At 31.2% G+C, this 71620-nt stretch overlaps 2 protein-coding genes across 2 annotated transcripts; both read left to right on the top strand.

Moving 5' to 3' along the window:
- The first annotated feature begins 15336 nt into the window (after positions 1-15336).
- On the top strand, positions 15337-18322 carry LOC145307287 (uncharacterized). Its single transcript, XM_080149649.1, has 6 exons — positions 15337-15407; positions 15652-15713; positions 15997-16058; positions 16281-16337; positions 16631-16709; positions 17408-18322. The coding sequence occupies exons 1-5, from the start codon at positions 15343-15345 to the stop codon at positions 16691-16693; spliced, it is 309 nt and encodes a 102-aa protein (XP_080005775.1). The 5' UTR covers positions 15337-15342; the 3' UTR covers positions 16694-16709; positions 17408-18322.
- A 16244-nt stretch (positions 18323-34566) lies between these two features.
- Positions 34567-39683, top strand: LOC145307588 (uncharacterized). Its single transcript, XM_080150041.1, has 5 exons — positions 34567-34648; positions 35190-35249; positions 35677-36776; positions 39117-39157; positions 39550-39683. Exons 3-5 carry the CDS (start codon positions 35704-35706, stop codon positions 39681-39683), a joined length of 1248 nt encoding a protein of 415 aa, XP_080006167.1. The 5' UTR covers positions 34567-34648; positions 35190-35249; positions 35677-35703.
- Positions 39684-71620: the final 31937 nt, after the last annotated feature.

Genomic DNA, 71620 nt, shown 5'->3' with positions numbered 1-71620 from the left:
TGCTAAACGGATATGGTTCTCCTTTACAGGGAATCTTTGTATGAGTCCTGGGATGGTTTTAGGATAATTTATTCTGATATAAAAAAACCATATAACTTCAAATGTATAGCCCCTAGATGCTGGGGGCGTAGCAGCTAGTAAATATTATAGAGAAGGAATTTTCCATTATAGTGTAATAAAACTAAAATTATGATGAGACAGATAAACTGGTCCTTTCTCTTAAACTTCCCAATTTTTATATGCAGGGAGGTTTCAGCCTTTACTTAGCAAATCCTGAAAATCCTAATTGATAAATGTTTTTTTTTTGTGGATTATTTGAGAATTCCCCAGACCACTTATTTATTTTTCTATGTCTAGATGTAATCAGTTAATTCATTTTAGGAATATGTCTTCTTCTGATGGTGAGAAGCAAGAGAATACTTCTACAGAAAAGTAAGTTTGAATATCAATAAGATATTAAATGTTAAGGCCTCTAGGGGCACTTAGAAACAATATATATTACTTATATAACTTATATTCAATTTAAGTTTTTAAAGAAAAGTAAAGGGAGTTATTTTTTTCTCTTGGAGGGTGGTAATACTTTTCATAATAGTCAAAAACCTTCCAAGGACCTATTTTGAAACTACATTGTAAAGGAGAACCATATTGGTTAACAAGATTCTTTGGTACAGGCAGACACACAGATCAAATTACTTCTGAAAGTAATAAGGTTTTTTGTCTATATCTTATGATTTACAAAACCACTACACTGATTGAGTCCTCCATTTTAAGGTAGCTTTTATAACTGAGAGTTAACTGGCGGGCACAGGATACAAGCAAACCTAACAGGGTCATTCAGGAAAAGAGCAAAAATATTTTATTGACTTAAACAAAGCATTTTATCTTACCAAAATACTAAAATGTCCTCTAGTAGTACATCCTAATATGAAATACAGGTGTTCAAGTCAATTTCTGGTTCCAGGTATGATTTTGCAGGTCCTGATCCTCCAGGTCTCCAGAAATCTTTAAAAGGCTCCTGTGGCCGCAATTTTTTACTTAATCTTGTCTTACATGTCTACACGTCGTATTAAAATTTTATAAAGAAGGAAGAGAAAATAGTCTTTTACTTACTCAAGGTCGGAAATTCATAATCAAACAGGGGCTGAGATAATTAAGGTGCAGCAAGGGGCCCAACTGTTAAAGGTTAAGTACCTAGTATGTATAGAAATATATTTGTAATATGAAGTCTAAAACATCATAGTATATTACAGTACCACTAGTATATCTAGTATATATAGAAATATATTTATAATATGAAGTCTAGAACATCACAGTATATTACAGTACCACTAGTATATCTAGTATATATAGAAATATATTTCTAATATGAAGTCTAGAACATCACAGTATATTACAGTACCACTAGTATATATAGAAATATATTTATAATATGAAGTCTAGAACATCACAGTATATTACACTACCACTAGTATACCTAGTATATATAGAAATATATTATATTATGAGGTCTAGAACATCATAGTATATTACAGTACCACTAGTATTCCTAGTATATATAGAAATATATTTATATTATGAAGTCTAGAACATCATAGTATATAACAGTACCACTAGTATACCTAGTATATATAGAAATATATTTATATTATTAAGCCTTAACTTCACAGTATATTACAGTACCACTAGTATATCTAGTATATATAGAAATATATTTATATTATAAAGTCTAGAACATCACAGTATATTACAGTACCACTAGTATACCTAGTATATATAGAAATATATTTATATTATTAAGCCCTAACTTCACAGTATATTACAGTACCACTAGTATATCTAGTATATATATAAATATATTTATATTATGAAGTCTAGAACATCACAGTATATTACAGTACCACTAGTATATCTAGTATATATATAAATATATTTATATTATGAAGTCTAGAACATGCAGTATATAACAGTATCACTAGTATACTAATAATTTTTACTATAATTTTTTTTACAGGAATATGTATTCTGAAGAAGATGTGTGGAAGTTTCACAGTAACTGCAGAGAAGGCAATCTGGATGAAGTGAATAATACCCTCTCTAAATACCCAGCTATTATAAATGAAAAAGACGAGTGGGGTAAGTCAATTTAGCTGCTTTGATCCATTAAAATATTCATTTAATAATGCTTGAGATTTGGTTGATATTAGGAATATCCGGGAAAGCTTAGAAACTAAATAACAATAATAATATTTCCATACCAATAATAAAAATGATAATAAGATTTTTCATATATTGAGGGGAGGGGGTGGGGTGAGTTGACCTTCTCACATTCAAAGTTAAAAGAAGTTTTTTTGGGTGGGTAATTTTTTTTTTGGGCTGATTTCTCATTGGAGGGTGGTGGTACCCTCTCTCTCTCAAAATAGTTGTAAACTAATCAAGGACCTATTAAAAGTTAAACAGTAAAGGAGAACCATATCAGTTCAGTAGTTAGCAAAATCCTTTGGTACACACACAGACAGACATACACAGATCCTGTTTAAAAAAGGATATATATCTAACTATCCATCTGTTAATCTTTCTACAAGGTGTTTCAAGTAAACATTATTTTCTGTTTTTTTTACACAACCAGAAGGAATACAGAAAAAAATATGTCCTTGTTCTCTGTAAAAAGTGGCTGCAATGATAAGTATATAGTATCCAAAAATGCTCTCTGTGAAAAAATTAGTAAGAGAAAAATTATGATAAATCTTTTATTTTGTATGAAAAAAATAATAAAGTAGAAAAAGGTCTAATAAAAGTACTTTTATGAATTTTAAAGATGAACTGCTTTTCTGCTCCACATAAATTTATTTTAGAAATTTTTTTATAAAATTTTTCATATTTCTTAACATGAATAACAAGGATGACAACATCCATAAGTAGCAAAGCTCAAAAATTATGGATAAGCATCTGGAAAAAAATATCTATAGGGTATGTTATAAAAAACTGAAATAAAATAAATCACTAAACCTTTTAGGAATGTCTTTTAAAGCAATAAGCTAATAAGAAAAATGTGTAAATCTAGGATTCAATCTAGCAATCAAACTAATAGTAAGTCTTCACAAAACTTGGTAAAAATATGTAAAATGTTGACTTAATCAATCCTTAAAAATTCCAGCAGTGTATCAAGAATAGGAGTCAAGAAAATCACAAAAACCTGAAAAAACTTGGAATCGATCTAGCATCCCAACCAATAAGCTTATCTTAATAAAACTTGATGGAAATATGTAGAGTGTAAAGTTATTTAATCCCTGAAAATTTCAGCTGTCTATCTTAAAAAAGATTCTAAAAAATCATGAAAACTTAAAAATCTAGGAATCAATCTAGCACCCAAAATAATGTACAGATATAAATGTAATTTAGTGAAATATGAAGAATGTGAATTTATATAACCCCTGATAATCTTAGACAAATGTCTTAAAAACAACTTGAGAAAAATACGAAAACAGTAAAATCTAAAAATCAATTTAACACCCCAATTAGCAGACAGATGGACAAAACAATGTATTCTATTTCAATATGAGCAGAGAAAATCATGTTTCTCCCACTTTGTCTCTGACAGACGGACAGACTTTTCAAATTATAGAAAGGCTTCGCTACTTCACTAAAAATCTCAGCTGTCTATGTTCAATAGGAGTCAAGAAAATCATGTTTCCTCCCACTTTGTCTCCGAGAAAATATGATAATAATACAAAAAGAAAAATTTAATATTTGTTTTCAAAAAAAGCAATTTGAGATTGAATTTTTAATGTAATTGGTAGACTATTTCATTGTTTGTCTTAAAATGTTGTTTTCAAGTAAAAGAAAGGTTTAAATTTTTCCCCAAAGCAAAAAATTCTACCAGAATAAAGCATAAAACGTACCCTTTAAAATCTTCATGCACTAAAAATGTGCCATTGTTTCAAGAGATATTATAAAACACCTTTTCTAAGTTTAATTTATGCTTGTACAGTGAACAAGGACCTATAATTATGTCTCTTTATTTCATCTGATTGTATCAGAAATCGGAAAACATAGTTTTAATTAAAACACCCTGTATATACCCATAGATATATCTTTCAGAATGATAAGTGGTAGATTTGTTTTATATATTTATCTATCTTTCTATGTCTATCTATCTATCTATCTATCTATCTATCTATCTATCTATCTATCTATCTATCTATCTATCTATCTATCTATCTATCTATCTATCTATCTATCTATATATCTATCTATCTATCTATCTATCTATCTATCTATCTATCTATCTATCTATCTATCTATCTATCTATCTATCTATCTATCTATCTATCTATCTATCTATCTATCTATCTATCTATCTATCTATCTATCTATCTATCTATCTATCTATCTATCTATCTATCTATCTATCTATCTATCTATCTATCTATCTATCTATCTATCTATCTATCTATCTATCTATCTATCTATCTATCTATCTATCTATCTATCTTTCTATCTATCTACCCATCTTTCTACTTTTCTATCTAAAGATCCATGTATTATTTTTTATGTCTATCTATTAAATATGAAAAAAGTTAAAACTATAAACTAAATATATAAAAATATTAAGGAGAGACAAGTCTTCACAGGGCAAGTGAAGGAGGTCACGTGGATGTGGTCAACATACTACTAGAGAGAGGAGCCAATATAGATCAGAAGGATAATAATGGTAAGTTTATTTTATATATTTAAATAAATATCTATCTATAATATATATCTATAATTATCCACCAATCTAGATATCTTTTTATCTTTCTATCTATCTATTTTTCCATCTTTCTATCTATCTTTAATGTATTTAAAGATCCATATTTATATTTTTGTTTCTATGTCTATACATCTATATATTAAATATGTAAAAAGTTAAACAATAAGCTAAATATTTAAAATATTTAGGATGGACAAGTCTTTACAAGGCAAGTAGAGAAGGTAACGTGGATGTTGTCAAGATATTACTAGAGAGAGGAGCTGATATACATCAGAAGGATGATGGTGGTAAGTTTATTTTATATATTAATCTATCTTTCTATCTATTTACCTATCCATATTTCTTTCTATTTATCTTTATTTCTATCTATGTATCCACCTGTCTATCTATATATACATCTATCTATCTATATATCTATATATCTACCTATCTATCTATCTATCTATTTATATATCAATATATCTATCTATCTATATATTTATCTATCTATCTAATTACCCATCTATCTTTTTACTTTTCTATCTAAAGATCTATATATCTTCTATCATTTCTATTTATTAAATATGTAAAAAGTTAAACAATAAACTAAATATATAAAAATATTTAGGAAGGACCAGTCTTCACAGGGCAAGTGAAGGAAACCACGTGGATGTGGTCAACATACTACTAGAAAGAGGAGCCAGTATAGATCAGAAGGATAATAGAGGTAAGTTTATTTTATATATTTAACTAACTATTTATATATCTATCAATTTAGATATCTTTTAATCTTTCCATGTATCTATCTATCTACCTATCTATCTATCTATCTATATATCAATATATCTATCTATCTATATATTTATCTATCTATCTAATTACCCATCTATCTTTTTACTTTTCTATCTAAAGATCCATATATCTTCTATTATTTCTATTTATTAAATATGTAAAAAGTTAAACAATAATCTAAATATATAAAAATATTTAGGAGAGACAAGTCTTCACAAGGCAAGTTTTGGAGGTCATGAGAGTGTGTTCAAGATACTGGTAGAGAGAGGAGCTGATATACATCAGACGAATAGATATGGTAAGTTTATTTTATATATTTATCAAAAAATCTATCTATATATTGATATAGCAATTTAGATATCTTTTCATCTTTCTATATATCTGTCTTTCTATTTATCTATCAATGTTGATATCTTTTTTTATCTTTCTATTTATAATTCTATTTTCTTTCTTAAAGGGACTGTAAACGAGAAAATTTCTCATCAGATTATCAAACCTTAACATCATCTCATTCATATAATCTCAAAGATAGGTCAAAAACGGCTTTTTCCGCCGATTTTTACTATGTTCAAGATTAGGGAAAAAATTTTCGGACTATATAAATGTGCAGTTAATTGTCTTTTTCCCCTTCTATAGCTAAAACTAAACTTTTTGACATAGTTCTCTATTTTTCCTAACGGTTAAGCTGACTTTTAACATAATCCTTGCTTTAAACCAATTTATAGTTACTTAGAAATTGATAAATTAAGCAAAATTTTTCATTGAAAATCAAATACAATAACAAAGCTAGAAACTGTTTTTTTTTATTAGTATCCAAGTAACTTTAGATGGCCCATCTCTCGCCCACCTTTAATTACAAAGTTGTAAATAATAAAGGTGCAATATTTCAAACACATTAAAAAGGATATTATTATTAATAACCGCTGAGATTCAACCCTTTGTAGAGAGTGAGGTATTTTTTTGTCAATAATACGAATTTAAAATAGAACTTTATTACCTAATTACTACGTTATTAAAAAACTTATTGGCAATTTTATATCATAGTATAAATCCTTAACAGTAAGTAAATTGTTTCAACTATATATGACAAGTTAAATATCCCTACAAACATTATAAGAAACAAAAACGTTCAGATTTTCCCTGTTTTTACCTTTTTCCCTCCCAAATTACCATAAAATCAAGGCATTATTCCTGCATATTTTTGTTAATAGGAAGTTTTTGGTTGATCAGTGTAGTGAAATGTGCTTAGAAAATGTTAAGATTTGATAATAAGATGAGAAATTTTTACGTTTACACTCCCTTCAAGGTTCATATATATAGTTTTACATCTATGTATTAAATATCCAAAAAGTTAAACAATAAGGTAAATATATAAAAATATTTAGGAGAGACAAGTCTTCACTGGGCAAGTAGAGAAGGTAACGTGGATGTGGTCAACATACTACTAAAGAGAGGAGCTGATTTACATCAGAAGGATAATGATGGTAATTTTAATTTATATAATTATCATCAATTAGGATTTCCAGCCAATCAGAAGTCTGAGTCCCCGCTAAGTCCGCTGAAAAACAAATCACAGCTGAGCATCTGTATTACTTACATTAGTTTATTTTTTTCCAGCTTTGATTTTATGCTTTCAAACGCAATTTAAACCTAATTTTTTAAAGACATTTTAACTTAAAAAGGGGTGTTTTTATTGTAAAAATGTTATCAGTTAATGGCAGTCTAAGTTTCTGACAAAGATAAGCTTTTAATTTTGCTTCCAGACGACGTAAATTAATATTGAAATTTCCATCATGAGCAATCAAAATCTTTCAAAATTTTCATTGTACTAAAATATTCATTTTGAAATGTCTGTATCTTTTTTGTTTTTGAAGCTGGAGGCTTCAAATTTCGAGTATTGTATACTTGTGGCAGGCTTTCTGCAGTTAAAGCGGGGTATTTATTGCAGGGTTCCTTTACTCATTAACACTAATTTTTTTTGTTTACCTTAATTGTTTGGAGGGAGGGGGGGGGGGGGCTTGTAAGAGTTCACAAAGTTTTTCCAGTTAAAGCAATCACAATAACTATTTAATTATAGTATACAAAATTCTAGGTAAATCCGCACATGATGTAGCAAGTCAAGATGTCAAAATTCTGTTAGGTATTGTTATATATCATTTTTAATTTAGAATTACAAATATAAGTTTTGTGAACATCAACTTTAATTATTTGTACAAAAATGAAAATAAGGTTAGCAGGAGTGTCACTTAAAAGGATGTAAAGACTTGACTAAGATATGTGTTTAAATTTTTTTTATCCCTTGTAATAATTTTCACTTCCATTGTCTATGAAAATTGAAAAAAATGACCCTAATGTAAATAATGCACAATACAATTTTTTAAAAGATTTAATAAAAAATTTGTGCTTATGAAAAAAATTCTATAATTCAAAAATACTTTTACAAATCTCTTTAATAAATAATTAAATGTGATTCATCCTAACATGTTAAAAGCAACTATCTATTTATTTAGATACTCAAGTGCTTGAAGCAGTAAGGAGGGGAGATCTCAAGAAAGTGGAATACCTAGTCAGCAAGAAATTTGACATTAATGGAAGAGATAAAGAAGGTAACGTAGTATTATTATACATGTATTAGGAAAATTTATAATTTTCAATAAATTAAACAGCAAAAGCATTTTGTATTCTCTAGCTTTTTGTGAGAAGTTTATAAACAAAAGTTAAACCATTTTATTTATCTGATAATTCTTACTGCAAAACTTATTTTAAGAAAAATGTTTAACCTAGCCAAAATAAAAATAATTGTTATTATTATTTACTTCTTTATTTGTCTTAATCTTTTACATAAAAACTTATTATGAAATATCTGTATTACCAATTTATTTTTGATAAATATTCTACTTATTTTAACAAAATTTAAATATATAATATCATATAGAATAAGCTCAATTTTGTTTAAAATTTTGTATTAGTGACAATTTATAGTATTTTGGAGACCTGAAAATCTAAGCCTCAAAGTTTAATTGCCTTTTTTGGCTGCCAGGATATGAAATTTAGAAAAATCTGTGAATATGGATAATTTTTTTCCAATAAGATGATTTTTGCAGCTTTTGAAATTAAATGACAGCTGCTTTTGATATAAAATTGAAATGTTATGAGTAAAAATTATAATAAAATTATTATAATATTATAATAAAATGATTATTAACTTTTAAGTTTATAAGAAAAAAATGAATCTATATTTTTTAAAATATTTTTTTCTTTGAATGTCAGTTAGAAAAAAATTATAATCCATCTATTCTAAAGTTGATATAAATTTAGGCAGAACAGCTGTAGATGTTGCTATAATTACTGGACAAATGGAAATTCTGACATGGTTCATAGAAAATTTCAACTTTTCTGATGACAAATGTAAGATTTTATCTAGTACAGTATACTTAATAAAAAATGAGCAGTCTCTAAAAAGTTACTGGTCCTCCCCCCCCCCCCCTATAAAGAAGTAATAATTCTATTTTTTTGTTTGTGCTCTTTATATACAAGGTGTCCAAAATACACTGTATTTTCCAGTTTTGTGAATCAACCAGAAGGAGCATAAGAAAAATGATTATAGGTTCATATTCTCTGTAAAAAAGTACATAACTATTACTAAAAGTGTTTTTTAATATTTCTAAAAATGCAGCTGTACTGATAATTACATATAGGGTAAAAATGCCTGATGCTAAAACTGTGATAAAAATTAGAATCAAATAACTCTAAATAAATTTTACATCATAAATCAATACAATAATAATCATTCATTAGACTAAAATATTTATTTAGATCATAAACTATTTCATCTGAGTGCTGAACATATCAAATACAAAGCAATGGAGTATCTTCATGAGAAAATTGAAGATACTGGGAAAACCTGGGGTGAGTTAATTTTTCTTCAAAATTGTACTCAATAGAAGCTTGGGATAATATTATAAAGATAGATTTCATTGTGTTAGTATCATTGGTCAATTGTTCTGACTTCCAACTTAATTCTTTATTTTGTAAACAGATTTTTCAAAATTGAATAAAACCATTTCTAAGTAGATAATGCCGAAATTGTATCAAAATGTTGATAACTGGGTAAAAAATATCCTAACATTAAAAATCTTTGCAAAAAATATTATTAACCTCTTCTATTTCAATAGTATTTTATTCTTTTTCATCTGAAAATAATTTGTTCATTTTACATAGATTAATAATTCAAAGGAAATATAGTCTAAAATAAAAAAAAACTCATAATTTCAAGTTTCATATTACATTTAATAATATTGGGTAGAGAATTTTTAAATATCTGGACACCTGGCAAAAGGTTTACCTTTCAAGTGACTTAATTTTGTAATTTTTTTCATAAGTACATTTATTTCATTGGATTAAAAAATATTTGTGGTAAATCATTTTATAAACTTCTTCCAAAATAGTTTTAGATGCTTAACCCATTAGTGCTGAACTTCCCCCCTGTCGTCAGAATCGCTTGAAATTTTAAACACAGCTTCCTTAAGGGATTGTAAGACATTTGTATTTTTAGATTTTTTGATTTGTGGCATACCAAAGAAGTTTTTTTTTTGCGTCGTTTCCGACGCATTCGGACTAATCATTTTTCCCATGTGTCTATTATGTACCATATCGGACTAATCATCTTAAGCTTTTACTGTATAATCTATTAGTTGCTTCGCCCCTAACCTCTAGGGTGGGTGGGGAATGTCAGAAAAATAGCATAAAACCATCCGAAGATATTTATAAAGCTTTCCTGATAAGTAAAACCAATTCAGACCCGAAATTTCTATAATCTTTAGCTTCAGACAAAAACCTTACTACTTTATAGTATAGAACACTATACTAGCAGCGGCTACGCCCCTAGAGGCATTAAGGGACCCTTGGGTTGGGGGGGAGTCAAACCCTTTCTTTTAATTACAGTTTTTAGAGAAAAATTGAAAAAAAATTGAGGGGGGGGTTTATTATTTTCTAGGGGTGATTTCTCCTAGGGCGGTTGTGGTACTCTCCCCCAAAATAGTTATAAACCTTACCAGGTCCTATGAGAAGCTACCATGTAAAGGAGAACCATATCGGTTCAGTGGTTTTTGAGATCCCTTAGTACACAGAGACACATATATATAGAATGTATATCCTGTTACTTTATTATAAGGATGTACCTAACACAGATACTTTACAATCAGTGTCTGTCTGTACGTCCATTCGTCTGTATAAAACAATTCAGAATATAATTATTTGGTACTAGTGGCTACGCCCCTAAAGGCCTTTAGGGGCACTTGAGATGGGGTGAGGTCATTGAATTCAACAACAATGTTTTTATTTTAGATTTAAAAAGAATTAATTTAATTAAGTTAATTCTATTTTTTCTTTGGTTGGCGATTTCTCTTTGGGGGGTCTTTTTTAAGGGGCGATTTCTCTTTGGAGGGTGGTGGTACTCTCCCCCAAAATAATTATAAACCTTACCAGGTTCTATGAGAAGCTACCATGTAAAGGAGAACCATATCAGTTCAGTGGTTAGTGAGATCCCTTGGAACACACAGACACGTAGAATGTATATCCTGTTACTTTATTATAAGGATACATAACACAGATACTCTACAATCAGTGTCTGTCTGTATGTCCATTCGTCTGTATAAAACAATTCAGAATATAATTATTTGGTTACGCCTCTAGAGGCCTTTAGGGGCACTTGAGATGGGGAGAGGTCATTGAATTCAACATCAATGTTTTTTTTTATTTTTGATTTAAAAAGAATTAATTTCATTTAGTTTATTCTATTTTTTCTTGTGTTGGGGGGTCTTTTTTAAGGGGCGATTTCTCTTTGGAGGGTGAAGGTAACCTCCCCAAAAATAGTTATAAACCTTCCCAGGACCTATGAGAAGCTACAAAGTAAAAAAAGAAGCGTATCAGTTAAGCAGATACACAGAGAGATATCCTTTCACTCTATTACAATGCTTTAGCTAAGAAATATTTAATTTGTCGACAATTATATTTAACAACCCAATACATGACAAACCCTCGCCCCCCCTCCCAGCCCCTGTTAGTCCCCAAAGTTTTATAATAACTTTTTCTTATTTGTTGTCTTGCCAACTTTGGGGAATTGTATTTGTATTTTGATTGGTTGGTTTATTAAGTTAAGTGTCCAAATGTTTCAACCACTAAATGTAATCTACAGAAAGATTTTATGGTATAATATCCCTGAGTAAGTACATCAATTTATCGGCCATTGACTTATTACTTTAGATCCCTAACAAACACATTTCTTAGTTGTAGAGTAGTTGTTAATTATTTGGATGCAATTGTATATATACAGACGGACGTATATACAGACAGACCATAATTGTATAGTATCTGCGCTATATTTATGAATCCAGCTAGGCTGCAATAAAAATTACGGAAGTATAAACATATTTACAGTCTTTAATTGGCTGTAATTTTGATATATAGACAGACATACATACATTCCCTAGTTGTAAGGTAGCTATTATTTATTTGGATACAATTATAGACAGGTGGACGTACAGACAGACCCTAGTTGTAGATTATCTGCGCTACTATTTTTATATCCTTAAAATAAAGTAACAGGTTATTGTATGTCTTTGTGTGTGTACCAAAGGACCTTGCTAACCACTGAACCTAAGGGCCCCTAGATGCCTCTAGGGGCGTAGCCGCTGCTTGTATTGTATTCCATACTAAATGTAGTAAGGTTTTTTGTCTCAAGCCAAAGATTACAGAAATTGCGGGTGTGAATTGGTTTTACTTATAAGGGAAGCTTTATAAACACCTTGGGATGGTTTTGTGCTATTTTCCTGACATCCCCCACCCACCCTAGAGGTTAGGGGCGAAGCAACTAGCAGATTATAGGAGATTATACAGTAAAATTCTAAAATGATTAGTCCTATAAGGTCAAAAAGGACGCAATGGCTAAAATGATTAGTCCAAATGCGTCGAATACGACGCACAACAAATTATCAAAAAAAAGTATGTAAACTAACTAAAATTATAGAAAACTTAGCAGAAACTAAAAATATATAATAAATGCTATAATTAATTATAAATAAGTATGTTTTAATTCATTGATAGAAAAAAGTTAGACCTGGTGTGGAAATTTTTTCCTATTTTTTCCACCTCTGCCATGAAAATATGATTTCATCTGGTCATCTAATTAAGTGAGAGCCCAAGCAATGTAGAGGACAAAACTTGAAGCTATATTCAGTTATTTACAAACATTTAAAAAGGACATCATAAAAAAATAGAGTGATAGTATAGGTTTGAATTTGTGCGTCGTTTAAGACCCTATTGTCATTAAGGGGTTAAGTAGATACTAGAACAGTTGAATCTTAAAATTGTTTATCTGAAAGTTTTGTATTTGTGTCAAAATTTTTGAAATAACACCTTTCAAGCTACTAATCTAGTATAATTTGAAATATTCCTAAAAGGATGTTGTTCCTTTATTTTCTTACAATTTTGAATTATTTATAAGCTAATTTTATTTATGTATTTTACAACCAATAACATAACTACTAAATTGATTGTTTGATTTTGTGTTTAGAGGAAGCATACTTGAAGAAAGTTAAATCTGTTGGATTGGTTCAGATTATTGAAAAGAAATCAAACATTCCTGACGTTGAAGAAATTCTTGGATATTTGTTGCTCTTTTCAAGCAAGCATAAGGAAGAATATATTGTGACAGAAATATGTAATTTGATTTCAAATCATGATGTAGGAGCTTTTTCAAGATGGAGAGAGAAAAATGGAATAAATCAAGATAAGGAAGATCACAAGAAAATGGTACAGAAAATAATTCACTTCACTGATAAAAATGGTCATTCAGTTATGTACTACATTAACATGACTAACAATCTGAAGAATGGATTAGAACTATTATACACTGAGAAGTATGCACATGGTAATAGGCAAGCTGCCTTAAGGTGCATCAGAGGCAATGCTGGAAATTTTATGTTGGATGCCTGGCTGATTGATACGTACAAATTAGTGGATCCTTCAGAAGGAATGGGAAGGAAAATAAGTGCAATGATGGCTGTTTCTGTACAAATATTCTTATCCATAATATTCCTTGGATTTGATTATATTTCTGACATCTTATTGTGTAGAGAATATTGGATCTGGGCATTTGATACACAAAATGCCATTACCAATTCAACGTGTACTGCTGAGATTGATTATCAAACCTGTCTGGCAAATGAGATTCGGTTGAGCAACATGACTGATGATGATTTTATTCCACAAGTAGTTCAACTAGTTGAAAATGTTACCTGTTCTAGGACAAAAAAATGGACATCTTGCATTGAATTTGATGTTGAAACAACTCAGGAGAAATACATTCCAGCTTTCTATATCATGCTTATGACAATCATTGTTTCTACATCAAGTTATGTATGGATTACATATAAAACAAAAGTAGATGTGAAAGGTTCATATTGGATGAAGATATTACTGAAGCCCTTTTGGCCAATTTTGTACATCCTAGATGAATATAAGTTGAGAAGTGGAACAGACAAGGAACTTAGCTCTAGCCTCAAAGAAAAAGAATCTTCCTGGAAAGCTTTGAAATCAGTTGAAAATGGAATTGAGAACTACATTCAATTCTTTATACAACTGTTTCTCTTGGCTCCTTATATCAGCTTCCTGCAAACCTTATCTTCTGTAGAACTGTTTGAATTGGGACTTTCTAATGTTATTGGCATGTTCAATCTTTCTACGACTTGTAATGAGAATGGAGGATATTCTGCGCTTGGTAAGCTATTCCTGTCGATACTGTCTTTGAGCTATGGTATTGCATCAAGAAATACTTCAAGAAGAGGCCAGACCTTGAGTCAAACTATCAAAAACCTTGTTGTCTGGTTAAGTTATGTCCTTCTTTGCTTTGTTAGAGTTATGGCAATATTTTCACTTCTTGCACTAGAAAATCCTGTTGTTCCTGTCTTACTCTTTGCTTCTCTTCATTTTGCTCTGGTGTTTATGGTACTGATGATAACAAAGGAATTTACTTTTGAGAAAAATGTGAAAAGCATCTGGAGAGATGAAAAAGGGAAAATAGGAAATGAAGGAAGGCAAACAGTTGTCTGGAGAAATTTCTGTGCAAATATTTTAACAGAAACATTTCCTTACATTTTAAGTGGCATGGGGTCCCACACAATCATCATTAGTTTTCATGATGTCAAACAAGGTCCAACATTCTTCAAACAGTTTTTGTTTCAATTCTTGGTTGCTGTAGAAAATCTAATTCTGTTATCACTTCCTATACTATGGACCAATATCTACCCTACAACAGACTGCTTCAGAACAACTTCCTCACAACTTATCTTGGCTGGAACTCTTTGGTTTGCTGGAATTTGTTTACTGGTAAGGTTTTACTCTTGTCATTATAATACATTATTTTCTTTAAACTGTAAGTTGTTTTCATGATAAATCAAAATAGCATAAAATCTCTGAAGATTGTGAGTATTTCTTTGTTTTATTTATTACTTTTGGTGAGATTATTTTGGGGTAGTGGGTAGCAATGTAAGGTTAGAATAATGTAGGCATAGGCCTTGCAAGGTTAGAGAATCCTGCAGGGGATGTCCCCTAAGAATGAGTAAGAGAATTTCAATCAACTTTAATTGAATAAAATTTAGGAGTGTCAAAGTGTAATAGCTTTCAGAACTTTTTTTTGCTGTTACCACTTTTTATTTTCTTTCAGCCCTTTTTATATCTTTTGGCTAAATATACAGAAGTCAATTAATTTACAATTACAAAATATATTTTTATAGGTGGTGTATTACAAGCTAATACATCCTATGAGTGATGTCAATGGTTCAGAACTATTCAAACATGTTTCTCAGTTGATAACTTTTAAAAAAGGGTATGTTTATTACTATTACTAGAAGTATCTAAATTTCTAAAAGTTCATAAGAAAAGTGTTAACATCACCAATATATCTAAAACCTTGCAAATGTAAACTATTCAAAGTTATTTTTTAGAAATTCTTCCTAACTTTATGTTAAATTTTCAATAAATTAGTTAATAATGATTTTATGCATTAAATAAACCTAAAATAATGTGCTTTTAAAAATTTTTTTTTATATTATTTCTTTATTTAAATTTAGCTTTCTGTGCAAAAAGAGAGGAGAAACAGTGGCTGACAAAACAAAAGAAGGATCAAAACAAGGTAAGATTATTTTGTTAAAAAGAATTAGTGTCATATCATAGATTAGATCATATAGGTTTTTAGTATTTGTAACATATTAAAACATTTCAGGAATAGTCCCTTTTGTGGCAACGTACTTTTAAAATGGCTTTTTATATTTATTTTATGTTAGGTTAGGTTATATTGGGCTAGATGATTGCCTCACAGGGTTAGGCAATTGGCCCCACAGGGTTAGAGCCCCACGCAGGGGCTAGAAATAGGAGAAAATTTGTCTGATTTATTTTTAGACAAACTAATATTTAAGATATTGAAGCTGTTGAGAAAGGCAACATTGGAGAGTCTGAAAGTTTGCTGAATGTCATTGAGGTAAATTTTTCTTTATTCTCAAAATCCTTTCTAAATATTCGTATGTTGGAAATTAAAGAAAAAACTGTTATACATTATCTTAAATGATAATCTAAAGAAATAATTGTGTATATTTAAAAGTTTGTTCAGAATAATAAAATTACCAATTACTTGAAGAAAAAAATGTGTTATAAATTTAGATTTTTTTAGAATAACTAAACAATGCAATATTTAAAATTACAGGATGATTGCAGCTCTAGGTCTAATGTGGAATATCAAATGACTACTTTTGAGACTAGGGTAAGTGTTTATTTACTGAATAAATTCTCCTTTATAGGAAAGATTTACCTAAGTCAAGAAATGTGTTAATTTATTTAGATTTAATGCTATGGATGGTTTTAGGCTATTTCTATTTTTGATTTTTTTATATCAATACAGAGATACTTATATTATAACATTTTTCTAGGATTAAGAATAATTCATAACTTAAGCATATAATATATGCAATTATTTCCTATAAATTAATTTAAATGAATAAAGGTTAAAAAATCCACATGTTGCAAATTGCTGAATTATATTAATGTTTACTATAGGCTGATGTTCAGCATGCAGATGTTCCTAAGTGTGAATTGTCTAGTCAAGACTCAAGAGAATAAGAAATTCTCATACTAGGTATTTTAACTAACTTTTGCCTTATATTTGGGGTGACAGGATAGATTATTAATAATAGAGTTTAGCTTTGAGATGCATTGCACCCAATTTTATAATTTTTTGGATAAACCTCTTGCTTCAAATCTTAAAAGTCTCCCATGGAAGACAATTAAGGCAGTTTTGTCTTGGTTTGACACATTTTTCAATCTTTTTTTCTGAAATATGATGAAGTAAGATTTTCAAATTCAAAACCCAACAAATAAATATTTATGTAATTTTTTGGATCTACTGCAGTTCACGGTAAAATATTGCTGGTAACGAATATTGCCAAAAAATTATGAATTTTAAAGGCTGCTAGCTGCCAAACGGCTGAACGTACATATCAAGCCCGCACACTGTTTTAAGCGGCATAAAAAGGCCTACAAATAATCTGGAATAGCCATAAATCAATAATGCATAATTATCTCGCCGTGCAGAGAAATACGCGAAAAAGACCTATTTTACGCGTTTTTTCTTCAGTGAAGCTTTCCCTGTGCATCATTGGATCTTGTCTATTCCAGATTATTTGTAGGCCTTCTTATAACGCTTAAAATGGCCTGCGGGTATGATCTGTACGTTCAGCCGTTTGGCAGCTAGCAGCCTTTAAAATTCATAAATTTTTGGCAATATTCGTTACCAGCAATATTTTACCGTGAACTGCAGTAGATCCAATTTTTTAGGGACAATATCACCATGGAGCTTCCTAGTCAAAGTTTCTGAGTCACAAGTCAAACTATTTACAAGAAACAAATAACAAAGGTATTTAAGAATTGCAATATAAAGATTAAATGTGGCAATTATAAATCATTAAACCAAATCCTACTAAAGCTACTAGACTAGTCTCGGAGTAAAGGATTTCTTACCAATATAGATAAAGCATAGCAAAACCGAAAATTCTAAGCAATATTTTTTTATTTTTAAAGACTAAATATTGAAATGTTTAAGCACACTTTTAAGTAAAGATTTAAATTTGTTTAAGTTTATTTGTTCATTTGTTTCTTTCTAGAAAAAGCTTGGAAATATGTTTTTTTCTAAAGCTTTATAATTAAGTATCTTCATTTGTATTTTGTTGCAAGAGTTCAACAAAGCTGTAAAATTTTGTACTTTTAATTATATTTTTAGATTTGCTTCTTTTTTTCTATTTTTACTTTTAATTTTGATTTTTTACAGTAACATACAATCTAATAATCTAAAATTTAAAACAGTTTTTTAACCCAAGTCACATGTTTTAAAATTTTGTTACATTATTTGATTTCAGAGATTAATTTCATCTATACCCTCTTTTTATCAAGATTCATTTTAGTTATATAAGCAGCTTATAGTAATATCATTTTAAACTTATCTCTAAGTTTAGTTTAAATATTAACAGTTAGAAAACTTGATGATATGACAATTATTTGTAAAATGAATTATGATTTGGGCCCAAAGTTTTTATGATGGTGCCATTAAACATTGTTGTCAAACCTAAAATTAACTAGTTTTAGTAACGAACCTACTCTATAATTTACTTTGTCAGTTCATAACGATATGGGGAAATGAGATTTTCCAATGGCCTTCTTTTTCTTTTGGGTACCTTTTTTGTCTGCTAGCAACTTGCTTTCCGCTCTTTTGTAGTGACTTGATTGTATTAATATTATATTTCCAGTGCTATTGGTTGATTTTCATAGACTCAATTGAAAGTTGGCACAGGATATTTGTGGTGGGACATATGTTTATTTTTTGGTGCTACTTATGTATGTTGTCATCCTTGTTTTTTTTAGTAATTTATTATAATTTTTTAATACAGGGAGAGCTTAAGGGAAGATAAATGTATATCCAGATATTGTGATGATAAACAGAGTTATTTAAGTTATTTTTGAAAGAATTTATCTTCCTGTAACCCATCCCTATGTTCTGTAACTAAATTGAATTTATTATTGTTATTCAATAAGAAACATTTTTTCCAGTTTTGCTCTAAATTAGATTAATTTCTTCTGGATGAAAACCGGTTCCTAGCAATACTTAAAAAAAATATGTATCATATTAGAGTGAATTTTCCACAAGTAACATTAAAAGATCACAAAATTTATCCCTTGTTTAGAGACCGAATCTACGGCCCATTAAGTCCAACAAAGCTGGAATTTAATCTCAAGGTCCCTAGTGAGTATTAATTCCCCTACCCCCCCCCCCCCCCACCCTAATTATATATATTGTTGTAAAAAAAGGGGGGACCTTGTTTATTGCTTTTGGTCAGGTTGGGTTAGATTGAGTGCTGATTAGCCCCGCAGGATTAGGGCACTTCATATAGAAGTAGTGCCACCCTTTAGGAATAGTAAATACCCACCCAATTTATTTTCAATCTATTAGTGTTGCGCAAAAGGTGTATGTCAACACCTCCTTTAAATTGAAATTTAAATAATAATTAATATTTTTATCCCTAAATGGTTCCAAACCCCCTAGTGAATTGTTATGCAAGCCTCTAATTTTAAAAAAATCATAATAAGGGGGGGGGGGGCTACAAGAGGTAGCACCAACATTTCTGCAAACACAATCCTAATTTATATCTAATCAATGATTGAAAAAGCTTGAAATGCTTATTATAGAGCAGCTATGTTACTAAGATATTATAGACAACTTTCCACGGATATTGAATTGAAAATTTATAAGAATAAAACAAGTTTTATTAGCCCTGAGGGGCCAAAAGGCCCGGGATAACAAGTAGTATCATTTTTATGATTTTTATTTGAATTTCATGGAAAATTGTCTGTAATATGATGATGCTATAAATGGTTTATCAGTATGGCTAAAAACCGGTCCTAATCCAGCAGATATTGATCAGTTCAATTAAACATTAAATTGAGCAATAGAACATGTGATTTAATGATGAAACATAATTTGTTTCTAATTTGTGCTTGTAATTGATTATACAATTTTTTCTCCATGTGTATAGACTTTAAGCATTATGACAACATACTGCATTGCTTTAAAGTATAATATTTTTATAAAGTAAAAACTAGATAAGAAATTATTTCTTGACTAAAATTTCAAAAAGTTTGGGTATAGTCGCTTTTTGGCAACTCCTCTTAAGGGGCGTTTCATTGTATTTTCACATTAGTTTTTATAGGTTATTTTAGGTTAGGTTAAGTTGGGTTAGGTGATTGACCCGCTGGGTTAGAGCCTCCACAGGGGCTAGAAATAGGGGAAAAGCTACTGTGAAAATACAACAAAACGCCCCTTAAGAGTCATTGCCACGAAAGGGACTATACCCAAAAAAATTTATGGTTTGCAGTAATAGTCCACAGAAACATAGATAAAAACATTAATTTCAAACATTGTTCTACAGCTATTAGGGCTAACAATATGAATATTTTTATGTATTTTTTTGTGCTTGGCAACTCTTAATTATTGTCATTCTAGTTATTTGCTTATTACTATGTTTTATATTGTATAATTATTGCATATGATGATATTCTATAGAAAGATAACAAAGAAGGATTTTACTAAAAAGTTATTCTATTATGTAGTTTTTACAAATTATTTTTAATCTAATCTTTTTTATTTTAAATCCTTTTAATCTAATGAAATCTATTTCAAACATTAAGCTTAGAAATAAAACTTTCAAGTAACAATAATTTGAAAAATTACTTCTAGATATTGCCTAAATTTAAATTCAAATGATTAATTACTATATCTTGGTCCTGCCTATAATAATTCAACATAACTTTTTTTTTAAAAAAACAACAATTTATAAAACCATACTAGAAATATTTAATATGAAATGAAGAGCAAACCAACATACAGACAATTAAATATTGTTTTTGTCTTCCTTTTTATTAAAACAATTTCAAAAGAATAATTAATGAAATTCTAAATTTTTAAACATTAATTTTAAAATATAAATGATGAAAACTATAAATTGATAAAACTATGTTATGTATGTTATGTTATATTTAGTAATAAGTATCCAAATAAACTTTTATTTCTATTAAATGGATGAAATATATTTTTTCAAATTTCACAATAATCATAGTTTAAAAGATAGATTTGAATACTTATTACCAATATTATGATTTGATTTTTGTACAAAGCAAGCCTGTAGGACATTCAGATATTTTAATTCAGTCATAAAATAATTTTTCCTTTAAATATTTTATAAAGTTTTTCACTTGTTTAAAAAAAAATCAGGTATTGTTGGTTTTGTAACATCACCTAGGGTATTTCATCATATTTTCATAGCAGCTTTTCTCATATTTCTAGCCTCTGGGGAGAAATTATTAACATTTACCTAACCTAAAATCTAAAATAACCTATCAAAAGCTTTTGTGAAAATACGAAAAATGCCCCTTAGGAGGCTATGTCAAAAAACCACCCAAAAATTTTCATTTGTTTAATAGCTTTATATTTTTCATAAAAAGATTTTAAAATTTTGTAATGAATTCAACTAGTTGTATTCTAGAAAAACCACCTGGATATTGCCACAGGCATGCTTTACTGACCCGGAATTAATTGATATACGATTTAAGGATAATGGTTTGGCCACAATTAGTAATTTAGGAATTATTAATTGTTCTTTGTATTTTTATATCTTTTGAATACAGTTGTTTGCATTAGAGTTGTTTTTATTTTCCGTACAATAATATTTTGTGAAAGCAAAGATTTTCTATAATTAGGGTCGGTTAGCTCTCTGTTAGTTTAGGCATGTTAAATTTTGCCTATCGATTTCAAACTTTGCATGGTGATTCTTTTGTAGTTAGATACAATTTAGAATGTATCTAAACTCTATAATCTTTACCAGAATGTCCATAAATTCATTTCAACCCTCCCCCTCTTTTTACTTGAAATTAAAAAAAGTCGAGGTATTGGATTGTTTGTTTGTGTTTTACTTTGTAAGTCAGTTTATATTTTGTTATATTGGGTAGTGGTACAGTGGAGCCCCACAGGTTTAGGTTCCCCTGTATAGTGAAAAAAAATCAGGGCCTTAAAGGGATAAAATAATGGACGATAAATTGATGTACATCCCCAATGATAATACACATGATGATGGTTGAAACGTTTGGACACTCAACTTAATGCACGATTCCAGGGAGGGAGAAGACATTGGGCTATTTAATATACTGGTCCCCAAAGTTTTATAATAACGTTTCGTTGGCTTAACAACTTTGATTGGTTAGTTGATTAAGTTGAGTGTCCAAACATTTAAAACAATTATATTTATCTACATTTGATATGTAAGTCAATTTATCAACCATTGTTTTATCCCTTTAGATCCATGGAACGAACCAACCTTAATTTTAAAAAGTCCCCAAAGTTGTTGTGCCAACGAATAAGAATATGTTATATCAAAATTTTGGAGATTAGTGAAAAAACAGCCCAATGTCACGTCCCTCCCTAGATAAAAAATATCGTCCTACCACTGCACTGGTCAATTAAAATTTATACTGGTCTGCCATTGGTCATTTTGTCTGTTTATCAGCCAATCATTGGTCATTTGTACTGTCTGACATCATATTTGTATAGGCACTATAAACACAGGGTTCTAAAGGGAAAAGACAATTGCCGACAAATTAATGTACATCCCCAATGATTTCACAACAAATCTTCAAATATGTAGATGATTACATTTAGTGGTTGAAATGTTTGGACACTCAACTTAATGAATTGACTTATTAAAATATATTAAAATTCCGCAAAGTTGTTAAGCAAAAAATAAAAAAAAACCAGGTTGTTTGAAAACTTTAGGGACAAGTGTAATAAACAGCCCAATGTTCCCTCCCTCCCTACTATAAACAGCATCTTCAGCATAGTTGTGGTTAATATTGACAATGATGTGCCTATTATGGTATAGCGGGGCCCTAACCCTGCAAGAACTATACCTATGGAGCTTTGCTCTTACCCTGCGGGGCTACCAAGTAGCTAATATAACCTTACCTAAAGTAATTAACCCTTAACAGTCGGGCCCCTTGCCGCACCTTAATCAGTCGGGGGGGGGGGGCGTTCAACGCCCCCCCTTATTATCTCATTTCCTATTAGAGCTAGAGGGCTAAAATTTTTTGTGCAAGTCCCCTGTGTTATGATGAATTTCCGACCTTAAGTAAGTCAAGGTCAATTTTCGTTTCCTTCACCCTTTTATTTAACAACCTTTGTTTTTAGGTCCTTTTTTACTTAAAAATTTCAAACGGCTGTAATTTTTTTTTTTTTGGAGCTAGAAGAAATTTTTTTTGCAGAAAATGTTTATTTTTATGTAAATTTTATATTTGAAATATCAAAACATAAATTTCAGCGGCCGCAGCTGTACTTTGCAGCTGCCAGCCGCCGCAGTCGGCGGTCGGCGGGAAAACCGCGGCGGATCTTTATGAAATTTAATTACATTATGTAGACATGTAAGAAAAGCTTAAGTTTAAAATTTGAAGTCTCTAAGTCAAAAATTGCGGCCACAGGAGCCTTTTAAAGATTTCTGGAGACCTGGAGGATCAGTACCTGCAGGATCATACCTGGAACCTGAAATTGACTTGAACACCTGTATTTAATATGAGGATGTACTACTAGAGGATATTTTAGTATTTTGGTAAGATAAAATGCTTTGTTTAAGTCGAAAAAATATTTTTGTTCTTTACCTGGATGACCCTGCCAGGTTTGCTGGCATCCTGTGCCCGCCAGGATGGAGATATTCAAAAAATTCCAACTCTCAGTTATGTGTCATACCCATACTTAAAAAGTCAAGCAGTTTGGGCTCTTTATCTTTCACACACAGAAAATGAGATAGAAAAAACTGGATGGGGGGGCGTTCAACGCCCCCCCCCCGACCGTTAAGGGTTAACAAACAAACGAAAAACCAGCCTTATCTCCTATTTGGGAAGAAGGTTTAAAATTTTAAATTGAGGGAAAGGGGTTTTTGTGCTCGACTAGACTCTTTTAGGGAATACACCAATTATTATAATATTTTACCGGTATAAAAGTATAGAAAACCAAGATACCCAAGATAAATTATTCTATGAAGCAACACATTTTATAACAGAACAACCTGAACTATGTTAAGTTCTCTCAGAAAAAAATATTTTAAATAAATTAAAAGATTTTTACAAAAAGGTTTCGAAGATTTTTCCCAAAATTGTTGAATTTTTTATTTAAAATAAAAATATTTTTCTATAAAAAAGTATTAGGATGTTTGTGTGTATGTTTGCACTGAAGGATCTTGCTAACCGCTGAACCAAAATGGTTCATCTTAAAAATCTAGCTTCTCGTCCCCAAAGTTTTAGAATAACATTTTCTTATTCGTTGGCCTAACAACTTTGGGGACTTTTAATGAATTTTGATTGGTTGGTATATCAAATTGAGTGCCCTTATGTTTCAACCACTGATTGTAATCTACAGAAGAGGTAATTTTATATGTATTAACATTGAGGATGTACAATGTACATCAATTAGTTGGCCATTGTCTTGTCCCTTTAGATCCCTGAGAAAAATTGGAGAATAATAGGGAAACTAAAACAGGAAATTCCTTTCCAGGACCTATGAGAAGCTACGATGTAAAAGACAATTATATCTATTCAGCACTGAAATTTATGTAATTTATTTTTCCTTAACAAAAGTTTGATTGATTACATGATATTGTTGTCTGATTTTTATGCTTATTCCTAGGATGATTTGGTACAATGTTAAGAGCAATGCATATGTATAATTTTTAAAAATATTCGTATTTTGTCTGTAATTTTCAATCAACGTTTAATAGTAGTTTTTGGGATTATAGACAGCTTTCTGCAGATTCTAAAATAAAAATTAAATATTAGATCAAAACCAGTTTAAAAAAACAATTAATATCTGCTGGATTACAACAGGTTCTTAGCCAAACAGCCACTTTTCCACGAATATCAAATATTAATCATATAATTAATACCAGTTTTGCCACCCCCAAGATTTTTAATCAAGATTTTGAAAATCGCAAAAAGGTGCGATAAATATCTATATTCCTACAAATGTGGTAATACGGCAGCATACGGACGGGCATTCTACAGAGTTGCTACGCAGTGGCTTATCAAGTCAAGCCTTCTGCACTAATCCTATTATATCACCATTCACCTCATGACCGCAGATGACCCCACCGGCAGCGGTCAGATTGGACTGGCTAAATGGGGGAGGGGCACGGCCACTTAGCAACCCCGCGCCCCTCAGGCAACTATCCTACCGGGAGGTGATGCCTTCCCCTTTACTGCAGCTTACCCCACAGATGACTACCGCCGCGGGCTACGCCCTTGTCTCCCACACCCCCTTCAAACCTAACTCATTGTTATCATCTATTTTTGTATATATAGTAATCACCCATTGTAAATGTATTCAGTTTAAATATAATTTCTGTATGAGTAAATCCTGCTAGTTTGTTATTGGTAGAATACTTCAAGGCTAGGGGCTCGTTGGATTCGAACTCGCAACCGGTAAGCTGAAACGCTTCGGCTTACCACACAAACAGCCACACGGCTTACTAAATCAACTCAGCAGAGAGAGAGAGAAAGAGAGAGAGAGAGAGGGGGGGGGCCCAATAGGCTGTTAATTACACTAGTTCCTAAAGTTTTACAATAATGTTTTCTTATTTGTTAGCTATGAGGACTTTTACTGAGCTTTAATTGATTGGTTCATTAAGCCGAGTGTCCAAACGCTTCAACCACTAATTGTAATCGGCAAAAGGAATAGTTTGTGTATTATCATTTGGGATGTACATCAATTTTCCGGCCATAGTCTTATCCTTTTAGATCCCTGAAATCAAGTCAATAGGGCCTCAGTTGCAAAAACAACCTGCTGTAATGTGGACTTGTAGGGGCTTAACCTCCCCTCCAACCCCCTTAATTATAAAATTCCATCCCAATATTTTTGGGGGCTAAACCCGCGCCCGTGTTTATCTAGACAAAGCTGCAGTCGCAGCCGCAATAAACTTCCATCCACAGCCGCCTACGGCTGCGGCCACCCTTAGCTATTGTCAGCCGCAGCCACCCCTAGCCGCTTATTTATCAATAGCTTACAGACCTAATTAACAGAGAGAGAGGAAACAATAGGTTGTTTATTACACTAGTCCCCAAAGTTTTATAATAAGGTAATAAGGTATACTAATTCGTAAGGGACTTTTACTGATTTTTGATTGGTTGATGATTGGTTGATTCATTAAGTTGAGTGTCCAAACTCAATTTTAATCTAAAGAAGGGATATTTATGTGTATAAACAAAGGGGATGTACATCAGTTTATAGGCCAATGTCTTATCCCTTTAGATCCTGTTTATGGACACAATCGTTCTCGTTTATGTAAAGTACAATTTTTTGTTCATCTAACTGATTTTTGTCAAAAGGAATTTTAAATGGACGTGATATATGTTTATTTTATTACTAATGTTATATCAATTATTAATATTATATTCACTTCATTTTCCTGTTTTAACAATTGAAATCCATCTTGACGAAAAACGGTTAGATGCACACAAAATTTTACTTTACATGAAATTTAGTAAATTAAATTGCCTAGATAAAAGTACTTCAGAGTGATTTTGATAAATCAACGGCTTCTTACCAATAATGCCCATTAAAACCTTAGGAACGGCAAAAAATGTAAAAAATTCTGCCTTTGGCGATGAAATACGGCAAAACGGTTTGCCTGAGGCGGTAAATGTATAAATAACAAATGTTGTGCCTTGAAAAGTTATACAAAAATGAAGAAATAGTCTATGGCCCTAAAACGACTCCTTCCCCCCCAAAATGGGCAAAAACCACCATTTTTTAAAAACATGCACAGGGTGTCACAAAAGTGTATAAATTTGTAAAATAGGCAAATATTATTGTTATTATTCAAAATCTGTATCTATGTGACAGTTTTAGGTAACTTAAGAATAGAAAAAAAAATTCAAAAAAAAAATAAAAAAAATTGTACCATTTTTTGAAAATACAAGGTGTCCAAAAAATAAAAAAAATCTAATCTCGTCAGAAAACACTATGGCCTAACATACTTAGATACTTTGTAGACTAATTTGAAAAAAAATAATCAATTTAGACCAATTTTTAGCTCAGCAGACGCAAAAATCACTTTTACAGGGTGTTTCAAAAATTTATAAAATGTCCAAATATGGAGTTACCACGCCAAATTTACTTCATATGTATGCTCAAATGGATGATATTCACTCTCAAAGCGAAAAATGGGCAAAATTCGTTTCCTGACAGTGTCAAAAGTTCAAAAAACGTGTTTTGACATTTTTGTTGGAACACCCTGTAGTTCTTGATTTTTGTGATTTTTAAGAAAATTTCTATATTGTGCCTATCTGGGGGATTAATTTGATATATAAAACATGTCTGTACGTTGAAAACTAATGTAAAAATTTTAAACTTAAAAATCACGAAAAATGCCTTTTTTTCATTGTGAAAACACCACAGTGAGAAAATGCGCGAAAAATCGGACTTTAAATGGATTAAAAAGGTTAAAAATCACCCATCCCTTTGTTTTATGACCAAATGAAGGGGACTGGAAGTTTTTATCAAAATCTGAGACCCCATGCAGAAAAATGTTTTTTTCGTAAATAATGAGCCAGGTATTACATAAGAGGTTCATTTTATTGAATATAGACTAACCCACAAGAAAATATTTCCTTTGTGAACTTTAAGATTAGTTAGGGTCCAAACAGCTGGTAGCTCAGACTTTCTAAGCACGAAAATAGAACAGACTTGACATAAAATACCAGAAATTCTCAATATTCAAGAATCTGAAGTGCAATATAAGTAAACATTATGTAAAAATAGGCATTATATTGATCTTCTTTGTTAATTTTTCATGTGAGCTTGCTTCAAATGCACACAAGAACCTGAAATATACCAGATATTTTAATTAGAATACAATGCAAGTTCTTATAATGTCTGGAGTAAGTCTTTGTGATCCACCATTTGACCACCAGCTGCTTTAAAAGTTAACTAAGGCATATTTTTCTTGTGGATTAGTCTTATAATCACTAAAATCAGCATGTTATGTATTACCTTGTAGATTTTTTTCTGTTAACTTTGCGGATTTTTCATCACTGTATCATTAAATGGTCAGTAGTAGGCTGCCAAATACTTTTTATTTTACAATCTTATAGTTGAAATATTAAGGGAGTAATAAGCGTTTCAAAAAAACCAGTTTACGAGGGACACCCTGTATATATAGGATATAAATGAAAATGCTAGTAGCTCCATCAGCTTGATGATTGTTTTTTTTAAAAAAAGGTATGTCGCAAAAATCTGTTTAATTTGCATATAATTTCAATGACATCCAAGCCTTTAATTTTTGTTTGGGGGAGGGTTAAAAACTTTAAAAAAGAGGGGAGTTAATTCAAGATTAGAGGAGATAAAAAAAACACAAAAAAAACATTTTTTAACCCACCAAAAAAAAATAATATTTAGACAATAATTCTTAATAATCAAATCTATGTTTCAATGTGAAAAAAATTTATGTTTTATATTCATTTGGAGCATAAGGTGTAACACTGCCTGTATGATAGTATGTTTGTGTGTACTACGTCTGCTTCATATAAACGTGAGGAGGTAGGTCTTGGAATATTTGTACAATGAGTAGAGCAACTCAATCACTCACTTTTCATATTTATTGTCACTATTCCTTACCTCGTCAATTACCTTATACGGGTGGGGATGCTGTCCATGACATTCAATCGCCATGGTCCAACAACTCAGAGCTGAATCTTTCAATCATTTTAGTGGTGAGCCAGATCGGGGTGAGCCAACTTTCCACCAATGAGAGCACAGCATTTTATGAAAAGCCGCGCTGTGATTGGCTAAAATTTGGCTCACCCCGATCTGGCTCACCACTAAAATGATTTAAAGATCAGGCTCAGGATAACTAAGAGGAGCCAAATGTCTCTTTTTCTGTCCAAACACTCGTAGTAACACCCATCAGACAATAAACCCTTTGATTGCACGACCTTTGTCTGAGAAGTCCTAACCGTGCTTACTTACTTACCCCCCCAAAAAAACCGGGAAATTAATATCTATTAATGAAAATGGGAACTAACTTTCATCCTATATAGTGGTAATTTTGTTGTGTATGTCCTTAAAAATCTCATGAACAGCTGCACTGATTTTTTGGAAAGTCTTTGTGGGTATCCCCCCCCTCCACTTGCAAAAATAAATAAGTTTTTTCTTCAAACATAAAAATCATTTCTCCGCTTGGAAAAGATTTCATTGTACTTGTTCTGAGCGTTTTTTTTACGTAGCTATTATAGAGCTCGGAAGAAAGGGATTTCTCCAATCTTATCAAAGCTCTTCATTTTTTTCATCATGCATTTTTTTAGACATAAGCTAACTACAAATCTAAAAGCTTTAATATTTTTTGTGTATGATAATTTCAGAATGAGTATGGATATAGTTTGATAGAATTAAGCAATAAAAACTAAAGTCTGCAAGTTTTTATATGTTTGATCATGTATTTGGCCATAACTCTGTTACATCTATATTTTTCTTACAACTCTGTCAAAAAGCTTTCAAAACCTTATGCAACCTTGGTTTCCATGCATATACTAAAGAATTTCACTAACCGCTGAACCGATATGGTCCTGCTTTAGCTTCTCATAGAGTCATAGGCCCTTGAAAGGTCTATAACTATTTTAAAATTTTATAACTAAAATTAAATGAAAATTAAAATTAAAATAAAAATTGTCAAATTCAACAAGTGCCTCCAGAGGCCTCTAGGGGCATGACCGCTAGTACATAAGTAATAAATAATTGGTTTAGAATTGAAAAAACAATTATGTAAAATTTTAAACCTTATTTTTAAAGTCAGCTCTTACTAAAAATAAAAAATTTGGTAAAACCAAAATGATTGATGTTTAAATGAATATTGTCTGGGTTTGTTGTGTGTGTGTGTGGTCGCGCTCGCGTGTGCGCGCGTGTGTGGCTTAGTATGAGATTCAGTGTGCGCGCGCGTGCGTATGTGTGTGTGTGTATGCGCACTTTCCAAGGTATCTATCTACGTGTAATGACGTAAAAAAGTTCCACCGGTTCTGCTAGTTTTTGGTTGGTAACAGCTTTTTTTAAGCAGCGTCTGTATGTTCTCGGCAAAGCGGGGGTGGGGGTGGGGGGGGCATTCCTAATACAATGTTATTAATAAGAAAAGGCTTTTGCATTAAGATTGCAAATCAGGAATCTAAATTGATAAGACAATGGCCGATAAATTGATGAACAACCCCAATGATGACACACAAAATTACCACTCCTGTAGATTAGAATTAGTGGTTGAACACTCAACGTAATAAATCAACCAATCAGACTTAGTAAAAGTCCCCAAAGTTGTTAATCCAACCCATTGTCCCCCCTCTCTCTCTTTGATTGTTAATACAACAATTTAATTTATGAATAGATTTAGCAGAACAATTCAAAAATAAAACAAGGATGACAACATCCATAAAAGTGAAGCTCTGAAACGATAAGACAAACGGACATTTACACTTGTAAAGTGTCAGAACTGAATAATCAGGATATGAATGAATAAGAGTCAAAGCAAAATTGTGAGTAAATTTATTGAAAGAACTGCTTGATACAGGATAATGTTTATGGACATACTTTTTATATTTTTAGGACTTGATTATAGAGTTGCTTTGCTTACGATATTGTACTTTGTTCTTCCATGAATAAATATACCAATAATCAGAACATTCGGATAATTAGATCACATAAAAATTTGTTGTTAAAAAAGTAAAAAATCAACATGTTTAAAATGGACGTACGGACATTCTGGGAGTTGCTACGCTTTCTAAATCATACCTAACAACTACAGGAATCGCAATGCAAAGTTTGAAATCGATAGGACAGTTCTAACATATCTAAAAAACTATCTGTCTTAGACGTATGGACGGACGTACAGACGGACCGACCCTAATTATAGAAAAGCTTCGCTTTTAAAAATGACAAATTAAGTAAAATCTTGACATAAATAGGATTTTTATGCACAGTCAATAATCTTATCTAAGTTTACGTGTAAACTTCCTAAAAGTCTGGCCTAAATACCAATATAATTACATGAATTTTTAAACTAATATTTTTATGTAATATCTAATATCCTTTCTTATTTGAAATAATATAATCCTTATGATTAAGTATCAGTATGTCTGTCTGTTTGTTTGTACCGAAGGATCTCGATAACCGCTGAATCTAAAAAAAGCCCCCAGTGGCCTCTAGGGGCGTAACCGCTAGTATTATCAAATAAGTAACTTAGATGGCTTATATTTTAAAAGCGAAGCTTTTCTGTGATTAGTGTCGGTTTGTCCGTCGATCCGTACGTCCACAACGGTTAGCTCTTATCGTTAATTTAAACATGTTAGAATTTTCCTATCGATTTGAAACTTTGCCTCAAATTCGTCTAATAGTTAGGTAGGACTTAGAAAGCGCAGCAACTCTATAATCGTTACCAGAAAGTCCATTTAAAACATCTTGATTTTTACTTTTTTGACAACAAATTTTTATATGTTAAAATTATCCGATTAGTTTGATTTTTAAGTACTGATTCCTATTACAATAAGGTACAATATTATAAGCGAAGTATCTCTATATAATCAAGTCCTAAAAATGTAAGTAAGTGTTAATGTGCTTTTTTCCTTCCATTTCAGAGCTACGCTTTTATGGGTGTAGTCATCCTTATTTTTATTATTATCATTATTAAGATTTGTTTAAATTCTCCAAGTGGGGTATCTTAAAAACAACAACAATGCATTAATTGTGATTCACCCACCATAGTATGACTAATTCAGATATTATTCTTTGAGATAACTTGATAAAAGCTCCGGCACCTCGGGGCTAAAAAAACTAGTTCTAATCTCATAATTGTACATTCTATATCCGCGGAAAGCCGTTTATAATACGATGCGAGAAATAACTATTACCTGTATGAAAAGTACAGAAAAACACGCTACCCAAGAAAGATCTAATAAAGAATTCCATTTTATAACAGAGCAACCTCCTATGTTTATTTTTGTGATAATGATACCAATTATATTTCAAAGATTTTTCACAAAAAGTTTTGAAGATTTTTTTTTCTCAAAAATATTTAATTTCTAATATGAAAAAATATGACGTACAAATATGTATCTGAAATAATAGATTAAAATCATGATAACCCTAAATGACATGCATACTTTTAGAAAATTAGAATATTTGGGACACACTGACGGACGGACAAATAATTTTATAGAATAGATACACTTCAATTACACAGCAAAATCTTCAAACAATATATTTTTTTTCAAACTTTCAAAAGCAATATTGTATCATAGACAGCTTTACGCCGATATAAAAATGAAATTTCATAAGATGAAATCCAGTTTTATAAGCTAAAAAATCCGTATGTCCATTAAAAACATGTTGTTGACAAAAAAATCATTGGACATTAATAAACTTTTTATATGATGTTTGAATTAATGGCTCATTGAACAACAAAGTACAAAGTTATTAGCGCAGCATCCTCATAACACAATCGAGTCCTTCTTTTTAGGGAAGCTTAACATTTTTAAAGACTTTTTATCCTTCTGTCTCCTTATTTTCCCTTTGAGTATAGATTCTAAGGAAGCATATGCTAATGACACTCCTGCACACACACACACACACACACGCACACACACACACTTCTGCATACACACACTCCAAAAGGATCACACACTCACACAAACACACACACACAGACATATAGGATCACACACACGAGCTACGCACACACACACACACATACACACACACACACACACACACACACAAACACACACACACACACACACACACACACACACACACACACACACACAAGCTACAGGTTGAAACCATGGCAATAAGACAAAAAATGCTTCAAGCCAAGTTAGAACAAGGATGCTATAAATGCGAAGCTCTAAAATCACATCGTAAGACAAATAAGATTAACACTTGTAGAGTTTCAAAACTTAATGAGCAAAATATAAACCAAGCCTAAACAAAATTGTAAATGTATTTGTTGCAAAATAACATAATTACTGGATACTGTATAAGGACATGAAAACAGTAAAAGTGTCGAACTATGGCGTCAGAAAAAAATGAACAATTAACCAATAAGAAGCCAGTATTCACTGTGGTAAAATATATAGCGGCCTCTCATTAGTTAATTGGTAATTTTTTCTGACGTCATAGTTCGACACTTTTACTGTTTTCTAAGGACATACTTGTATTTATAAGTTAGAAATGCTTCCCTTAAATCATTGTCCCTTATTCTCTTAGGAATCAATTTTCCAAAAATGAGATAAATAGAATGATTATCTCATACAAATAAAGATATTGTAAAAAAAGTTAAAATTCAGCATGTTTTAAATGTATTTATGGACTATCTGTTAACAACTATAATGTTGCTACGCTTACTAAATCATACCTAACTATTACAGGAGTCTTTGTCCAAAGTTTAAAATAGATAGGAAAAATTTAACATGCCGGTGAATTAAGGAAGAGAGCCAACTGTTACTTATAGATGTACAAACCCTAATTATAGAAAGACTTCGCTTTTAAAAATGTCTTGAGAATAAGGCGTACTGTAATACACCATCAATTTCTACCAAACTTGTTTTTTACCCTACATAGAATGATTATTAATATTGAACCTAACCACTAGCAACTGCGCCTCTATTGAATATAATACAAAGTAAAACGATGTCTGTCTGTCTGTCTGAAGCTTAAGATCTAAGTAACCACTGAACCAATTGGGTTCTACTCTTCAGTGACACCCACAACCCTCCATAAAAAAAGAAAAATTCCCCCCCCCCCCAAATTTTTTTTTAAAAATTTCTAAAAGATCTAAAATACAAACAAATGGGATGACAAAATAAACCTCCCACACCTTCAAGGTTAACTTTACATTGGGGGTTTATTATCCTCACGCTTGCTTTTCTTTTCTTTTTCTAGGGGGGGGGGTGAGAAAATAAACTAATTTGGAAAAATTATAGCATCATATTATAAACAGCTTTCTGCGGATAGAAAAAGAAACAATTATTAGAGTAAAACCAGTTTTATTAGCACTGAGATGCCAAAGGCACGGGCTGATCATATGATTGTCAATTTCTATATTTGTAGAAAACTAGATATCATACAATACGATACATGATTTTTCAGTGTGGCTTAAATATGGTTCATACCCAATGGATATTTATCGGTTTTGAAGCCATACTGAAAAAGAATTCTGAATTATGGAGGGAAAAACCTTATTTTTTTTTAGGCGGGTTACAGAACTTTTTATAAGAAACTTTGTTGTTTGGTTTGGAGGTGGGGGGGGGGGGGGGATGTTCTGTCTAACACAGATAGATAAGCTAAGATCAATGAAAAAAACAACAAATACAAACTGTTTAGGATTTACCTAAAATTTATCTAAATTGATTTTTGAAATCTTATAAAGAGGTTGTTTCATTTGGATCATTGCAGACTAAAGGGATTGTACCATAACGCTTGTGTTTTATAAGCATGGGGTATTATATGTACGTTGTACATAATGATTATAAACAGGGACACAGGTATAGATTATGTAAATCAAAACAAAGATATATTCTGTCTTATCTTCAGTTGTAAAATTCTACCTTTAGTAGCTTGTAGCTATTGAGAGGTAAGGATTAAATTTTCTTGCATTATCCTTTTCCTCCCTGTACTAAAATATTTCGCGTGTGATTCCCAACCAAGTTTTTTTTAGCTGGTTCCCTCAGAATCATAATTGAAAATAGTTACTCAACTTTTTTGGGAGAAAATTAATGTAAAATCTACTGTTATAACAACAACAAAAAATAAATGAAAATCTGTCTTGCGGCAGAGGAAAGAGGGGAAATCTATTTTATTCTTTTTAGTTTAGTCAGTCAGTTTTGTTTTTGTTTTAGTTTAGGTTACATACAATTTGATTCAAATTCAAATGTGATATAAATGTATCAAAAATACATAAGGTGACTTTTTACGTCCATAAGAATATGAGGGGGGGGGGGGGGTTGACTCTGTTACGATTAAAATGCTGCAGGTTCCAGAATATGCTAATACTTAGAAATAAAGTTCTTTTTTTTTAATGGAACAAAAGTGTTGCTTAATTTAATCCACTTACCTTTGACAGAAATTAGAAGTCAATATCTCATTTTCTTCAATGATGTGGGACATTTGGTATTAGAAAAAAAAACATTTCATGGTTTTCAACAAATTATGCCTTAAGACCGATTTTGCCAAAGTGCCTAATTTTTGAAGATTCATGAACCACGACCAATTTAAAGGGTGTGCAAAAATGTATTTATTTTTAAAATTTTAATTGTGTGGCTTGTGTTAATAGAAAAATGTTATGCATACCATTAGAATTGTCATAAACTCTAGAATTTGGAAATATATGTATCTTATTTGTGCTATTTGTTGTTTAGTAGTCACTTTAAAAAATGCAAGAGATATATCAAATTATATAGAAGCCAAGCTTTTTAAAAAAAGTTTTAATTTAATTTTGTTTAGGTTCCCATTTATTGAAATAATTGTCTCTCATACTTTGGGCTGAACAGAATAATCTAAAAGGTAATATTTATTTCTAACAAGGATGTGTCAACTTAAATAAAAGCAAAGCTTAACAAGAGAAGGATAAAAATCAGGGAGGGAGGGGATATTAAACTGTTTATTACTCTAGCACCCAAAGTTTTATAGTAACGTTTTCTTATTCCTTGGCTTAACAACTTTGGAGACTGTATTATATTTAGATTGGTTGGTTCATTAAGTTAAGTGTCCACATGTTTCAAACATTAATTGTAATCTACAAAAGTGGTAATTTTGTGTATAATTTTTTAGGCTGTATCTCAATTTATCAGCCATTGTCTTATCCTTGATAGAAATATTAAAAAAGAAAGTGTCAGATTTTTCCAGTGTATTTCTAAAGTTTTATTTATGTTTGATAACAAAATTTTTCAAATCCGGGACACTGTAATATCTATCTATATTATCTGTGTAGGCGGAGGAATCAGAGCCTGGCTGAGGGATGTTGGAGGGCGGCCACGCCTCAGATGGAGGTGCGGGAGGACCAGAAAGTGCTGCCTCAAATGGAGGTGCAGGGGGACTAAGCAGTGCCCCCTCAGATGGAGGTGCAGTGGGACCAGGCAGTGCCGCCTCTGATGGAGGTGCGGGGGGAACAGAAAGTGCCGCCTCAAATGGAGGTGCAGGGGGACTAATCAGTGCCCCTTCTGATGAAGGTGCAGGGGGACCAGGCAGTGCCACCTCAGATGGAGGTGTAGGGGAACCTGTCAGTGCCGCTTCAGATGGAGGTGCGGGGGGACCAAGCAGTGCCGCCTCAGATGGAGGTGTGGGGGGGCTAGAAAGTGCCGCCTCAAATGGAGGTGCAGGGGGACTAAGCAGTGCCCTTTCAGATGGAGGTGTAGGGGAACCAGTCAGTGCCGCCTCAGATGGAGGTGCTGGGGGACCAGAAAGTGCCGCCTCTAATGGAGGTGCAGGGGTACCAGACAGTGCCACCTCAGATGGAAGTGTAGGGGGACCAGACAGTGCCTCCTCAGCTGGAGGTGCAGAGGGACCAGTCAGTACCAACTCAGCTGGAGGTGTGGGGGGAACAGTCAGTGCCACCTCAGCTGGAGGTGCATGGGAACCAGCTGAAGGTGTAGAGGGTCCAGTCAGTACCACCTCATCCAAAGGCGAGGAGGGACCAGGCAAAGCTACCTCAGTCAAAGGTGCGGGGGGATCAGTCAGTGCTGGCTCAGTCAGAGGTGCAGGGGGACCAGTCATTGCCATCTCAGATGGAGGTACAGGGGATCCAGTCATTGGTGCCTCAACCAGAAGTATGGGAGGAACAGTCAGTGCCGCATCAGCCATAAGTGCGAGGGGACCAGTCAGTGATACCTCAGCTGGAGGTGTGGTGGGACAAGTCAGTGCCACATCAGCTGGAGGTGCAGTGAGACAAGTCAGTGCGGGCTCAGATGGAGGTACAGGGGGACCAGTCAGTGACGCCGAAGCCGCAGGTGTGGTAGGTACAGTCAGAGCCAACGTTAAAACTGAGACAGGACTGAATTTGTCAGAGGCTGTCAACGAGGCTGAAAATCAAAAGTAATAGTAAAAAGTTTTTTATCGCATCAGAATACAGATAGCTTTCCACAGATAATCAAATGAAAAATTAAAGGATTGAAAGTAAGTTTTGTTAGGCCCAAGGGGCTGAAGGCTCAGGCTAACAAAACTAGTAATATTTTATGATATTCATTTTATTATTAGTGGAAAATTATCTCTAATATGAAACTATGTATGATTTTTCAGCATGAATGAGAACCGGTTGTTTTCCAGTGGATATTGATTGGTTTTGAATTCGTACCTAACTAAAAGTTGTCATCCTTGTTAGATAAAATCTTCTAATTAACCAGGATGACAACAACATCCATAAGTGTCAGACCAAAAAAAGTCATAGAGTGTTGATGGACAAAGTAATTTATAGAGCAGATGTTCAGTTGTCATAAGAAAGTAAAAAAAAATAGAAAGATTATGCAAACTCAAACTACAGGGTGTTTCAATAGAAACGTTTTTTTTAAAATCTTAATTATGCATAGAAAGTAAAAACATTATATAAAATGCTTTATATATTTGGAAAACCTATTCTGGGACATTTATGTTTCAAAAATTTAAAAATTATTTTTTCAACAAACTATGCCTTAAAAACCGGTTTTTCCAAAGACCTTATTTTTGAAGATTTACAGATTTAAAGATTGTGGAAAAAATGTTCACATTTTTAAAATTCAAATTGCGCGGCTTGTATTAATAGTAGAAAAACGTTATGTATATCGTTGGAATTGTCATAAACTGGAAATATAAGTGCCATTTTTGTGCTATTTGTAGTTTAGGAGCTACGTGATAAAATGTTCCAACTTACTTAAAACTTTTCAACCTTTCTCACAATTTTCAACGTAGCTCCTAAACTACAAATAGCACAAAAATGGCACTTATATTTCCAAAAAATAGAGTTTATGACAATTCTAACGATTCAACAGATCTTTTTGACATAAGATACTAAAACAGCTTATTTACAAGCCCAAGTAATCAGTTTAAAAATATCTTTCTATTTGTTGGAAAATTGTCGAAAATACAAAAAATATGCAAATTTGGGTGTAAGTTTTTATTTTACTTATCTCTCATTTTTTAAGTTTTTTACTTTTTAAAAGGGGATTTATGCAATTATTATTACATAAAATAATATTAGGTAGATATTAATTGTATTTTAAAGAAATAAAATTTGGAAAATAATCAATTTGACCTCTATCACTTCAGAGGACAGGTGCAAAGTTCAAGTTTACAGGTTGTAGTTAAATACTTTCTAGAGATAATAATTAGCCCAAAAAGTGAAAAAAAGTTTTTTAATATGGTAAAAAAGTGAGTATCTAAATCTTAATTTTTGGGATGATGATCTTGAGGACGCTCTTATTCATGGCAATGATGACCTAGATGGTGTCAATGTTCATCAGCATTATTACAACTTATCTATTAAACTATGATCCAATTTTTGAATTTGTAGCATCCTTCAGTAATAAGAAATATAACTATCTTTTTTAAACTACAGTATATACCTTATGAATTGGATAATTTAAAAACCATATTTGTATGTTTTGGTATTTCTCTTAAAACATAGTTTAATAGATAAGTTGTCATAATGCTCATATATTATGATACCATTTGGGTCATCATCACCACCAATATGAGTGTCTTTTGGGCTAATTAATTTCTCTAAAAGTATTTGACTAGATCCTGCCAACTGGAGGTTAGCAGCTGTCCTATGAAGTAATAGAGGTCAAATTGCTTATTTTCCAAATTTTCTTTCTCTGAAATACAATTAATATCTAAATATTATTTTATATAATGATTATTGTATAGATCTCTTAAAAAGTTAATTAAATAAATTTTTTTTACTTTTTCTTTTAAAATCTAAATAACACCTCTTGATTAAACCTCTTGGGGAAAAAGCCCCTAGAGGCTTCGATCCTAGCTTGAGGGAGAAGAGGGAAGAACTAAACTTTCCATTTTAGTTATTTTTTTATGTAACGGGAGAAGCTTTCAGTTTTGATTTTTCTTGGGAGGACCTGCTTTAGTACTTACCCCTCCCACAATTAATTTGTTTTCGAAACCTTTATTGGTCTTGGAATAAGCCATTTTAGAGAAGAACCATATTGGTCCAGCAGATAGCGAGATCCTAAGCTACAGATAAACAGACAGACATCATGTCATTTCTATATAAGGATTATTCATTTATCTGCCAAAAAAACCTAAACCCTTTACAAACGTGTTTATGTACCAAAGTACCAAAAGTTATTGAGCTAACAAAATGATACTGTGGTTATAAAACTTTGGGTACCAGTAAAATTTCCAGTCCAATGCGCTTTCCCTCCCTAATATAATTATTGTTTTTAGAACTGATAGTGAGAGTGATACAATTGAGAGTGATAGAACAGGTGTGACAATTTCAAATTTTTCCACTTATTATAAAAAAATAAGTGCTTTTTTTGTCGTTTGTAAGACGATGTTCCTCAAAAAGAACTGTCTGTGAATAAAAAAGTGTTTTTCCATTTTTTCTCCCAAAATGCCACAAAATCCTTGATATTTTTGTTAAAAGAACGTTTTTGGCCGATCAGTATAGCCAAAGGTGCATGTTAAGGTTTGATAATCAGATGAGACATTTTCTCATGCACAAACCCTTTAATATAAAAGTTTTAAATTCTACAAGTGTATGATATTATACAAATTAATAAATAATATTGATATTGAGAATAACAATTAAAGGCCTTAAATAAGATCAAAAAGTTTCATTATTCTAATAAAACCTATAATGTTTATCTTTTTAAAGAAATGGCTACCAGTGAAGAGGACAAGAGGAAATTTCTGTACTTGTGCTATGTGGGGGATTTAGATGGAGTTACTCAACTATTGACACAAGATCCTACTCTCATCAGATATAGAGATATATTAGGTGAAGATTAATTAACTTGAGAGGTTTATTGAAAGAAATCTAAATGATTATAATATTGGAATTTTTTAGCTAGAAAAAAATGTAGAATATGATTTTCCTTTATTTCTTTCTATTTTAAATCTAGTTGTTTCTAAACTGTAATATTTTATCTTCCAGTCTTTATATATCCAAAGCGTGGATATATAAAACCATATATCAAAATATCAAAGAATGGGACTGGCAAAATAAGTTAAGTATATTTGCTGGTATGTAAAGAATATACAGTATATATTAGGGTGGGTTGATTTTGGACATTTTTATTTGAGACCAAAGCGGTAATCTGCAAATGATTTTTATATGTATGATACACCTCTTTATGATTTAAAATTTATCTTCAATCATTAAACTGCTGACGACCAGACATACATTTTTATAGCTGTTTGTGAATGATAGATAGATAGATAGATAGATAGATAGATAGATAGATATATAGATAGATAGATAGATAGATAGATAGATAGATAAATAGATAGATAGATAGATATTATTTATGTAAAATTTTGAACAAGTTTGCTTTTATAAAGTTCTTCATAAAAACACTCCTGAAGGGAGTTAATGAATGGCCTTTTTTATCAGTTGTTTTGCTAAGGTCACGGAAGTTTAGCCTGAAATAAATCATGTATAGAGAGGTTTTATGAAAGAGTTCATAAAAGAAAAGTTGCTCAAAATTTTAAATAGATAATCTTTGCTTTTCATGTCATGATTATGCGGATAAAAAACTTGAAATTTTCAAATCTAATTTTCTCAAAAAGACCCGGCTGAAAAATTTTGGTTTTACCTGGATTCATCATGGTTTTCTGTCTAATTTCACCACACATAGGTCCCAGAGCTTGGCACTTGCTTTTGTCTTGATTCAATTGTAGCCTGGCGTGTAGTAATATAATTAAGTGATTTATCTAGTTACTGAAATTTTTTTTTTTTATTGGCAAAAAATACTTCTAAATGAAATGATTATTTTCAAATTTCAGGCTATTTACTTATCCTTATCAATGAAAAGAATTAATTATGACAGTTACTCCACCCCCTTTTTGACATGTCAATCATATAGAAATTGGTTAATTATGCTTTTTGGAATAAAAAATCCTTTTGGTGAAATTTTAATTTTTCAAAATACCATTACCCTAAAAAGACTCAAAAATATGTGTAAAAAATGCTTTAACTTAAAACCTATTTTTATATTACTTGTAAGTAAAAAGTTTCTGCTAGTAATAAAAATAGGATTTCTACATTAATTTCATGTAAAAAGTTACTTTTTGCTCAGTCACTTTTTCAAAACTTTTACTCTGAAAATCTCTGTTGTTAATGTGGGTAAATTTTGCATTTGTGTATAGATCAGAAGGACATATGCAACTTTTGATAATACATTAAAGGTTGTGAATCCTAAAAGATAAATTTTTGTGGGTCTATCTATCCATCTATAATTAATCATTAAATATTCCTAGATAGATAGAAATATAGTTAGATAGATAGATTAATAATGATGAAAAGAAGGATTTATATACAATTATAAATATCTAAACACAAATGATAATGATTGTAATAATTTTTAGGTGATACAGCATTGTTAAATGCCTCACTAGGAGGACATATCTCTGTGGTAAAATATTTACTGGAGGAGAAAAGTGTTGATATTAAAGAAAAAAATAATAATTTTTAATATCCAGCCTGATACTGGATATTGAAACTATCCGGCCAGATATCCAGCAATATAATATTTTATATTTTACAAAAAAAATTTCTGCTTTTTTAATTATAAATGGCTATAATTTTCTTATTATTAAAGCTATAAGAACATTTTTTTCTGAATATGTTTATCTTTATGTAAATTTTATATTAGAAAAACATAATTTTTGGCGGGGGCAGCAGTTCTTGGCAGCTGCCAGCCTCAAACTGGCGGTCAGCAGGTAAACAGCAATGGATTTTATGAAATTGTAATATGTCATAAAGACATATATTTAAAAAGCCTAAATTTAAAATTGGAAGTGTCTAAGTCAAAAATTGCTGTCACAGGAACCGTTTAAAGATTTCTGGACACTTGAGGTTCAGGACTTGCAGGACTATACCTGGAACCTGAAATCGACTTGAACACCTATATTTCATATACTATAGAATATTTAAGTATTTGATAACATGAAATGCTTTGTTTAAGTATTAAAAATGTTTTTACTTTTTACCTGTATGACCTTGCCAGGTTTGCTGGCATCCTGTGCCCGCCAGGAAGGAGGTATTAAAAAAATTACACTCTCAGTTATGTGTCATACCCATATTTCGAAAGTCATTTAGTTATAGCCCTCTACCTTTTATACAGAAAAAATACACAGGGGGGGGGGGGCATGCGTTCAATGCCACCTCCCCATCCATCCTCCAACAGGGGTTAATATTGTCTTTCTGTTTGTCTGTACTGAAGGATCTTGCTAACCGCTGAACCAATCGGGTTCTCCTTTACAGTGTAGCCTCTCAAATGCCCTGGGAAGGTTTATAAATTTTTTGGGTGAGGGTACCACCTCTCTCCCAAGAGAAATCGCCCCTAGAAAAAAATACCCCCACAAAAAAATATTTCTATTTAATTTTTCAACTAATTATAAATATAAGGGGCCACAGCCCCCCTAATTGCTGGTTATCCGGCCGGATATCCAGCAATTTGGCTGGATAACTGCAAGTTTGCTGGATATCCGGCATTTGCCGGATATCTGGCCAAAAAACTATCCGGCCCAACCCTAATATAAATACTAGCGGCTTTGCCCCTAGCCTCTAGGGGCTTTGGCCCAAGAGGTATTTTTAAAAAAATGGAGATGCAATATTCAACATATTCAAAAAAAAATTTAAAAAAAACATATTTTATTAACAATTTTATGGGTTATCCATACACTTTCTTTTCAATCTTTTAATATATATTTTTTTTTTTGGGGGGGGGGGTGTTTCACCCCTCAAGAAAATAGCTTAAAACCACCACAGGACCAGTAAGTATATTCCCTGAAGAGTAGAGCCCAATTGGTTTAGCAGTTACCAAGATCTTAAGCTTCAGACGGACAGACAGACATCATTCTACTTTGTATTATAAATAAACTAGCGGCTTCGCCCCTAGCTTCTAGGGGCTTTGCCCCAAGAGGTTTGATCAACCTAATTTTTCGTATTTTAGATTTAAAAAGAAAAAGTAAAAAGAAAATTTTTTTTTTGAGGGGGGTATTTTTCATTTTTTGGGGGGGTTGCTGGTGTCCCACCCCCCAAGAAAATAGCTTAAAATCATCACAGGACCAGTAGGTATATTCCCTGAAGAGTAGAGCCCAATCGGTTCAGTGGTTACTGAGATCTTAAGCTTCAGACGGACAGACATTGTTCTACTTTGTATTATAGATATATATATTATAAATGGATAGTAAGATAAAAGAGATAGACAGATTGATAATATTAAAAAGAAGGATATATATTAAAAGATAAGCTGATCAATATTGAAACACAAGTGATAATGATTAAAATTATTTTTAGGTTATACAGCATTGTTACGTGCCTCAAATGGAGGACATCTCTCTGTGGTAAAATATTTACTGGAGGAGAAAAGTGTTCATATTGAAGAAAAAAATAATGTTGGTAAGTTTTATTATTTAATGATATCATTTAGTAATGATAAAAAGCATGATATATATGAAAGATAGGCTGATCAATATTGAAACACAAATGATAATGATTATTATTATATTCAGGTAAGTTTTATTATTTAGTAATATCATTTAGTGATTTATTTAATTACTGATAAAATATAGAAATATAAATATATATATTTTTATATACAATTATAAATATCTAAACATAAATGATAATGATTGTAATAATTTTTAGGTGATACAGCATTGTTACTCGCCTCATATGGAGGACATCTCTCTGTGGTAAAATACTTACTGGAGGAGAAAAGTGTTGATATTAAAGAAAAAAATAATTATGGTAAGTTTTATTATTTAGTAATATCATTTAGTGATTTATTTAAACTCTGAACCACTTCATTATGCAATATACATTTTCCTGGTTATTTTGTCTATGGTAGTCCATAAGTGTACAGCTTTAAAGTACATTCTTTCTCTTTGTTAAAGCAACACATATAATAAAAAAAAAAGATTCTGTTTGAAGTAAAATGCTTATGTATCAATCAAAAACTATATTTTTGATTTTTTACTGATCCACTTTATTATGCAAAACCAAAGAAAATCAATGGGAAACTATTTATTTTGCACTTTTCTCCTTTTTAAAAGATTGCATCTGATAAAATAACAATTTTTATTTATGCATTGATTATTATGAAAAACAGTGTAAGGTAGAAATTAATGATATTTTTGAATTAGAAATATTAGAAAAAAAGAAATTTGACCTTTATCACTTTAGAGGAAAACTGCTGACCTCCAGTTTAATGGTTGTATCATATACATGTTAAAGATAAAAATTACCCTGAAAAGTATACAAAATGTTTTTTAATGTATTAATAAAATTAATTTTAAAATCTTGAATTTCAGGATGATGACCTTTCAGATGCTCCTGGAGGTGTTGATGTTGCATGCCCATTACAACAACTTGTCTATTAACCTATGTACCATTTTTTGTAGTCATAGCAGCCTCCAATGGAGCCTCCTGACACAAAATATAACCATCATCTAAAAAGTACAGTATTTACCTTATGAATTTGAGTAATTTAAATTGTAATTTTTTTCGTTTTTAATACTGCTTGGTCTGAGGCTGCTATTAATACAAAAATTGGACCATAGTTCAATATATAAGTTGTCATTATGGGAATGCACTCTGATAACATTTGGCTCACCATCACCACCAGAAGGAGCACCTTAAAGGCCATCATCCTCAAAATCAAGATTTTAAAATGGATTTTTTAACACATCATAAAACATTTTTGTATAATTTTGAAGGTAATTTATATCTTTAACATGTATTCAGCTTTATCCATTAAACTGGGGTTCAGCAGCTGTCCTCTAAAGTGATAAGGGTCGAATTTCTTTTATTTAGAAAAATCATTAATTTCTACCTTATACTGTTTTTTATTATAATCAATGCATATATCCCTTAAAAAATTGTTATTTTATTAGATTCAATCTTTTAAAAGGGAGAAAAGTGCAAAATAAATGGTTTCCAATTGATTTTCTTTGGATTTGCATAATGAAGTGGATCAGTAAAAAATCAAAAAATATAGTTTTTGATTGATACATAAGCATTTTACTCTAAATAGAATCTTTTTCTTTTATCATACGTGTTGCTTTAACAAATAGAAACAATGTACTGTAAAGCTGTACACTTATGGACTACTATAGACAAAATATCAAGAAAAGTTTAGTTACTGATAAAATATAGAAATATAAATATATATATACATTTATATATAATTATAAATATCTAAACACAAATGATAATGATTGTAATAATTTTTAGGTGTTACAGCATTGTTACATGCCTCACTAAGAGGACATCTCTCTGTGGTAAAATACTTATTGGAGGAGAACGGTGCTGATATTAAAGAAAAAAATAGTTTTGGTAAGTTTTATTATTTAATAATATTATTTAGTAATTTATTCAGTTACTGATAGAATATATAAATTAGGGTTGGGCCGGATATGAAACTATCTGGCCGGATATCCGGCAATATAATATTTTAAATTTTACAACAAAAATTTCTGCTTTGTTAATTATAAATGACTATAATTTTCTTATTATTGAAGCTATAAGAACATTTTTTTCTGAATATGTTTATCTTTATGTAAACTTTATATTAGAAAAACATAAATTTTGGTGGGGGCAGCAGTTCTTGGCAGCTGCCAGCCTCAAACTGGTGGTCAGCAGGTAAACAGCAATGGATTTTATGAAATTGTAATATGTCATAAAGACATATATTTAAAAAGCCTAAATTTAAAATTGGAAGTGTCTAAGTCAAAAATTGCTGTCACAGGAACCGTTTAAAGATTTCTGGACACTTGAGGTTCAGGACTTGCAGGACTATACCTGGAACCTGAAATCGACTTGAACACCTATATTTCATATACTATAGAATATTTAAGTATTTGATAACATGAAATGCTTTGTTTAAGTATTAAAAATGTTTTTACTTTTTACCTGTATGACCTTGCCAGGTTTGCTGGCATCCTGTGCCCGCCAGGAAGGAGGTATTAAAAAAATTACACTCTCAGTTATGTGTCATACCCATATTTCGAAAGTCATTTAGTTATAGCCCTCTACCTTTTATACAGAAAAAATACACAGGGGGGGGGGGGGCATGCGTTCAATGCCACCTCCCCATCCATCCACCAACAGGGGTTAATATTGTCTTTCTGTTTGTCTGTACTGAAGGATCTCGCTAACCGCTGAACCAATCGGGTTCTCCTTTACAGTGTAGCCTCTCAAATGCCCTGGGAAGGTTTATAAATTTTTTGGGTGAGGGTACCACCTCTCTCCCAAGAGAAATCGCCCCTAGAAAAAAATACCCCCACAAAAAAATATTTCTATTTAATTTTTCAACTAATTATAAATATAAGGGGCCACAGCCCCCCCTAATTGCTGGTTATCCGGCCGGATATCCAGCAATTTGGCTGGATAACCGCAAGTTTGCTGGATATCCGGCATTTGCCGGATATCTGGCCAAAAAACTATCCGGCCCAACCCTAATATAAATACTAGCGGCTTTGCCCCTAGCCTCTAGGGGCTTTTGCCCAAGAGGTATTTTTAAAAAATTGGAGAAGCAATATTCAACATATTCAAAAAAAAATTAAAAAAAAACATATTTTATTAACAATTTTATGGGTTATCCATACACTTTCTTTTCAATCTTTTAATATATATTTTTTTTTGGGGGGGGGGGTGTTTCACCCCTCAAGAAAATAGCTTAAAACCACCACAGGACCAGTAAGTATATTCCCTGAAGAGTAGAGCCCAATTGGTTTAGCAGTTACCGAGATCTTAAGCTTCAGACGGACAGACAGACATCATTCTACTTTGTATTATAAATAAACTAGTGGCTTCGCCCCTAGCTTCTAGGGGCTTTGCCCCAAGAGGTTTGATCAACCTAATTTTTCGTATTTTAGATTTAAAAAGAAAAAGTAAAAAGAAAATTTTTTTTTTGAGGGGGGTATTTTTCATTTTTTGGGGGGGTTGCTGGTGTCCCACCCCCCAAGAAAATAGCTTAAAATCATCACAGGACCAGTAGGTATATTCCCTGAAGAGTAGAGCCCAATCGGTTCAGTGGTTACTGAGATCTTAAGCTTCAGACGGACAGACATTGTTCTACTTTGTATTATAGATATATATATTATAAATGGATAGTAAGATAAAAGAGATAGACAGATTGATAATATTAAAAAGAAGGATATATATTAAAAGATAAGCTGATCAATATTGAAACACAAGTGATAATGATTAAAATTATTTTTAGGTTATACAGCATTGTTACGTGCCTCAAATGGAGGACATCTCTCTGTGGTAAAATATTTACTGGAGGAGAAAAGTGTTGATATTGAAGAAAAAAATAATGTTGGTAAGTTTTATTATTTAATGATATCATTTAGTAATGATAAAAAGCATAATATATGAAAGTTAGGCTGATCAATATTGAAACACAAATGATAATGATTATTATTATATTCAGGTGATACAGCATTTTTATGTGCCTCATATGGAGGACATATTCCTGTGGTAAAATATTTACTTGAGGAGAAAAGTGTTGATATTAAAGAAAAAAATAATGTTGGTAAGTTTTATTATTTATCATATAGACAGACAGACAGACAGATAGATAGATATATAGATAGATAGAATATATATGAAAAGATAAATGTTAAAAAAAGAATGATAATGATTAAAATCATATTCAGGTAGTACAGCATTGTTACGTGCCTCATATAAAGGACATCTCCCTGTGGTAAAATATCTTCTGGAGGAGAAAAGTGTTGATATTAAAGAAAAAGATAATGTTGGTAAGTTTTATTATTTAGCATTTAGACAGACAGAGGATATATAGATAGATAGAATATATATGAGAAGATAAATGTTAAAAAAAGAATGATAATTATTTAAATTATATTCAGGTACTACAGCATTGTTAAATGCCTCAGTAGGAGGACGTCTCTCTGTGGTAAAATATTTACTGGAGGAGAAAAGTGTTGATATCAAAGAAAAAAATAATAATGGTAAGTTTTATTATTTAGTAATATCATTTAGTGATTTATTTAAACCCTGAACCACTTAATTATGCAATATACATTTTCCTGGTTATTTTGTCTATGGTAGTCCATAAGTGTACAGCTTTACAGTACATTCTTTCTCTTTGTTAAAGCAACACGTATGATAAAAGAAAAAGATACTGTTTGAAGTAAAATGCTTATGTATCAATCAAAAACTATATTTTTTGATTTTTTACTGATCCACTTCATTATGCAAAACCAAAGAAAATCAATGGGAAACCATTTATTTTGCACTTTTCTCCTTTTTAAAAGATTGCATCTGATAAAATAACAATTTTTATTTATGCATTGATTATTATGAAAAACAGTGTAAGGTAGAAATTAATGATATTTTTAAATTAGAAATATTAGAAAAAAAGAAATGGTATACTCTGATGTTTGTATAGTCTGATGTTTGTCCAGTCTGAAGTTTGTCTCTCTGACGTTTGTTGCTCCGACGTTTGTGTCTCTGACGTTTGTCGCTCTGACGTTTGTCCTAGTACCAGTTAAATATTAGAAATGTATATATTCAGGTACTACAGCATTGTTAGTTGCCTCTCAAGGAGGACATCTTTCTATGATAAAATATTTACTAGAGGAGAAAAGTGTTGATATTAAAGACAAAAATAATGATGGTAAGTTTTATTATTTATTACTATCATTTAGTAATTTATTTAGTTACTGATGAAATATAGAAAAATAAATATCTCCAGGAGAAACTTTATACAAAAAAGTAATAAAAAACTAGAATAAAATATCAATAAAATGATTTTTCAATTCTAAAAAGCATAATTAGCTATTTCCTAAATGATTGACAAGTAAAAAGTGGGAGAAGTAACTGTCATAATTAATCCCATTGATTTATAATGGAGAAAAACAAGATAAAAACAACCTTAAATTTGCATATAACCACCGCAATGAATTATATTTTTTGCCATCAAAAATTCATATTATTTTGTGGAATAAAAAGAAATAATTAGAAAACTTGTTTTTCTTTGTATATTATTCTTCAGTTAGCAGAAATACATTATTTATTCTTTAAGAAATATGAAAACAAAAAAATACTTTTTTTAAGAGCTTTATATAAACTTTGGCCTTAAAAACCTCTTAAAATTGAATTTTTTTCTTTGCCTTGTGTAAAATTAGATAGAGAACAAGAACATATGCTACTTTTGATAATACATTAAGAAATAAGGGCTGATACCTTAAGAATACTTCTTTGTGGGTCTTACTGTATATAGATAGATCAAAGAAATAGATAGATTAATAATGATGAGAATAAGGATATATTTGAAAAGATAGGCTAATAAATATTGGAAATGATAATGATTATAATTATATTCAGGTAATACAGCATTGTTATGTGCCTCATATGGAGGACATCTCTCTGTGGTAAAATATCTTCTGGAGGAGAAAAGTGTTGATATTGAAGAAAAAAATAATGTTGGTAAGTTTTATTTTTTAATAATATTATTTAGTAATTTATTCAGTTACTGATAGAATATATAAATTAGGGTTGGGCCGGAAATCCGGCCATTTTCAATATCCAGCCAGATACCGTATATTGAAACTATCCGGCCGGATATCCAGCAATATAATATTTTATATTTTACAACAAAAATTTCTGCTTTTTTAATTATAAATGGCTATAATTTTCTTATTATTAAAGCTATAAGAACATTTTTTTCTGAATATGTTTATCTTTATGTAAATTTTATATTAGAAAAACATAATTTTTGGCGGGGGCATCAGTTCTTGGCAGCTGCCAGCCTCAAACTGGCGGTCAGCAGGTAAACAGCAATGGATTTTATGAAATTGTAATATGTCATAAAGACATATATTTAAAAAGCCCAAATTGAAAATTGGAAGTGTCTAAGTCAAAAATTGCTGTCACAGGAACTGTTTAAAGATTTCTGGAGACCTTGAGGTTCAGGACTATACCTGGAACCTGAAATCGACTTGAACACCTATATTTCATATACTATAGAATATTTAAGTATTTGATAACATGAAAATCTTTGTTTAAGTATTAAAAATGTTTTTACTTTTTACCAATATGACCTTGCCAGGTTTGCTGGCATCCTGTGCCCGCCAGGAAGGAGGTATTTAAAAATTACACTCTCAGTTATGTGTCATACCCATATTTCGAAAGTCATTTATTTATAGCCCTCTACCTTTTATACAGAAAAAATACACAGGGGAGGGGGGGGCATGCGTCCAATGCCACCTCCCCGCCCATCCTCCAACAGGGGTTAATATTACAGATTGAGGGTAGTAATAGTTTATTAGATTAATTGCTTAGAAGAAAGATCATTGAATAGTTACATAATTTTTAAGTTTTAACCTGAATCCTTATAATAAAGTAAAAGGATGTCTATCTGTTTGTCTTTCTGTTTGTCTGTACTGAAGGATCTTGCTAACCGCTAAACTGATCGGGTTCTCCTTTACAGGGTAGCCTCTCATATTCCCAGGGAAGGTTTATAACTTTTTTGGGTGAGGGTACCACCACTCTCCCAAGAGAAATCGCCCCTAGAAAAAAATACCCCCCCAAAAAAATATTTCTATTTAATTTTTCAACTAATTATAAAAAAAGGGGAGTCAGCCCCACCTAAATTTAAAAAAAATATTATCAAATTCATTTCCCCCCCCTCAAGTGCCACTAGAGGCCTTTAAGGGCGTAGCCGACAGTTTTATATAATAAGACGCCAGTAATTTGGCCTGTTATCTGGCTGGATATCCGGCAATTTGGCCGGATAACTGTAAGTTTGCTGGATATCCGGCGTTTGCTGGATATCTGGCCAAAAAAATATCCGGCCCAACCCTAATATAAATACTAGCGGCTTTGCCCCTAGCCTCTAGGGGCTTTGCCCCAAGAGGTATTTTTTAAAAATTGGAGATGCAATATTCAACATATTCAAAAAAAAATATAAAAAAAACATATTTTATTAACAATTTTATGGGTTCACTTTCTTTTCAATCTTTAATTATATATTTTTTTTGGGGGGGGGGGGTGTTTCACCCCTCAAGAAAATAGCTTAAAACCACCACAGGACCAGTAAGTATATTCCCTGAAGAGTAGAGCCCATTTGGTTTAGCAGTTACCGAGATCTTAAGCTTCAGACGGACAGACAACCATCATTCTACTTTGTATTATAAATAAATATATATATTATAAATGGATAGTAAGATAAAAGAGATAGACAGATTGATAATATTAAAAAGAAGTATATATATTAAAAGATAAGCTGATCAATATTGAAACACAAGTGATAATAATTATAATTATATTCAGGTAATACAGCATTGTTACGTGCCTCAAATGGAGGACATCTCTCTGTGGTAAAATATTTACTGGAGGAGAAAAGTGTTGATATTGAAGAAAAAAATAATGTTGGTAAGTTTTATTATTAAATGATATCATTTAGTAATGATAAAAAGCATGATATATATGAAAGATAGGCTGATCAATATTGAAACACAAATGATAATGATTATTATTTTATTCAGGTGATACAGCATTGTTATGTGCCTCATATGGAGGACATCTCCCTGTGGTACAATATTTACTGGAAGAGAAAAGTGTTGATATTAAAGAAAAAAATAATGTTGGTAAGTTTTATTATTTAGCATTTAGATAGATAGATAGGGGTGTCCTGTTATGCCGATTTCATAAGGCATAAATAGTCGAACTGACAGAACAGAATTGTAGAGTAACCACGCATAAAATAAAAAGGGGAGAACCAGCCTATATAGTTACAGACTATATTTATGATAGTAAGGAAAAAAGGCGAATACTAGAGTAACAATGGAGTGCTATAAAAAATACATAACAGAACAAATTTTTCAGGTAGAAAACAGCTACATAATGAACAATTGGATATATACACACAATAGAAGAAATAAGAAGGATAAAACAAGAAAGATATCACAGAAAAAGAAAAATATTATAATTTTAAGAAACATGTTTAAGTATTACATTGATAGTTATTTTTATTTTTATAATGTTAGTGAGTCTAAAATAACTCCATAAGAAGAATGCAAAATAGGATATACGTATTTTTGGATGAGTCATCGCTATGCATATATATATATATATATATAGGTATACAAACGTTTCAACCCCTTATGGAAAAACAACCCTTTATACAAAAGCACAGAAAACGATTATGCATCTCTACAGGTATAAAAAGGGAAAACCAACTAGATATGATACCAGTCATTCCAGCTTGGTCCCTTGGTCAACAAATCTTCACAGGTTAGAAATTTTTAGGTTCGGTAAAAGTTTTTCTTTGGTAGATAAAAGGTGCTTTTCTATTTCTGTGCTGGCGTTTTCTTTAACTTTGATTTTCCCTTATTCTCTTGTTGTTATTTTGGACTTTAACTTTTGATAGTTTGAGAAACATTTATTTTAACTTTACAGTTTTTTTTATCCATCTTTTTCTCCACTTCTTTTCTTTTTCACTTTAACAGCAATATTTTTCTTAGCCTAAAAAAATAAAAGAACTTGTTAAAAATTAGCCTAAGTATTTCACATAGTTTTATATATTCAAAAACATCTTAGTTCTAGTAGTAGAAAGATTAGAAATACTTCTGTCTTTTTTTTCTTGAGGAAGTATAAAAACATAGTCGATATTTAGTTTAGTTTTTAAGGATCAAACTTTAGTTATAAGGTAACATTACAATACATGTTATATTGTCTTCCTATTGTAATATCTATTTTGATTGCATTTATAATTATTTTTAAATTCTGTATTTAAAGAAAAAAAAATATTATTGTCTTGTAATATTAAGTGTCGATTTTATTTTTCATATCAGCATTTTCACTTGCATAACTGATAAGTAAAAATAAATCAAAAGAAAACAATTTTGAATAACTTGCCTTTTTTATTACATCCGATATATAAAAGAAAACCTCTCTCTTCAGGAAAAATAATTGTTTTTCATTCGATCCATCCTACCATTGCCATTCAGAATAAGAAAAGGTTGTTTGTTGATTCTCGCACTTCGCATTTAAGGACTCGACTCAAACCCGGTACTCGTCCCCGTGCTCTTGTACCTAAACAAAAAAATAACATCAGATATAATTAACCCAATAATCGCATTAGTGGCAGTAGTGCATCCCTTTTGTTTTTAAGGACCGAACTCGTGCTTGCCCACTGTATTCTACTGAAAAGAAAGAGATATAGTATCAGAAGCATTACTTCTTTGATTATCCTGAAAACACAAGAGATAAGATTTAAGGTTAATTTTTTTTGAGTATAACCACTGAACCAATTTTGCTACTCGTCTATCTCTCCGCTATCAACATCTAAATAAAGAAAATATAATATCCATCTCTTGACGCCACTCAAAAAAAGATTTTGATCTGATCTAAAAACAAATAAAAAGATTTTATCAAAGGGAAAGTGATTTCACCTTAACACGTGGTCCAACCTTTCCGGGATCTTAAATGTTGATTTAACTTACAACCAACTCCATTTTTCTACTAAAAGAAACTTTTATTTATTCTCCTGGCCAGTTTATAAATTAACTGAACCTAAAATCTTGTAGAGTAGTACTGCTTAAATTTTTGCTTGCTTTTACTATTGCTTCCTATTATTTTATTGACAATTTATTTTAGGTACAACACTGTCTGATTATCCAGCATACATCATCAGGAATTTGTCAATAGAAACTTTTTGACAAGAACTTTATATTCATTCTAAAACAGCTACAGGCAAAATTTATATTTTTCCTCTACTTCCGTTTTCATTTTTTTTTTGGAAGCACTATTTCTCGCAGCGCTGCAAATCTTACTTATTGTCTAAAATACAATAATATATATACGTCGACATATATTTTTTTAGCCTCATATTTCTTGGTTACGGTTTACCCTAACAATTTTGGTTAAAGATTTAGCCTAACAAGTCTAGGTTCCGATTTACCTGATAACCCTTATTTTTATTGTTGTATACTTTTCTATTAAATTCATTGATAAAGTGCTAGCCAAACTATTCTTATTACTACAACAATATACTTTTTTTTGGGACTGCTTTTTATCCCTATTGTAAGGCTTTAGGGTTGGCCTAAAAATCTAATTTTTTCTTATAATATTCTGCGCATATCTAAGGTTTGACTTACCTGAAAATCTATACATATTTTATTTTTGCATACGAATTTGCACTAATATACTACGGTTCCTATTGACCTGAAAATCGACAATTTGAGGCATTGCATTATATTTTAAACAGATAACTTCCGAATATATTCTTATATTTCTTAAGTATCCTGAACATACTTAAATTCAGCTGAACAAAATAAACGATCGATTTTTTTTGAAAATATATAGAAAAACAAAATATTTTTATAATATTGTTAAGTTTCCCTAACTAATTTATAGGTATTTTTTTTTTCTGACTAAAATACTTATCCTTATTTTTCTGCATACTTTGTACTTTTACCCCGCTCATAGCCTTTGTGTATCATACATGTAAAAGTGCACAATTTTTTTTTTTACTTCCGGTTCTAGATACAACATTTAACTTGTGCATTTCAACAAGATATTCCAACAGTCACCGATTTTAGGATTAATCACAGTACACTCTCTTATATATATTTTATATAAGTGCTTTAACAACTTCCCCCTCTCAACTATTGTGCAGATTATTCATATAAATCGAGGTTTCGTGATTACCGGATATAATTTTATCTTAGCCTAAATATCTTATAACCTATTAATTCTTTAATATATATTTCTCGTACCGTTTCATAAAATGTTTAGACGCAGTAAATCGCAAGAAAGGGATAAATCTTTTGCCGAGGCTCTTTCACAAGACTTAAATAATGAACGTCTAAGACATAAACCTTTTCATAAATCCACATCGGATTTGCAAGAAAGTATAAATAATGAAGATATAATAGAACATCCTTACAAGGATGATTCCGTGCCAGGGTTAAACCCTCAACTTGATAATGAATACGACACGTTTTTAGCTAAGCTAAAGCAAGATAAAAGTTCTTGTAAACTTATAAAAACCCCTCTAGGACGCATTCTCCTAAATCATACTGCATATATTGTAGAAATTGCTCGAAAAAATAATACGCCATTGCCTAAAAATTTTTATAATGATACCATTGATGATTACAACATTTTTCTTGATGAACTAGAGGAATCGAATAAAGCTTCTATAGTTAATAAAGAATCGTTACAGGCATCTATTAATGAAGCTGTACAAAATAGTGTAGTACAGCAACATGCTGAAATTTTTGACACACAGCATAAAACTTTCCTCCTCCCCCCCTTTCCTACTGAATTTGGATCAAGCCCTGTACTTACTGATCAAAAGCTTACCCTAGTAAACAATACTTTTCCTGTCCGTCAAAAATTTGCGGGAAAAGAAACACCGTCCATTTCTGAATTTTTAAGAAATATTAAATCAGCCCAATTACAATGTCAGTTAAATGAAGAACAATTCAAAACAGTATTCCTTCGTTGTTTTACGGGTCAACCTTATGAAATTGTCTGTAATTTTATAGATGGAAACTTATCAATTAATGAAATTATTTCTTCATTACTAACTAAGTATGATAAAAGAATGAAACCTGATGAGGCTAACAGTTTATTAAATACCTATAAACCCCCCCATAACGCTACATATGACTTGGTTGTTAGCGAAATTATTAATCTAGCACAGCGTGCTTGCAGTAATCAACCTGAGCAAATTAAAAATGCTATATATAACTACTCTGCCATTGAATGTCTGCTTAAAAATCTTCCTACAGAAAATAAAGGAGATGGAGAAAAAACTCGACAAATTCTTGTGTCTTTATATGGTCGAGCTCCTACTTTCGATGAATTTACTAGGGCATTACGTAAACTTGCTACTGCTATAGATGTAAATTATAAGAAATATTCGAAATATAATAATAATCGTACTTTCTTACAAGTCACGAAACCTCTCACGCACATAAAATCGATCCGTCCTACAAAAAACTTTATTCGTTCCGGAAATGCAATATTAGAGGGATCAGCCTTCCGTAATTTTCGAATAAATGAGATTTCATATCAAAATAGAAATAATAACAGACAAAATTATTCTACTCAATATAATAGGAATCAAAGTAATTATAATTCCTCCCCTCATAAATACCATGCCAATGGGCATACTTCTAAACCTTCTTTTGCCAATAAGCCTAAATATCAAAATCCAAACCTTATTCCCATTAACCAATCTAATAGGCAGGGTCAATCTTATGCATCTAATAGAAAATATTATAATAATAATGAGTCATCTTCAAACTCAAGACCATATTTTAATAATAATCAAAGCAATAGGCCTTCTTGTGGTTTATGCGGTAAAACTGGACATAAATCTACCGGTTTCTGTTACGAGATGCGTACAGATTCCGGTAACTTTGCATTAGTTAAGGCGGTTCCCGATCATTGTCCCCGCTGCAAAAGCTCTTTAAAATTAGAACTTTATCATCCTGATAGTTTTTGCCCCATGAGACCCCGCGCCCTTTTCCTTAAAGCAAATAAAATGTGGCCTCCTCCTACTGAAGAAATCAAAGAGCAAATGAGAAAACAGCAGGCTAATTTTCATAAATAGGATTTTGGCACCGCTTCCGCCCAACAACTTAAAATTTCATCTGTCTTTTTAAAAAACAACAAATGCATCTACTTTAAGTCCTATACCTGAATATCCCACTGTACATATCTCAAAACTAACAGTATCTACTATTAATATGGAAATTGGAAAAAAATTATACCTCCCCTGTAAAATTGGCTTAAATAAAGATATTCTAGGTGATGCATTTGCTTTCTTTGTTAGCGGAGCGGGTTTGCCAATAATTAACTGCAAATACCTTATTTCTTAATCCTACTTATAATAAAAAAGATATTTTAAAGGGAATACAAACGTCCAACTATAACCTAATTTCTATAACAGGACATTCTCTCAAAATACTAGGAACAATCGATTTATATTTTTTCATCCCTATTTTAAATGAAAAAAGCAAAATAAATTTCTATGTAGCAGAAGGAATGGACGACCCCCTTCTAATTAATATGGCCACACTGAAACATTTTAAAGTAGCAGTATCACTTTATACAGACCCACCTAAACTTTTTGTTGATACTGAACCCAGAATTTATTTGGAAACATATTATTTAAATGATACTGAACGCAACACTTGTATTTCTGATGTTGTATTTTTAAACCCTAAAGAAATAAAACTTGTCCATTTTCATGTGCACGCCCTTACGTTTTATGTTTCAGGAGCGCACCTCTTTATAACACAAGATAAAATTCCTTACAAAGAAATAGGCTATATACGAATAATTCCTAGTATTGCTGAATTACAAATATATAAAGACAATTATATCCTCCCTGGTTATGCCCAAAACGTTGGCGCACAACCATTTAGAGGAACCATAAAAGGAACTTTAGTTACAGTCAAAAATTACTCTACTATACCCATCCCTGATGATACGAGCGAATTAAGTTCAATTATTAATACTTTTCAACAAGAAAACATTAATATATTCTACGAATGTCATTTACCTGCTGAAACTGAATTTTCTATCCAAAATATTTGCATACACGATTTCCATTCAGCACAGCCTGAAAAAAATAATTTTCACATTAATAATATGAATGTTACATTTCCTAAACATTCTCCTTTTCTTTCTAACCCTACATGCGAAAATAATGACGTCACTACGCCAGGAAAAAGTCTTACAGAGGAAAGGATAGACATTAAAGAAAATATTATTCCTAAACATGAATTGCCTAAATATTATGACCCTGCCCAAACAATACAATTAAGTTTTAATAGTGACTGTATTATCACACCTGATGATTTACTACCTAAAGGTCTAGATATACCAAAAACGATGCTAGCAAATGCTACAGACATGGTTTTAGAAAAAGATTATAAACAACATATATGGCCTTATGTTAAGGACATTTTTATTGATAGTTATCCTAAAGTAGTATCCCTACATTCCCTGGATAGAGGGGATATCTCAGCCACTTGTGGCTATTATCAAATACGTCTCAAAGAAAATGTAGAATTGCCTAAAATGCGAAAAATTTATTATGAGAATAGCGCTAATGCTGAACTTTTGAGAGATGTTTTAGAATTTTTAGTAAAAACAAGAGTTATAGATAAGGCCAGTGCTAAAGGGGGTGATTTACCAGCATTTTCTTCCCCATGTTTTTTAGTATCACGTAAAGATAAAAGAAATCAATCTGCCCGCCTAGTTGTTGATTTTCGAAGTCTTAACGAACTCATTCAAATCGAGCCAATTGCTATATCTAATTTTAGAATGCTTTTAAATACAATGAGAGATGCTGTAATATTTAGTAGTTTAGATCTTAAATCTGCTTTTCAATCTATAGAATTAACAGAAGACTCAAAAAAGTTAACACAATTTAGCAATATGTTTGGGACCTACTATTTTAACACCCTATGCACAGGGATGGCCAGCAGCCCAACCGCCCTTAGTAGATTCATAGATAAGATAATAAATATGGTCCCCAAATATGAAAATGGCCAACTTTTATATGACGAAAAAGGTTTCCCTATATTAGAATGCAATAAATTAGATAATGTACTTATTTATTATGACGACATTTTAATTTATACGTTAGCAGCAGAGACTTATGAAGAAACATTACAAAATCATTTTAAATTAGTAAAAATAGTAGTATCTAGACTTGCATGGCATAATGCTAAATTAGATATGGCTAAGGCTAACCTGGGACGGGCACAAATCAATTTCTTAGGATGGCTTATAGGAAATAGTTTTTGTCAGGTGGACCCAAAGAGGGTAGAAGCAATAGCGAATTTGCCTTTCCCTAAATGCCAGACAGGGATGCGTGGATTTTGTGGTAGTTTAAATTTTTTACGTGATACATTAAATTTTTCTATATTAAAAAACATTCATTATCTTACCCCCCTTACCTCTAGTTCCTTAGAATCGTATAAACCTACAGATTTACAACGAAAAAAATTTAAAGCCTTACAACAGGCGCTAATGGAAGGACCATTATACTGTAAAATTATCCTAAAAGGAGTACCTAAACTTTTATTAACGGACAGTGCTTCTGGAAAACTTAGCCAATTTGGATGTATTTTAGGGCAATTGGTACCTCCCAAAACTTCCATTATTACTGTACCACCAGGAATAAATCTTGATGACCCAACCCACCAAATTATATTCAATAACAAATTACCTGTTAAGCCTATTCCCCCTCTCCTCCCTGGGACTTGTACAAAAAAATATCTCTCGCTCATCTCCGTCCCTCAACCACCTGAAACAAATTATTTAAATGATAAAACATTAGGTTATGGCACACACGCTGATAACTCTTTAGGAATTACAATTAAAACTATGATTTTAGCATATGATTGTAAGATAGATTTTAAAAAAATATGCCAAGAAACCCATGAATATGTAAAAGGTCATGTGGCTTATCATATGATTTTAGATAAGGATTTTGGAGGAAATAAAGCAAAAATGCAAGATTTTCTTAATAATATCAAAAATGGAATATTTTATATTGACAAAAATTTACAAATAATGAACGCTCTAGCACATGTTTTCATAAGGACTTTTACCATAATCAATTCCACTACTCTATTCAAAAAAAAACCGCTCATTACATTTAATAATGGGAAACTTAAAATCCCATTCTTTTTCTTACTATATTCTAGCGACAACAAATTATTTATGAGACCCTCCTTGGTAGACAAACATTCTAGTTATAATTTGGGAAAACATGCAGGGACATTTGAAATAGTATTATATTATTCTAAACGCATACCACCCGAATTTAAAAATCAAAACATTATGAATCTTGAATTATATGCACTTGTAGAGAGCTTACGCGCCGTAGAAAAAATTATATCTCACGAAGAAGTCCTTTGTTGTGTCGACAACAAAGTATTATATTATGCATTTAGTAAAGAAATTATAAACGCTTCTCGCAACCACGTGACCAACTGGGGCCCCGTGATTGGAGTAAACTTTCCAGGGATAAATTTAGTTTTTATTAAAACAGATCACAATCCTAGTGATTTCCTAACAAGAATTTTTCATATTAGCAAACCCGATATTAAAAGAACTAAACTACCATATTATGTTGATCCCCTCTTAGATGAAAATATGCCTACCGATCATATTATATCTTTAAAAGATTGGATCGCATGGGTGGAAGCTAATCCACAATATCTCAAACAAGAAAAAAACCCCCCAGCAAACAATGTTATGATTTCTATAATAGTTAATCATTCTGTAACATTATTTGATTTGATACAACCATTTCTTATTAATAATATTAACGCCAAATTGTTAAACCTTGCCTATGGAAACGATTTTACTAGTTGTTTTTACCCGCCCCGTATAAATCTTACCTTTGAACATCCTACAACACAGATAGTTAGCCAGCTTTGTGTTTCTTCTCGTCATAATAGATATCAACCTAAAACAAAAAAAATATTAAGTAAAGATAAACCTTTTATTTTACAATCAGAAAATATATCAACAAATAGTTATTTTATTTTGCCTACAAAATATATTTTTAACATGGACGATTATGCCCATTTATTTCCTAACCACATTAAAATTTTATCTACTTTTACTAACAATCAATCTACTGAGACAGAAAAACCTGAAAGTAAATCAGTAGGATCTGCCCTATCCTTGAATATGGCTTTCAAAAATGCAGAAAATTTATATGACCCAATGCGTACATTAGAAAAATCATTAACCCCGGATTTTATCAATACTTTGCAAAAATCTCAATTTCAAGATATTTTTGATAAATGTGTCATTTCAAATTCAAAATCTTTTACAGAAAATAATCGCACTTATTCTTTGCACAATGGAACCCTGTATGTCAAAATTAACAATAGTTGTTTAAAACTATTAATCCCCGATGAGTTAGTAAACAAATATGTAGCACTAGCACATTTAATGTCCAATCATTGTGGACCAAAGAAAATGATTCTTATTTTAACCAGCTATCATCACCCAAAATTAAAATCTTTATGTTACAAATTTGCTAATAGTTGTATAGCATGCTTACTTGTGAACCATCCTAATAGAACAGAACAATTAGGGATCTTCCCTTACTTAAAAGATGTAGGAGAAATCCTACACATGGACCTTATGGAATCTATAGGACAATCATCAGGATTTAACCATATACTTGTTACTAAATGTATAATATCAAATTTTGTAATTTTAAGCCCTTTATTTGAAAAATCAGCAAAGGAATTTATTTACATTTTTACTAACCATATTTGGCAAATTTTTCATCCTGCCGCTGTCTATACTGACAACGGCAGCTTATTTGTTGCTAAGAAAACAATTAGAACCCTTGCCCTAATGAGAACCCGCATAATTTACTCTAGTGCATATACCCCCTCCTCACATGGAAATGCAGAATCCTACGTAAAAATTTTTAAACAAGTTATGAAGAAATGCCTTGCTTCTGGCAAAGATTACAATTGGACACTAATACCAGCTTTAGTAGCCCATTTGCATAACTCAATACCTAACGCAAACACCGGCTTTTCTCCTTATCAACTGATTTTTGGACCTAATAGGCATTTAAGTTCTACATTTTTAGATAATAATTTTCCTAAATTGCATCCTAATTTGCGCAATGAAAGAGAACATTTGCTTCAGTTACATTCTAATCTTACACACATTTTGGGCCAGGCTAAATTACAAGAAACCAGGGTTATTGAGAAACGTACTGAGGCTCGTAATAAAAACAAAATAAAAAGAAACTTTGAGGTAGGACAAATAGTTCTCTGCAAGGACAAACAAAAATTACAAGGCCATACTCGTCCATTAAAAACTCTATATGAAAATACGCCATACATTGTTTTAAGAATAACAGAAACTAAGATTTTATTATGTCGAATTGGAGATACTTGGACTATTTTCAGATCTAAAAACGAAGTAAAACATTATAATCCTTTAGATCCCGATTTTGATAACTTACCATCTGTAGTAAAGAAAATTTGTTCCAACCCCAAATTTAATTTAACACAAGCTGATATAGACAACTTAATAAAGGAAGGTTCATTTAATTTCGAATCTTTTATTGAAAAATCTGATATGGATCCACAATTGCTGGAATTTTTGAATTCTATGGATCTCCCCCCCCCTGATAATGACTTAACAGACGAGGAAATTGAAAGAGATTTTCTAGATGAAATAGATCAAAGAGTAACACGTAGCACTAAAAAAACTATTATTCAAAATATAAAAGACGATCTTACCTCTAATACTAAAACTCATAAACATATCCGTTTTTTCCTGCCTGAAAAAGAATAAATTATTATATACATGAAATTTATCTTTCAACAAAAATATAAAATCAATTTTTGCAAAAATTTTGCATTAGAAATTATCTTTTCAATCTTTGTAATTCTATCCTATTAATATTTATCTTTCCCAGAAATTATATAAAATAATCCTACCTTCATTATATATTTTTCTATTCAAATACCAATATCTCTTACAACATTTCCATTTTCTGGCATTTTTACTTTGAAATAAAAATAAACAAATTTTTATTTTTTTTTACACCAAAGACATTTTTTATATTAAACACCCTTCTTTATAAATACAATGAACTTCTATAAAACAGAGTGTTGCTACAGAATTACTACTATAAAATATTAATATATTTAATTAGCCGCTTCTTCGGCGTTTTCTTCATCATCTTCATCGTCAACCACTATAAGCTCAGGCTCAGGCGATGGAGGTCCATAATCAGGAGACGAACTTGAAGACCTTTGATGTTCGCACCTACGGGGCCTCTCCTCCTCCCCATCCCTAAGCCGGTTAAAATCCATTTCTATCCTAGGGGCTGGAGCATCTGGAGGCATAGCGCGCTCAGGGGTGCCCTCAAACTGCCTAATGAATACATAGTTGTGCATTCCCCAGTACACAAAGTCCAATTGATCCCGAATTCCTTCGGAGATCCCTTGGACTCTGCGTAGCTGGGAAAGGCATCTTTCGTTACGATTCATTATGGAGTTGAGCACACCCCTGTGCTCACGAACCATATCCACGACACGGACCTCCACGTTGTTTACGGACGTCGTTAAGGCTCTCATTTCCCTGCCCATCTGGCCTAAAAGATTGCCTAAGTTCTCGCCCATTTGTCTGATCGCTTGGGTAAGACCCTCATGACGCTCGCGCTCTAATCTCCTTGCAGAAATTGGGCTCATCCTAGCCGCTCCTAAAATATTTATTTTTTTTTAAGTTTACTTTTTCACTTTATTAACTAAAAGTTAAAACGCCTATTTAATACAGCTTCTATAATGTTATTTCTAATAAAAAAAAAGTTTATTTATCTACCTCCATTTCCAGCACCGGATTTTCTCGGGGTTTCGTTTTGTTTAACCATTTTTATTAACAATGACTGAAAAATTTATAAGCTTCACTTTAAATCATAAAATATATATATTGTAACCTTCTCAAGATATACACACTTTTCAATAAGTTTAGATTTTTTTTTGTTAACAGCTCCAAGCAAAAATGACTACTAACCCTTTTTCTCTCACCCTCAATATAGTTGTCTGTCTCTAACTATTTATAACCCCATTTCCTTCAACTTTTAGGCATGACAGACATCCCACTACTTTTTACAAAATAAATCACAAAACATTTTTTTGGTTTTGTTACTTTAATGTTACTCTTCTTAAGCCTCTCTATCATGCATTTACAAATACTGTAAACTTATTTTACATTACTGTTACACTATAACAATTTGCGGTCTACCAAACCAGCATATATATAAATGAAGTACATTACACTTAGTCTTAAAATTATCTTTATTTCTTTTTATGGCTTTGTTTTAACTTAAAATCAGGGATAAATATAAACATAAAATTTATGCGCTATTATCTATTGACAATTTTTCTTCAGATGCCTGCGGACGATTATATCCTAGCAGAAAATTTTAAACACTACGTGGCACAATACTATGTGTTAAGCAATTATATCTATAATGTTCGTAGAAACCTCCTAAATGATGTCAGGTTAACTTTCCAAGAAACAAAATCTCCTAAACGTCCGTTTATTTTTCTCAAATATATAACTTTAAAAAATTGTCTACATAATTTGGAATCGATTATAAAACAGTTATATTCTCTTGGACTTCATATATGCCCTGAACATAAACTTATATGCGGGAAGTCACTTTTTGTACATAAAATATGGATCTCCCTTTTTAAAGGTTATCAATTAGAAGTAGACAAATTAATTAAAGGGACACCTTATGAACATTGTTGATTCTGAGCTTGCGTGCATAAATATTTTTCATAATTTTTATTTTTTCTGTTCTGACAAAATGACCCAAGCTATGATAGATCGCTTTACTTTAAATTGTGCAATTATGTGCCTAAACAGAATTGAAGCAAATGCAACAAATCTTTTATCACGATTAAGCACTCCCCACTGCCACCATGTAACAAATAATACAGCATGTAATATATATTTGAGACATGTAGCTATAGGCAAAAATATACTAAAAACTAGAGTTAATAAATTTCTATACTTCTTTAGAAAAATGCAAAAACAATATTGTACTAGGCATAAAAAATTATGCACACTGGACTCGGATGAGACAAAAAGATGGATAGTGACCCTTATACGTCTTTACGAAGCATATAAAAACCTAATAAAAAACACACCATATGAATCATTTATTTAAATATCTATTGACAAAATTTATATATTTTAGATCATGTTCAAAATTGCTCTTTTCTTCCTTTTCCTGCCATTCTTTCTTATTCAAGCTGAATTCACTTTCTTAAAAAGTGAAGATTTTGACGTCCAAGCTGATGGTGGTTTCATAGAAACAAGGACCGCCTTAATTATTAATCATTCTGATATAATGGCAACTGCAGATACAAAAATTGCAGCTGCGGCTACCAAACTGAACGTCTTTAGCTATACAGGAGTACAACTTAAAACATTAAAAGACAACCAAATCTGTATTCTTATTAACGCTTTCTCAGCACTAGCCAATAAGATTAAAAATGAATATTCAAAGTTTAAACGCATTCGTAATTCCCTGGGGTCAAAACCTACCATCCCTGTGGATAAAACCTTTCATATTTCAATAAACGACGACATTGCTAGCCGATTACTTGTAGATCTTGAAACTGCAGCAGCAAATATTGATTCGCAAGTTCGTCCTACAGGCAGCTGGGAAACGCTTCTAACACAACCTGCAAAACTTCATTTGCTAATACGGCCGAGAACATCATAGAAATCATGGAGAATTTTTTCTCTATATTAAATCTCCATACCAATATCCTAAAATTGTCAACTGAGGGAACTTTGCATGATGATATAAAAGTAAATTTCTTTTTAAACGGATCGGACCGCGTAGATTTTGATACCTTAAATTTTATTTCCGCAGGAAAAGACGATGAAAATGCAATTTTCGTACTTGAATATTTAATTATTAAATCTTACAAGTCAATTACTAAACAAATCCCAGTTGCCTATTACGGAATATCCTTAGAAAATAATTACTTTTATGATGAAATAAGCCACAAAATTATAACACAAGACATCCCTTATACAACCCCTCTAGCTACGCAAAAAAATAAGGAACATTGCCTAAAATCAGTAAATAATAAAAATGATACAGGAGTAATTCTACACTGCATTTTTGTTAGGAATTTGAAAACTTTTGACATTTTTGCAAACGGAATTTTATTCCATAAATCCACCCCTAGTATTTTAAGAGGAATCACAACCGACCTTCAGTATGAAGCGGATCCTGACATTTTTCCAGCTTTTATTTCATTTAATGGCAATCTCTCTTTTACAGATAAAAACCTGGGAAAAATAACAGTCACAAAATATTCTCCTTTTTCTGTACAATCCCACTCTCTTACCCCCAAAATGAAAATGTTTTTAAAATCTTTCATTAATAATACCATGTTACCGCCAGCGAATGATAATGAATTCATAAATTATTTACTACATGATTACGAGGAAATTATAATAAACATCCTCTCGCTACTATGTCTACTTCTCATCCTTGTGTGTTGCAAATACCTTTTCACATTGTATCAAAAATCCATGACGGATCCGAATATCGTGCTTTTAAGAATTATGAGGCAAAGATTTAACAGACAATAAACCAACCTTTATATATATCCTATTTTTTTTCTTCTCCATTTCCAAAATATTTTATTTCTCACAGCTAGACCTTGCCAATATTTTGTCTACGCTTGACAAGGATAATTTTTCCAAAACAGTATTAATTTAATACCTTTTTGTTAACACGAACATTTTGTTCTGAATTTTAGTACTAAAAATGCGTCGATCAACTGTTTTCAACATTTCCTTTACACATACACTTAATTTTTTTAGATGTACGATATGTTTAATTCTCGTACTGCAAAAATATCTCTTTTTCTTTACCACCGTCTATACTGACGGACTAATCCATGTTATTTTCGGCCACGCTCCATAACTAAATATGCCATTAACTGGCACACAAAAAAATTGTTTTCTTTTAGACTTCCTACCAGGTATAATTGTAACCAAAGGATTTTACATGAGTTTTATTTTTTTTTCATCACTCGTTACAATACTTAGTCCTACCAAGAGCAAATTTTTAAACCTGTCAGTCTTATAAAGCGATATTTTTTTTTTTTTTTCCCTTTTCCTCCAGCACATTACGGAACCATAAGTACTTCATAGAGTAGCTTCGCTTCAAATAAATTACCGTATATATATAACTAAAATAACTAACAATTTTTCTTTTCTTATTCTTTTTTTTATTTTTTTTCTTAACTATAACTGTCATACTTAAAACAAAAACATAACAATTTTCATATACTAAACAGAATCCATAGATTCAAAGTTTACATAGAAGTTTAATCTTAAATAAAGCCAAATGAATCAAATAAAACATAAAAATATTTTTTTTTGCAATTTGCAAAATATTAATTTTGTTTCTCCTTAGAGTAATTTTATGATTTTCTTATATGATTTTAATTCATAGGCCTAAATAAAGAAGAAAACAAAACAAGAGAATAACAGTTTTTTTTTGTGCTTTACAGCGTAATGTCTTTTTAATTACATAAAATTTTCTATATACAATTTTAACGTATGAGCCTAAAAATTAACAAATATAGCTATAACAAATATAAACTTTTCTCTTATATTTTTTTTATACTTTTTATCACAGAAATTTTCAAAATACCAGAATGTTTGATTTAAATTTATGTGCCTAAACATTAATATAAAAATTTCACAGCCTAAACTTTTTGTATATAATGAGCAGGAGTAATTTAAAAATTAATACAACTTTTTAATACTGTAATTTTCGTGTAAAGCAGATAGTAAATTTTGAATGATGGACCTAATGAAAAATTTTCACAACCAAAAATGTTATTATATATTATAAGCGTTTTTTTTAATTACCCCCCCCCTTACTACAATTTTCCACAACCAAAAAATTAAAATTTTGAATGATTAACCAAAATATTTCAATTTTTCACAGCCAAACAAAACGATTTGAGCAATTTTTATATATATAGTTCCCCCCCACAAATTTTCTACTGCCAAAGAGAATTTTAATTTTATAAAATGGATCTAAATATAATTTCACAGCCAAAAGTTTTTTACATAAGCGTTTTTTTTTGGAAAAGAGATCGAATATGTCCCAAAATAGTTTTTCAGACAATCTGAATAAACCTTTATGATATTAATTATATTTTTAACAAAAATACAAACAAACTTAAAATTACTAACTATTTTGAGACAAAATCCTCATACTCCTCCTCTTTAAACAAAAATTAATATAATATTTTATTTTTTTCCTCTCATTCGATAATAGAAATAATCTGTTGCTGAATTTAGAAACGTATTCCCTTGTTCTATTGACATAATTTTTAAAAAAAAAAGTTATTTTCCTTATAACCAATAAAAAAGAGACTATTTCTATTAACAAATAATTTTTAGACTATGTCTGCAGCTGGATTTAACTTAAGCACTCATTTCTCATTCAGGGTAATATATCCTAAGGGTATTTTAATAATCTTACTATTGATATCAATATATAATTTCCTCGCTATTTTATTTTCGAACCTGGCACTATAAAGCTTTTTTTTTGTCGTTTTTTTTATTATTCAATGGGGTGCGCACATTTTATTAGCATAAAAAGTAAAACTAAATAAAACAAAACCCCCTAAGTAGATTTTTCTATTTTCATGGGAAATATAAATATTTTTAGTATTTAGTCCTCTTTTAACCGGCTGACAAACAATAATGAACTACGCGCACGCTGCGAGATGTATAACCGAGTCAGGTAAAATAATTTAAATATAATAAAAGAAAAAGCCAGCAGCAGACAGAGTTTTTTTTTAAACTGTTTTCTTTTCTAAATGAGCAAAAAAGGAAGCAAGAATTCTAAAAATAAATATAAAAGATACCTTTTAATCATTACAATTAAAGAATATATCGTTATAACTAGGAAAAGAATTTTTAAAGCCATTATAAGAAAGTATAAAATTAAATCAAGGTGCTCCTAATTTACTCACGAAGAAAAGAAAACTAATTCATTTTTACGGTATCATTAACATTTTCGCCGCTAGAGGCGAAGCTCTGGTCAGCCGAGGCTAATGCAGGGCGAACGCCGCTAGCGCCGGACGAGTGAGGAATAGGGCTACTATGGCGGAAACCTTGATTACAATCTGGAGGGCCCATTTTTTTTGCCCCAGATGCGACCGGTTTCATTCCCGTGAACGGCGTTTCTGTCGCAGGTGCGGAAGGTTCCATTACCGGGAACGACGCCGCTGAGGGAGCTGGTTCAGGATCCGAGGGAGCCTAAATAATAAAACTTTGTTACTTTGTTTAAAACTTTGTATTCAAAGAAACAAAACCTGTAAATCTACAAACAAAAGTAAATTTCTTTGCTATTCTTTTTTTTTCCCTCAAAACTTTATTAATATACAAATATTTTTATTCGTTTTTTTTCTCCCATCTATTCTTTTCTTTTGCTCTCAAAATTTTACTGATATGTAAGTTTTTTTTCTCTAGCTGTTATTCTTAAGTCTTAACGACATGTCATGACAATAAATAAACGATCTTGACTTAAAATAAAAACTTAAAAAGAAGAAAAGAATTTTACTACATTTACCTCTTCATCGGAAACATTATCTGAACTTTTGTTGCCCTCTCCATAATCTTCACTCGAATCGTATTGAGCTAAAAATAAATTTTTTTTTCAATGACTGATAGAGATAGTTTAGCTGTAGATTATATAATTGTAATAATGTTAATTATTTTTATGTTATTTTTATGCCGTTTGCTAGTCTAACGTATTTAGATTAAAAATCTTAAGGAAATATTTCTCCTTCCCCCTTCAGAGGTTAGGTAATAATTTTTTGGGGCTTAAGAGAAAAAAAAATCTTTTCAAATCAAAATTCTGGGAAATTAAAATCAAAAGCAATTACCTAAATACAGACACCAATGGCCGACGTACTCACAGACAGACCGCAACAGCGACCAGAGCCAGGAACGAAAAAGGATGGTGATGAAGAGAACACTGAAAAGAAAAGATCTTTTTTAGAACCTAATGCGATATTATTTATATAAAAAAAAGAGAAGTTTACATTAAAAAAAGTTTTTTTTAGCTTTAGATAATTCATTTTTTTTGCGGTTTTTCTTATCAAGTAAACTAGTTTCTTTTTAATTTTTAACAGTTTTTTTTTCTCTCTTTGCATCCTTTTTTTTACTATTAAACAAAATTAGTTTTTTTTTCCCCCTCGACCTTTCACATCAGTAACTGCAAGCTTTAACATAATATGTTCGAATATTTTTATTAATTATTACCTGATGATAAGAGAGGCAGATGTTAAAACTAGCGTTGCAACGTCTACTGAGTTATTCTCAGGAGTCGCGGCTAAGTCTTGCCCATGTCCTGCGGCCTCGGCGGCAACATTTTTAAAAGTGTAGGCTGACATAACTAGGGTCTGAAAAATACAAGAAAATTTTTTCAAATCTTAATTATTATAAATACTTTTATGATAAAGTTATAACATGTTTACACACTTTTTTGAAGGCCTTCATAAAAATATACTAATTACATAAAAGTATACATATTTACTAATTAAATTGGACTAAAGGTATATCCTCATACAGGGGATTTGCAATTGAAGTAGGCAAATCAGTTTTTTTGATGGCTGGCCTTTGACCAGAGACCGAAGGACGGACAAATTCTTGACCAATAGAATCCTCGTTATCAGTGTTGCTCCCGACCTCGAGTAAGCGCTCATTGGGCAAAACAGATCTTCGTTTAAAGAAGTTCACACACAAATAAACTAAAAATAAAAATGATAAAATATTTTTTACTATGCACATGTTCACGGGACCGCCATCTTTAAAAAAAATAACCCATTTCAGGCCCCGTTTAAATGTAATGATAAAAACAGGGTTGTAAACTTTATATTAAGATTATTTAAATATATGACATATCTAAGATGAAATTTATCAATTCTATTTTTGTCTAACCCTGAGATCATCATCAAAATTAAATCTTTAATTTACAAATTTAATTTATTCCAAAAGAAAAGTTGGATACTCATTCAAATAAGAGCTAAGAAGCCTATCCAGGGTTGCCAAAAATAATAATAATATTTTATGTAATATTTTTTATGTATTAATTTTTCTATGTATTTACGATAATTAATCAATAACAAATAACGTGAAAAGAAAAAAAAATAATAAGACACTAAAATGTAAAAAGTGAACTATAGGAGTTGGCACACACGAATTCCTTACTCCACAGAGACAATATTAATTTAATGACCTGATAAGCTGAGAATAATGGTCACAAAAAGGATGACCAACACTGCCAGGACAACCGAAAAAATATACCGAACGCAGAAAAAGTCATCATAACAACTTCTCCACCTTAAATAAAGTTAAGTAAAAAAAGAAAGAAGAAAAAAAAATAACAAGCATATTTAAAAAAAAAATGTTATTTGTACAAAATAGATTTCTTTACCTAGTCAGAATATCTTCCCTGTCAGAATTGTCAAAACTTTTAAGAGAAACTGTAGTAGCATTCTCAAAACTTTTCAGGGATGGTGTTGTCATGGTAGTCGTATCCATATCCACAGCTACATGTGGGACGAGTGACAAAGTAGAAAAACTCGAAACACTAGAAGTTTCCATTTCTATCTCAGGCACCTCCTCAATAATTTCTGAATCAGCCCAGGGTTGTCTACTTAAAACGAATCTAGCCAATACATCCATTCTTTTCCACAATTAATCAGAAACTGTTTTCTTTTAGGACTCTTAGCAGAATTAGAGAAGTGTGCAGACAATGCAACCATTTCCAGAATCCTCGCCACGGCTATGTAAGTTTTTTTTCTTTCTATATAGGTTCAATTTAAACCTACCCTATAACTAATTAATTTTTACATTTAAAACGAAACCTACACAGTTTTCTCCCGCTAATTAAATAAAAAAAAAAATATTGCTAAAATGTAGGATGCTAAGAGCTTTCCAATACTAATTTAAATGCAAAAAAAACACACACATGAAATTAGCAACTTAGTTTATGGATAAAAGAAAATTAAGTTTCCTAATACAATGCTTTTTTTTAGAGACTCCTTTCCTACAACAAGAACGAGAAGATACATTTTATTCACACAAAACCGAA

Source organism: Acartia tonsa, chromosome 15 (assembly GCF_053477335.1).
Source record: "Acartia tonsa isolate MP-2025a chromosome 15, ASM5347733v1, whole genome shotgun sequence".
Lineage (NCBI taxonomy): Eukaryota > Metazoa > Arthropoda > Copepoda > Calanoida > Acartiidae > Acartia > Acartia tonsa.
Note: the sequence above shows the minus strand (reverse complement) of the source record. Positions and strands in the feature narration are given on the sequence as shown.

Coding starts and splice junctions, on each gene's coding strand:
- LOC145307588 (XM_080150041.1), top strand. CDS start 35,704: ATGTTGGAGGGCGGCCACGCCTCAGATGGAGGTGCGGGAGGACCAGAA. Junction 36,777..39,116: donor AACGAGGCTGAAAATCAAAA/GTAATAGTAAAA, acceptor TATTGTTTTTAG/AACTGATAGTGAGAGTGATA. Junction 39,158..39,549: donor AATTGAGAGTGATAGAACAG/GTGTGACAATTT, acceptor ATCTTTTTAAAG/AAATGGCTACCAGTGAAGAG.
- LOC145307287 (XM_080149649.1), top strand. CDS start 15,343: ATGAGTGATGTCAATGGTTCAGAACTATTCAAACATGTTTCTCAGTTG. Junction 15,714..15,996: donor AAAAGAAGGATCAAAACAAG/GTAAGATTATTT, acceptor CTAATATTTAAG/ATATTGAAGCTGTTGAGAAA. Junction 16,338..16,630: donor TGACTACTTTTGAGACTAGG/GTAAGTGTTTAT, acceptor TGTTTACTATAG/GCTGATGTTCAGCATGCAGA.